Below are 72089 nucleotides of genomic sequence, written 5' to 3' on the forward strand. Positions count from 1 at the left end.
TGCTTTCTACCTACCACACAGAACACACACTCAGGAGCCTGAAGGATAACCGTGTGCCCACTGTCCTTGGTGGAGGGTGTCTATCGCCTCCTGTATTGTGTTCTCTTCCTCCTTCCATAGAAGGTGGGGAAAGACAGTGCACGTTTACTTAATGCTAAGCTCAGGTACCCAAAATGGTGGCCTCTGGCTTGAATTAGCCTCGTGTGGTGTGACATTCTCTGCTGTGGGCCAATGGTCTGTACCCTGTCACATGTATTTTAATAAAATGACGATTGGCCAGTAGCTAGGCAGGAAGTGTAGGTGAGGCGACCAGGCAGGAAGTAGAGACGGGGCGATGAGAACAAGAGAATTCTGGGAAGAGGAAAGACTCAGGCTGCAGCCGCCACGCAGACACAGAGGACAGCAGGTGAGAATGCCTCATTGATGAAAGGTACCAAGCCACGTGGCTAACACGGACAAGAATAATGGGCCAATTTAAGATGTAAGAAATAGTTAATAAGAAGCCTGAGCTAATAGGCCAACCAGTTTATAATTAATGTAAGCCTCTGTATTTTCCTTTGTGACTGAATAGCTGCTAGAATGGGTGGGCCAGAAACCTCTATCAACAATTCTCCCCATCAGAAGTTGGTCCCATCATCGTCCAACTGGTACCAACTGGAACCGCTGAGGAACAAACCCAGAGCTCTAGCGTCAGCTGCCCATTTCTGCTTTTGTTCTCCTCGGTGCAGGGAGAACTATGCTCTACTCCGAACTGAACACATCACACATCTTTATTTATGTAAATCCTAAAAGATGAGTATTTTTACTAAACCTCATTCCCTTTCTTGGGAGACAGGGTCTCTGTTGTAGCCAAGGCTGGTCAAAATCATTCTCCACCTTCTTCCCTTAGCTGACATATTGGGGTTACAGATGTGCACCACACACTCCTTACACCACCCCCATGCCAACAGGTACGAAAACTCAGTCCAGAGAAATTAGCCCATTATCTAAGATCACACAGCAATCAGCAAATGGCTGGGCTCTGAGTTAAAATCAAATCTATCTGACCGGGAAGCCTAGGCTCTGTCCACCATATGTAGTCAGAAGCTCAAGATAACCAGATGCAAAAGACTGATAGTTTCATCTTGAGGACTCTTTATCTTGCCTGTGTGGGCTGCTGAATTGAATTTGAGGGCCTTTTGGGGGCCTCCAGCAGAATAAACGCTGGGTTTTGCAAACACAGGTCTTAATTGGATTTGACTGCCAGGACAACCGCCTCATTCACAGGTGGGCGGCCGTGCAGGGAGATTAAGTTATAGGGCTGCTGGCTTTGGCACAAAGAGGGGTCAAGCAGCCTCTGGGGGTGGCTGGCGCAAAAGCACCGGGAAGGAAGCGTGGGCAGGTGGAGGAGAAACCCTAGGGCTAAAGACTGGAGAAAAGTGCAGCTGGTGGGGGCAGGGCCCTGGGGTCTGGGCTAGGCCAAAGGAAAAGACCTCACAATAGGTGGGCAGATGCCAAACAGCACTGATTTTTAGGAGGAAGCCAGGCTTGGAAACACGTTTTCCTACCCCAAACAATTCGCAAACATCTCTGGCACCCTGACAGTTTAAAAACCAAACAAAACAGCTTGCCCGACATACAGTCAGTAGGGAGTTGATTCCAAACTGCCTTGGGACAGTTGTCCAGGGCACAGGATAGCCTCGAGGTCCATGGGTTGCTAGTGTCTGGCTCTGTGGGAAAGTGAAGGCTGAGGAGGTATCACACTGGCTGTGTAGGGCGTGGCTGGGGAGGACAGACCCTTGGAGAACTGCATCCAGTTTCTCACCTCAGAGTCCCTTTCCGCAACACCCAGTCAAAGCTGGCAGTTATCACACGGTGTGACCACTGCATGGTGACAGAGATGGCGGGACAGCCAGTCAGAAGACAGCTTATGGGAATCCCTCCCACCGTGTGGGTCCCAGCCTGTCAGACTTGGCAGCAAGCACTTTTGGTCACTGAGTCATCTCAGGTGAGTATGTGTCCCACTGACCTTCACACCTTGAGAATGGGAGCGAATCTGAGCACAGACCCCATTTCTTCCAGCATCTGCGCAGATTCCCACCAAATCAACCATTAGCGCCCATCGGAATTCATCCCAGTTTGAATCTGAATTGAGCAAACCATCTGGCATTTTTGTGAAGAAGAGGTTGTTCCAGAAACAAGTAATACAATATTCAAGGCTCTCAAATTTACCAGAGAGTAACAGGTGTGGGCAGAAAGGGATCTGGGAAGAAATTGGTTTTGCTTGTTTGTTTGTTTGGTGTGTGTGTGTGTGTGTGGTTTTGGGAGACAGGATTTCTCTGTGTAATCCTGTCGCTTTGTAGACTAGGCTAGTATCACAAAGGCTAGAACTCACAAAGATCCATCTGCTCTTGTCTCTGGAGTGCTGGGATTAAAGGTGTGAGCCACTATGCCCAGCTGTTTTATTTTATTTTTTTTTAAAGGGATCAGGGAAAGATGTTAAGACAGAATCTCAGAATCTTGAAATGTAGTGAAGGTTAGCCTTGAACCCTCAATCCTCCTAACTGCCTTAGTCTCCAAAGTGATGGAATTACAGGTGTGTATCACCATGCCTTGCCTTTCTGAAATATTCTTTAATTTTTTTTGAAAAATTACACTTATTTAGTTATGTACTCAAGAGAGAAAGCCCATCAGCAGACAACTTGTGAGAGCTCCTCCTACTTTGTGGATCTCAGATCGGCAAGCTTGGTAGCCAGCACTTACTCACGGAGTCTTCTGGGAACGGGGATTCTTGTGGAAAACGCCACCCCTTCTTGTTCACACACCAGCATACGGGGTGTGACTGGCCTTACTGTTGAGCTATATAACTCACTATAGGGGGTATTATGCCTAGCTCAGAAGTATAAGAGAGGTCTAGAGCATACAGGGTGGCTAGCTGGGAGATGGTTTCATGGGGAAAGTGCTTGCCACACATGCATGAAGGCCTCCATTCAGATCTGCAGCACCATGTAGCAAGCCTACGGTGGCAAGCTCCTGTAATCTGTCGCCGGCCAGCCAGTCTAGCAGAAAGGCTGTTTTAAGGTTTAGTGAGATGGCTGTCTCCAAATTATAAGGTCTGAGCAATGGAGGACAGTGCCCAGTGTTGACCTCTAGCCTTCACACACGTGTGCATAGAAATGCACACGCATGTTTACTGCTTTAGTTGGCAGCGTGAACATGGCAGGGTGGGTCCTAAAAATGAGGCGGGCTAAAGCCTCCTGCAGTAGCCAACTTTTTTCAGAGCGTCAGGCAGTTTATACTCTGACGGTCAAGAAGAGTCACCTGGGTAAAGAGTACGAGCTCAAGGACTAGCCACACGTGGCAGAGAGCGTGGTTTTCCACAGAGGAGCATAAATAAGGACAGCTGAGATGAAGCCCCCTTCCATCCGCTACACCTGGGAGGGGCATGAAAGCACATTCCAGAAACAGTTCCGTGTTTTGGAGAGACTGCGGTCCCAAGACTCTTGCCTTGTTTTTCCGGCGTTTTCTCACAAGCCCCCAGAATTCTCACAGGACTCCGTTCTTGGACTGAGTTCCAACACATGAGCACAGCATGCACAGATGCTTACTGGACGCTGTGCACGGGTTGCATGCGAATCCTATGCCATTCTCTGTAAAGAACTTCAGCATCTGCAGATGCTGGTGCATTCGGAAGATGCAAGAACCAATCCCCCCACAATGCCAACAGTGACTGTGCTCGCCAACACCCCAGATAAAAAAGGTCATCGTAAGAACGATATCGGAAGCCGGAGAGACGGCTCAGGGGGCAGAGCGCCCGACCTCTCTGCCCGAGGACCCGAGTTCGATTCCCGGCCCGGCACCGCATGTAGTTCTGTGACTGGCAGTCAGCGCCGCCCAGCGGCCTGCAGAACAACCCACACACGACCTCCCACCGTCCACCATAGATCCGCGTAGAGTAGTAGGCAAAACAAAAAACAAAACAAAACAACAACAACAAAATCACATCGGAGAGCATTTGAAAAGAGGGAAAAAGTTTACCTACCAGTTTTGTTCCTAGAATCTTACCGACTTGTATCCTCTCCTGTTTGTCAAATGTTAGGTCATTAACTTCCGGCTCTAACCCTACCAAAATACTGCTGCAAACACCTGCAAAAACACCCACCCAGGTTTTGAGTGTTAACCCCAGCCAGATGGGTACACTTATCCTAAATGGCGTTTTCTTCCTTGTCGCCACAAACTGGGTACTAACAGAGATCGGCAAGCAGGATGGAGCAGAGCCCAGCTGTGAGGCAGTCAGGCAAGGGCAAGGGAGTCTGTGAGAAATGAAGGTCGGGTAGCAGGAGACAGAATGCCACACAACTGTAAGAACTCCTGCTCCTCCAAACAGTACAGAGTCCAAGTGGTGGGAACCCACTTCAGCGGAGACAGTTGTGGTAGCCAGCTTTCTGTTACTATCGTACAACGCCGGAGACAATCAGCTTACAAAGAGAAAAGGTGCGTGTGTCTTTTCTCACAGTTTGGAGGTTTCAGGCCATGGTCACTTGCCTTAATTGCCTTGGGACAATAGATCAGAGGGTTTTGTGTTAAGAGACGAATTATATAGACCAGAAAAAAAATGGTGCCCCTTGCCCAAGTGAGAGGGATTAAATCAAGACAGTGGGTAAAAAAACTTCAAAAATAAAGATGGTGGTGAAACTGTCATTGTACAAGTGATATTTGGGGGCGAGAAGAGGGAGAGGAAGTGAACTTTCAGGGGAGAAGTTAGTTTGGTGTTAGAAATTTTGCTCTGGAAATGCTGGTGTTTTCAACAAATGGAGCTTTCCACCAGGTACATAGGTGGGCATTCAGACCAAGGGATACAAGGACTGAAGTGAATTGTTATTGTAAAAGATATAAGTCTAAACGATTAGGAAGTGGAGGGGAGAGTAGGATATACAGGAATCGATTAACAACCTGTGAGCATCTACAGGTCCTTCGGGAACAGGTTGGCAATGGTAGTATTAGTCAAAAGAGGAGATGTGACAGATTCCAGACTGCAGCGTCTGTCCTTTCTTGGTCTACCAGCTACAGACATTACTAATCAATCAAGACAATTTTCTCCATGGTGTTTGAATTTCCCAGTACTATGCTTCTGCTTCATCAGATTAAACTCATGACAGAAAAAAAAAATCTCTTTTTGTTGCTGTTGTTTGTTTGTCTGTATTGAAATAGCATTTCTCTGACAGCCCTGGCTGTCATGGAACTCACTGTATAGACCAGGTTGGCCTCAAACACAAAGATCTTCCTACCCTTGCCTCCCTCCAGCCCAGAAAAAAACAGTTTTAGCTATTTTTGCTTGGTGAAAAAGTTAAGAGAGGAAGGTTTGTCCAAAGAGAGTGGACGGAGATCATTTTTAACATTACAAAGGTATAAGAGAGCCTAGAACAGAAGGGCTATGCAGTAGGTTGAATAAGAACGACCACCATAGGACCACACGTTTGAATGCTTAGTCGCGAGGGAGTCGAACTATTTGAAAGGATTAGAAGAATTAGGAGGAGGGCCTTGCTGGAGGAATTGTGTCACCTGAAATGGACTTTGAGACTTCAAAACCCCACGTCAGGCCCAGGCTCTCTTGGCCTGAAGATCAGGATATAACTCTCAGCTCCAGCACCATGCTTCTGGCCATGATGATAATGGACTAAACCTCTAAAACTATAAGCAAGCCTGTCTTAGTAGGGTTAGCATTGCTGCGATAAAACATTGGGACCAAGAGCAAAATGGGGAGGAAAGGGTTATATGGCTTATACTTCTGTATCACTGTTTTTAATCACTGAAGGTAGCTAGCATAGAAACTCAAACAGGCAAGGACCTGGAGGCAGGAGCTGATGCAGAGGCCACGGAAGGATGCTGCTTACTGGCTTGCTCCCCCATAGTTTGCTCAGTCTGCTTTCTCATTGAACCCAGGACCACCAGCCCAGGGCTAGCACCACTCACAATGGCCTAAGACTTCCCCCATCAATCACTAATTTTTAAAATGCCCTACAGGCTTACCTATCTGCAGGTTTTTATGGAGGCATTTTCTCAATTGATAGCTGCCCCCCCATCTGATTTTAGCTTGTGTCACGTTGACACAAAACTGTTCAACACAAAGCCCCCATTGTTTTGTTTTATAAAAATTGTCTTGGTCATGGTGCTTCTTCACATCAGCAGAACAGGGGCTAAGATAGGCTAAGGAAACACGAGATCTTGTGGACCAGAGAGAAGCTTTTGGAGAGCTTCAAGAAGTAATCACAGACGCAAGTCTGCCATCTCAGCACAAGGGAGGCTGGACTCAGCAAGATTTCAACTTCAAGACCAGCCCAGGCTCCATATTGAGACTGTCTCAAAAGGAATAAAAAAAGAACAACGAAAAGAACACAGGCTTGCAAGTAAATACCGACACTCTGCCGCCTGCTCCAGTGGGCACTGTGCCAGCTGGGGGCCTCAGAAAGGGACTGCCGAGTCCCTAATAGCACATAGTGATATCACAACTGGCACCTTAAGGAACTAATTTTTTTTTTCAATTTCAATAAAGCGGTTCACATGACATTCTCTCTGTGGATAAAATTTCACTTCATTTTCCTCATCTTACTAAGGCTTATAACAGGCACCTGATTGCCAACGCACATCAGAATGACCCATTTATAGAATGATTTTTTTTCCCTTTTCCTATTTTTTTTTTTTGCATGTGGCATATCTATGTGTGTGGGAGAGTGCTAGTCCACGCATGTGCATGTGGGAGCCAGAGGCAAACATCAGATCTCTTTCCAGGGTCACTTCTTCACTTTATTTTTGGGACAGTGTTTCACACTGAGCCAGAAGCTCACGTTCAGATGGACTGACAAACCCAGCTAGCTCGTGGGACCATCCTGTCTCCTGTTTCCCCAACTCAATCATGCCTGGCTTTTATGTGGATTCTGGAAACTGACTTAAACTCCTTTCTGTCCATCGAGTCTTCTCTCTAAGCCCTGCAGCCTGAACTGTGTTTGCATATTTAAATCTATTTGGTAAGCACTAGAAAAACAATCCCTACATTTAAGTGGCTGCACAGGTTGGGAAATCATTTGTCCACGTAGAACAAGGTGCTCTGCTTTCAATATTTGTGACAGGTGACTTAAGACTCAGGAGATAAAGTTGGAGATGGCCTGGAGGTAGCTGGACAGACCTCACTTATGTCACTATTGTCACTAACGTCCAAGAGTTCCCAGGAGGTATCCCAAATCTGACTTTGACCCCGAGCCAGTTGTTCAACCATTATGGTCCTTTGTTTTCTTAACTGGAAAAGGAGAATCCTGGCCACAGGAACTCTAGCAGAGAGAAAGCCTGTGATTCATCTATAACCAATCCACCTTTACCCCCATATTTATGTGGCTGAATCAATAATTTATATGTACCTGCAGACTGGTTCTTCACCAACATTTCTTGACTTGCCCTGGTTCCTGCAGAAATAATCTCATTGCTCATTGCTGCCTTTTAATGACACCATCTGAAGTCTCAAGCTTTGGAGGTCAGAGTTGATGGCATCTGTATTTTCAAAGTCCACAATTCCTAGGAAGGGACCATCAATATTCATTACATTCTGCAGCTGTCGAGATTCTTTAGTATTCTAAAAACTTCGAGCTCTCCTCCGTGCTGGGTGCCCCAAAGGAATTTGGATATACCTGCAGGTTCGGTTACTGTGTCAATTGGACCACATCCAAAGGCCACAGCACTCGCTTCCTGCATCTTAAGTGTGGTCTGACTGCAAATTCTGATAAATGCCTAAAGAACGGACTGAACTCCTGCCTGCCCCCAACTGTGGAAGTCAACGGGCAAATTCGAAAACCATAACACTTATTAATGCTCCTAAGTGCTCAAGCAGAGATCGGTGTTTGGACTTGGGCTGTGCATTTCTGAAAATGTCATGCACTGGACAACTTTGGGAGGACAGACATTAAGTCAAGGGGACCTGTCTGGATGCCATCCGAATGCAAGCATCCTTTGGCACCTATTCCCTAGCTATTCCCTAGCTCTGAGTGGCAGAGTGATTAGCTCCTGACTCCCTGACTTGCCTTTTGCTGAGCTCCCTCTGCTGTCATTGCTCAGTTTATCTCTTTTACCTTCACCCTTTCAAGGCTCATCCATCTCTTGGACCAAAAAAATATTCCTTTGCTGCCGATAAGACCTCTGCATCCTCCTGGAGCCCTATCATCCCATGCGAGCAGCATATGGGCTGAGGAAATAGGAGCCTTCTTTCTCCCACCCGATATGCTTTGCCAGGTCCCGCGGAGTTTATGTCTCCATTGTCTTCTCTACTGCTGCAGCCTCACACCTCTCTGTCACCATAACAGGCATTGTCACTGTTAGGCCATTTCCCTCCCAGGCCCACCTTCCTTCCATCTCTGCTCCTGCCGCCTGAATTTGAATTGGTTTTCCGGTCCATTCTTCCCACCTTGTTACCGATCTTGCCTCCTCCACTTCCGCTCTTGCCATTACCGTTATGATGAGCTTCTTCTCAAAAGACAGCCCGACCCTGTCTCCTTTGCCTGTGTCCTTCTTTGTGAAATAAAGTCTTTCATTTCCTGCCCAAGCAACTACAGCGTTTTGTCGCGGTTTTGGTCACATCCTATATTGACACTTTGGCCCTATATTGACAGGCTTTTTATCTGGCTGTCTGTTGTTTACCTTTCAGGACCTATTCCCCACCACACACCATGGCACTTCTGGGGCTCGCTCCCACTTTCAACATTCCCTTATGAGGTTTCCTGCAAGTCACCTGACGAAGTCCCAGTCAGCAGTTGGGGCTGGAATTATCTGAAGGCTGACCCACTCAGAACTCCGGCACCTGGACTAGGAACGAACACTTGACAGGTCTGGTAGAAGATGCTTCTCCATGTTTTTATTCCTGTCTCCAACATCATCGGAGTACTGGAAACATCCAGCTTCTTATATGGTAGCTCAGAGAGCCAGAGAGAGAAAATAAGAAACAAAAGGAGACAGAGAGAGGGTGGGAAAGACAATAAGGGAGAATAGGAAGAGGGAGAGAGAGGAAGCCTATTTCCCCTCTGCCCATACACCACAGCCAAGCCGTGTTAGGTCTGCAGCACCCCATCAGACCCGGTTGTCACAGAAACTAGCCCGGGTAAAGAGAGACGACACACCCTACCTTTTGGTGGCGAGTGTCACAATAGCACCAGACTCTAGGAATACCACGAGCATTTTGGAAAATTTCTGCTACATCCTTGGTCGGGAACCTGCAGCGAGCTCTTGGTTATCAGCATGCTTCATGAACACACAAACCAAGAGACTCCTGCCAATCTCAGGCAGATTGATTCCCCAGAGGCCGGGGAAGGCCATCTAGAGCCCCTGCGAGACGCCTGAGCATATACTGAGCAAATACAGAAGGTCGGCGGTTTTCCAGAGTCCTCTAGAGTTAATATTGGGTTACTGGCTGCTGGGAATAGAAGGGATGCTTTTGAGCTCCGTGTCAAAGCTGCCGTAAATAGATCTGTGGCCTTGGCAACCTGTGGACAGCAAGTTCTACCTAGGAACCAAGATATTCTCTGTGGCTGGGCTAATTTGTGCATTGTGCTTCAGGCAAGATTCCACCATGCCAAAGGAATTACAAGAGAGAGCGATTGTGAACTGTGTGTCTATTAACTGATTCTTTTATTATTATTATTATTATTATTATTATTATTGCCTAGTTTTGTTTTCACTATGTAGATTAGACTGGCCTCTAACTCCCAGAGATCCACCTGCCTGTGCCTCCCAAGTGCTGGAATTAAAGGCGTGCGCATCACCACGCCCAGCTCTTAACTGGTATTACTTGCAGCTGTCTCTGGAAGAGTCTCATTGCCGCCATCTTCAGCCTTGGCCCCAAAGCAGAGGAAGAAGAGGTGAGGAAAGGGAAAGCAGTGGGCAGACAGAGAGAGATGAACTGACCAAGAGCTCGCTGAGTCCTGTTGTGGTCCTCTCCCTCCAGCACGGGGCCCCCTGAGCAAGACAAGGCAGATTTAATAAGCCTGTCAGCATGTGACCCCACCACGCACTCCAGAACAGATGTTTGCTCTTTTCCAGGCTACAGTATTTAACTCAGGCTTACCAGGCCATAGCTACCCACCCCAGGCCAAGAACTGCAGGAAGGTCACAATTAAACCACAAGCTTTATGTTATTGCTTTGTCCTAAGTTGATATTGCCCCATCTGGTTGAAATCAAAGACACAGTTCTCCTGTTGTATAGCAGCCTAATAATAACAACCCCCGCCCCCCCCGCCCCCCCCAAAAAGCTGAAAGAATTAAAAAATCCACTTTGCATATAGATCTCAGTGGTTCAGTCCCCTGGGGGTAGTAGGGGCAAAATGAATTCCCTTTTGAATATTAAAGCTAAACTAAATTAAGTTTAAAATTAATTTTAGGCAAATTAATATTCATTTTTAGGAGTGAATTTCCATTTTAAATTGCATCATGGCTTGTCTCCAGATTTTAATCTTTGGCCCAAACCTCATGCCGATAGGCAGGGAAAAGCATCATGGCACAGAGGAACGACAGCACGCTATAAGGACACCTGCCTGCTATAGCGCAGACCTCCAGCTTCTGGTTCCACCACTGCTGGCGGGAAGCCCTGTCGTCTCACTCCAGCTTATGGATTATTCAGTTCAGGCTGCTTTCCAGTAGGCCCAGTGCTGGAGAGGACACCACTAATCAAACACCACTCCAGTGTGTGACAGCCCTTTTGTCTTATGATGCAATACATGGGGTTGGGGGCAGCTCAGGCAGAGCAGGAGCTTACAGTGTGTGAGACCTTCCCTGGCTTTGATCTCAGCACTGAAAGCAAACAGGCAAGCAAGCAAGCAAACAAGCCAGTATCTCCACATTGAGGACTACTTGGAGGTTAAAAATAAAAACCCACACAATTCTAATACAACTTCTGCAAGCATTTGTACAATTGGAACCTGTTAGAATTTATACGAATCTTTTGGGAACACACAAGAAGAGCATTTATAGTATCAAACTAAAAATACAAATTTTTGCCTTGCTTTTTCTGAATAAGCTTCTGCATCTGTGCAAGCAGCTAAGAGGTTAAAGACAAGGCTAAAGGTTCCTTGGAGCGCTGCAGAGGCAGAAGCAGAGGTGGAGAGACGAAGACGGAGGAATCGTAGGCTGAGCCATCCTCTTGGGCTTGTGTTTGTTATAGAAAGATGTCTGCCAGCCCATCGTATCTGCTAAGACACACAGACACAGCGGTGTCATCCACAGAGTGACAGGTAATGACCTGAACAGCTCACCACCATGGCAACCTCACTTTTACGGAGTCTCAGGATGGCCTTGCAACTTCTGGACAAGATGGTCGGCCATGCTGCCATGTGTTCATTCTTTCTGCTCTACAGGGTTCTTCTTCAGTGCTACCTAAGATGGTCCTCTTTCTTCACTACTGTTGCTGACTCCCTGGTTTATTTATTTATTTTTTTCAGTTCTGGGACTTGAACCTGGGACTTGAACCTGCTCACCATCTCAGAGCTGAGCTTCTAGCCCCTAGCTGTTTCACAGAGCTCCATTTCTGTCAGTATAACTTTCAGCTTGGCTCAAGGTCAGGTGAACTGCTGTGGGACAATGATCTTGTACTCTGTAAAGATTTATCAGTTGTATTGCTTTGATAAAATGCTGATTGGCCAGTAGCCAGGCAGCAAGTCTAGGCGGGGCAACCAGAACAGGAGAATTCTAGGAAGAGGAAAGAAAGGCTCAGTCTGCAGCTGTCACCCAGATGCAGAGGAAGCGAGAATGCCTCTCTGATAAAACGTACCAAGCCATGTAGCTAACACAGAATTATGGATTAATGTAACTTGTAAGAGTTAATAAGAAGCCCAAGCTAATGGAATGACCCATTTATGATTAATGTAGACCTCTGTGTGTTTCTTTGGGACTGAACTGCTGAGGGACTGGGCAGGACAGAAACCTCTGTCAACAAGAACCTCTGTAGATTTGTTCATGTATTAACCAGCAAGAAATAATAAAAATTAGAAAACATCTTGGTATAATGTGGTTGCTACAGCTTTTCATAGAGATAAGGAACTTGTGAGGGTCATCAGAACCCCAGAGCCTCTGCTTCATGTGTCCTTTGGATTTCTCACTGGATTTGCTTGGTCATCGGGGTAGATCCTGGTTTGTGGGACCTTATGTTGAAGCAGTTTAGGGACCCTCAGCACAAGGACATAGATTCTCTATAATTCAGAATTCAGTACATCTCTTGGGAGCAGCCCAGGCAGATGAGAGGGCTCTTTTCATCTAGGTTTCTTCTCGGAAAAACCCACCCTGGCCAACATTGCCACAGGCTTGCCTGGGGAAGGCGTCTGCCTCTCTGATAATTTGTTGAATGAGTTGACAAACAGCCTGAGTTGAGACTAAACATTTTGCCAGAGGAGCTGATGTTTTCAAATGACCAGAAAAAAAGGAAGAGAAAAACAAAGAAGACGTGAAACATACCAGATCTGGGCTTCTCTGAGAAGCAGGGGAGGAGTTGAAACACTAGCCTGGAACCTGATAAACTACAAAAGCTACATCAGAACCCTGAAGATTATGTCTAACTTTTGGTGTCTTCTCCTTCAAGACCCCATACAATAGACACATATATTGGTTATCTTTCTTATTGGTCTGACAAGGTTTCTAAAAGAAGCAGTTTAAGGGGTTTATATTGGGGGACCGTTTCAGAGGGTCTCAGGTCAGCATATCAGGGAAGGTGTGTCAGAGTCTGTGACAGTGTCAGTGTGTCCTCTAGGCCATTCACATCATAGTGGACAGGGAGGTAGGAGCCCCTGGAATGAGTGCCTGGACTTGCAGTTTTCAAAGGGCTGCTTCAAATGACCTCCTTCCAACACATGGGTCTATCTTCCTATGACTCCACAGTTTCTAAAATACTGCATCTTCCTGGAAACAAATGTTGTGCCTATGTACCTATGAGGGACAATTCAAATTCAAACTGTAACAGGTACCCTCTAGGTCCTGTGACCTGACAGAGAAGAAGACAGGGACATTAAGACCCTTTAGAAACTACAAAAGTCCTTTCCCTATTAAACATCACAGAGGTTGTTTCCATTTAAGGTTCCCATGTATTAAATGTATTGGCCTTAATATAGTACATATAACTGGGCCTGCTACCTAGTGCATGCTGCATGTTTGCCATTGTTCCTATTCCTGATGGTATCTGGCTTTGGTGACAAATTGTCCAGCATCTCTGAGTTCTCATACCTGCTTAGAGAGAACCAGGCTTTGAAGTCCAACCAAGATTAGTGAAGATCCCTAGAAATCTGCACCTGAGTGCATCGGGACACATACCAAACCATCCACACACACGGAAGTGAGTTTCTGGGCCCCTAACACCACTTAGGGGCTGTGCTAATAAAGCAGTTCCTACGGGACTTGTTGTGTTGTGGATCATTTTAGATTTCTTAGGATAGTCTGGTGGCCTAGCTTGCTATTTATTGCTGTGATAAAGCACTGACTGGAAGCAACTCAGGGAGGAGAGGGCCTATTTCATTTTATAACTCACGGGTCACAATTTATCACTGAGGGAACCAAAGGCCGGAAGTGGAACTCCAGGCAGAAACCTGGAGTCAGTAACTGAAACAGAGACCATGGAGGAACACTATTTACTGGCATGCTCATCATGATGTGCTCAGCCTGCTTTCTTTTGCCACCCAGGACTACTTGCGCAGGGGTGGCACTGACCAACAGTGAGCCGGGACCTCTTGCATCAATTTTTAATCAAGAAAATAGCCCACAGACTTGCCCACAGGAAAGTCTGATGAAGGCATTCCTCAGTGAGGTTCCTCTTCTCAGATGACCCTAGCTTGTGCCAAGTTGATATATAACAAAAGCAAAAACAAAACCAAACAAAAAAAGAACCAAAAATACTAACCAGTGAACCAGGGGTCCATTAAGTCTAACACAACACACTGCTAGTAAGACTTATTCAGTCCCCAATATGTGTGAGCCCGTGGGCTAAGGATGTGTGAGGTATTTGGAGCCCCAAAAGGGCTGAAATAACTATGCAACAAGAAAATGCTAGCAGTTGTACTATAAGCTTTGGAATTCATCTGTGCATCCAGCATCCTTTAAGATATGAATGGTTAACCTGTATTTTAAAAAGAGAGACAGAGTCACAGAGGTTAAGTAATTTGTGTAAGGTCAAATGCTAATGGCTACGAGGGGAGAATTTCGAACCCTTACCTACTGTTTTAAATTGTATTCTCCTCCACAAAACCCGCAGAGAGTCTTGGTTTGTTTTTCACAGATCAGAAACTCCCAGCATCCATCAGCTGCTGCCTTGTTTTAATTTCCTATTGAGTCTCAACTTGGAAGATTTTCTATCAAAAATCCCAGCACTCGGGAGGCAGAGGCAAGTGGATCTCTGTGAATTCAAGGCCAGCCTGGTCTATCGAGAGAGCTCTAGGACAGCTCCAAAGCTACACAGAGAAACCCTGACTCAGGGAAGAAAAAAACAAAAAAAAAAAACAGTAACACTGTGTCATTATCTCTACGTTAGTTTCAGTGAGATGTCCCCCATAGTCTCAGGCGTTTGAATACTTGGTCCCCAGTGGGTGGTGCTGTTGGGGGAAGCTTAGGAGGTGTGGGACGAGATGTGTCACTGGAGGTGGGCTTTGAAGGTTTAAAGATTAGCGCCATTTTGAGTCTGCTTTTTCTTTGTGCTTTTGGTTTAAGATATAAGCCCTCAGCATCCTGTTCCGATCCGATGCTATATCAGGCTTCCCCACCATGATGGGCTCTTACCCCACAGAAAACTTAAGCCCAAATAAACCCCTTCTTCTAGAAGTTACCTTGGTCTAGTGTTTTATCCCGGCAACAAAAATATAACTAATACAATTTCCTATGGAAACCCAGGTGGGATTATACATATTTCTTGGTTCTCTGCTCTTGTACTAGTAATTCATATCCATTGAAGAATAAATTTAAATGCAGATACCTGTTAATATAAACTATGATTATAGTAGTTGCCTAGAAGTAATAAGAGCTACCAAAATCTTATATAGGTCATCTTATTGACATTTGGCAGTTAGTGCATAAAGTTGGGTCGTACCAAATCTTTTGCTTTAGAATTTAGTTTTTTTTTTCTTTTTGACATTTGATTTATTCACCTTTTGTGTGTATGTGTGTGGGCACATGAATGCTGTGAAATGCAAGTGGAGGTCAGAGGTCAACTAGTAAGAATCAGTTCACACCTTCAACCATATAGGTCTCAGGTCTCAAACTCAGATAGTAAGTCTTGGCAGCAAGGGCCTTGACCAGCTACACCATCTCGCCATCTCTAGAACTGTCAAGGCTGTCAGTGGCCATTGCACTGGTGTTGCTATGCAAATAGCTTTCTCCCTAGCTTTGTCCCATCCACTAGGTAGTGGTAGGGTGGGGAGGGTGAGGGTGGAGGTGGGAGGGGGTTGGGGGCTGGGGGTGGGGATGGGTGGCGATGCACATGAATGGAGTCACCCATTCCAGTGCTTCACAGGAGTTCAATAGCTGCCTGTCTTCTCGGCACCATGATCAAAAGGTCATAATCTTTCCTTGTTACTTGCTCAGTCTAGAAGGAAAACTTGTGCTTTTGAAGTAAGGGTTTGGAAGAAAACATGTTTTTCTTTTCCCCACTATATAAAAAGTGTGCCTGAGGCTCTTCTAGAGTGTGCAACGCAACACGAGTGAATGTGAGTGTAAGTGTGTCTTTAAAGAAATCAGAACCATAAAAAGTTGAGTCTTCCTATGTCATCATCATTTTAAAAAATTTATTTATTTATTTTATATGTATGAATGCTCTATCTGCATGCACGCCAGAAGAGGGCCTGGGATCCCATTAATGATGGTTATGAGCTACCATGTAGTCACTGGAAATTGAACTCAGAACCTCTGGAAGAACAGCCAGTGCTCTTAACCACTGAGCCATCTCTCCAGTCCCTGTCATCATCATTTTTAAGGACCGAAGGCTGTTAGAAAAATCATGTGGAGAAGGTGAATCAACAACCCAACTTCCAGCTAAGACTGAATCTGGAAAACTAATAGTCAGTGTTCCCAGGAACTGTGCACGTCCCCCTTGTAATAAAACCTTTAAGCCCAGATCGCCCCTGTACCCAGCAGTAGCATTTACAATAGGCTTTTTATTATGATTGTGAACATAGGATACTGGAAAGTACCTTATATTTGGCAAGCCATTCTGTAGTTCTTAGCTCAGGAATTCTCTTATTAAAATGCGCACTTGCTCTCACTGGAGATTTATTGCTGCTTTGTTTTGTTGTTAAGTTCCTAAGCTGATTTTTGATATCACTCCTGTGGCATTTTGAAGCCTTTTGTGCTTAAACTGCACATTCTTCTGCAGGCATAGATTTTTCAAGATGAAGTAGGTAGCATTTTAGAGAATTTCAAAGAGATAGGGAGGCTAAGTGATGAATGAATGTATTTACCGTGGAGCTGAGAAGTAAAAATGGACCAAGGTTTTTTGTTTTGTTTTGCTTTGTTTTTTTCTTTCCTGAAATGAAGCTTTTTTTAAAGACCTCAAGAGTATGCTTTTGTGTTTTTCCCTTGTGGTGTGTGTGTGTGTGTGTGCGCACACGCGTGTGAGCTGTGCCTTCCCCTTATTTCTCATGACTTAGGATCAGAGTAACCTTGGGGTACTGAGTCGCATAACCTGGGCACCCAGTCTCTGCTCTTATTTCTTGTCTGAGGGTTGTCATCTCTGCACCCCTCCAAAAGTCTAGGTGGTAACGGCTTGGTTCCCAGAGTGACATGGCTGGGAGGTGGTAGAACCCTCAGGAAGCAGGAGTCAGGTCTTTAGGTCATTGGTGGAAGGGCCCATGAAGGGCATGGCGGGACTCTGCTCCTCTTCTTAGGCCTGCTAGCCACACAGAAGTAGTTCTACCTCCCCACCGTGGGACTTGTTAGAGGAACAGGAAGCTTCCACTCTCACTTTATTTCTCGGGACATTTCTGTCGCTTTCTGGTGACTCCTCCCCTTAATCTTTTCTGTTCAGTCCTTCCTTCAACCAAGCAGTTATGGCTGGAAACCTTATTGTCATTTATCCTTCCCCCTTGGAAAATATTTGATGTTTCTAGAGGTAATCTAATGCATTGGCTAGAGAGCTCAATTTGTAAACTAGATAATCGGCAGAGAAAGCGATTGGTATGGACAGTAGAGATGACTGGGTGTCTTAATTAGGTCAATACACACCAAGAATGATATACTAGGAACCATGAGCCCCAGGATTAGGATTTCTTGTTGTGATGTACTGGTGTTCTTACAATTGTGGCAAGAATGAAGAAGGGAATCTATTTTGCCTTTCCCTGCAGTCTTGAGGGTAGGGGACTAATGGTTTACTGTTTGTGATACTCTGTAAAGGATTGTCTGCACTGCACAGGGCTCCAAAATCAAGTGAACATCAACCAGAGTCCCGGCTACAGACTATAGTGTAAAACGCACACTTCGAGGTAGATGCCTGAACATGGGATGGAAGTAGAGGTGGTTCGAAAAGCAACTGGAAGCAACGGTGAAATTTCTAATGCAGCCCCTGTGATCGGTTAGTCACCTGGTAAATTCTTATGATCTTATAAAGATCATGAATACGCCCACGGAGGCCTGTGTCAGGAGAGAGCACAGAGAATGAGAAGCTGAAGATGGTGAGTGGAGGGGACGTTTGGAACATTTGCCCACGGAGGCCAATGTCAGGATGGGATCCAGAGAAAGAAAAGATGCAGATGGTGAGTGAATGGGGGATTGGGACATTTTAAGCACGAGAGTCATGGAAGCAAAGTTGGGGAAGCCCTACACAGGGGTTCAGATACAGAACTTTTGTCCTCTGCTCAGCTTTCTAGGTGACATTAGTAGCTGCATAACCTTCCTTCACTCTCATTTCCCTAGCAGTAAAGGAAGACCTAAACAGCCCACTCATTCAAGCAATATTTTGACTTTCTGTGCACTGGACCTCTGTGCTGTGTACCCTAAATACCGTGGTGAGTAGGGTGGAGAAAGTCTACATACTTATAAAGAAGGAAGAGGGAAGTTTGGCTTCCCTTTGGGAAACCTGTCTCACTGGCATCTCCCGCACGCATAGATTTATCCCCAGTTCCTCTCTCTGCCCGTAAGTCCCACCTAGTCTCTCCTACCTAGCTACTGGCCATTCAGCTCTACATTAAACCAATCACAGTGACACATCTTCACACAGTCTAAACAAGTATTCAGCAACAGAAGTGTCTCTGGAATGTTTGTAAGTCACCTCGTACCCACAGTGTTCAGTTCTGGGAGATAATGTGTCAGGGACATGGCAATAGCAAGGAACCCCCCCCCCAGCCCGCCCCAGGAGAAGGCCATCATTTGAAATGGGAAAAGAGTGGATTGGCTTGGTAGGATGAGCAAGGTTCTGCCCAACAGGGTAGGAGCAGAGACTCTGGTTTGAAAGAAACATAAGGATCACAATGATAGGGGGCATACTCTCGTTAAGATCCAGCAAGTTCTGGGGTGAGCAGTCGTGCTTGTGACTTGCTTTGTCACCTTGAATAAAACCTGGTGCGGGAGAATTGTCTGTATTCTGTCAATCATATTTTAAATAAACACTGATTGGCCAGGCAGGAAGTATAGGTGGGTCAACCAGACAGGAAGTAGAAGTGGGGCGATGCGAACAGAAGTATTCTGGGAAGCAGGAAGCTCCCTCCACATTCCTGCCCAGACCACCGAGAAGCAAACTGTAACCTGCCCAACTGTGAAAGGTACAGAGCCGTGTGGCTAGCATAGATAAGAACAATGGGTTAATTTAAGCCACAAGGGCTAATAAGAAGACTGAGCTAATGGACCAATCAGCTTTATAACTTATGGAGATCTCTGTGTGATTTTCTTTGGGGCTTGCTGGTTGTGGGGTACCAGGCAGGACAGAAACCACAACAAGCAGGCCCCTTCATGTTACAAAACCTATTTTCTTGATTGTTAAACTGGAAAGATAGGGGCTGGGGAGACAACTCAGTGGGTAAAGTGCTTACCCAGCAAGCATGAGGACCAGAGTTCGAATCCCCAGCAGCCATGTAAACTGGACATGGGAGGACACACATCTGTAAGCCCAGTGTTCCCATGGGAAGATGAGAGGTAGAGAGAGATGAAAGCCTGGGTGCACAGGGCCCAGACAGCCTGGTACTTGCAGAAATAATAAAAAACAAATAAACAAAGTTAAACAATAAAAACCCAGAAGCAAGCAAGCAAAGCAAATTCTGCCCTCCAAACCCTTTACAGCAAGAAATTGTGTCTCAATCAAAATGAAGGCAGAGATTGACACTTGAGGTTGTCATCTGACCTCCCTGTTCACACTGTGGCACATACGTGTCTACATCACAGCCACACTCTCTCTCACACAGACACAGAGAGAAGAGAGAGAGGATTGAAAATAATAAATAATATCATAATATGTAGAAAGCACTTGAAAAGCAATAAGAAAAAGAGAGAAAAATGGAATGTGCTCTGTTCATACACCAACAGTGTGGATTAGATGAGATCACGTATTCTGAACCCTTTAGCTCTGGGCCCACGGCACAGTAATCCTGAATATTAATAAACCCTAACGACTGCATCATTCTTATTCCAGTACCTTCTGTGTTCCAGGGCTACTGTGAGACAGGGCACACCTTCCCCAATAAAAGGCTAGTTTAGACAGCCGTAGGTCCCCATGAACTGAACTTTCTAGGAACTGGCCATGGGGTTGACCTTAGGGTGGTCACATCTTGTGGTTCAGTTCTCTTTCCGGTTTGCGGGGGCGGGGGAGGGGGTGGTGCTAATGGGTTCCTTTCTCTTCAGTGCTTTCTTCTCTATCATCACAACCCACGTTTCCTATGTGGAAGAAAGAGAAAATGTGCGCATGTGTGGTTCTGGCGGTAGTGGCAACACAGCTTTATATTCTGCTATTTTGACAAAACATTCAGTGAACAATCAGGATGACGGGGAAGCCTGGAAAACAGCAACATGCTTTCTGTTGTTTAAAGAAAAGTGTTTGAACCAGGTGAGGTGACTCATGTTTGGAATACACTGTGAGTTCTCGACCAGCCTGAAGCAAGGACAGAGACACTGTCTAAAACAAAACAAAGACACTGTCTAAAGTAAAACAAAGAAAAAAAAGGGAAAAAAAGAAAGAAGAAAATATTTTGGCTATCAATATTTCTCTTTGACATTAAGGGCAAAGTGATGACATCCGCTATGACTTGGGAAAGGTTAATTCATCATTAAATGTGGTCTTCTATTGTAATTTATTAGTTACAGTGTAAATTCCTTCTCAAATCATCTTATGGGAAAAGGCCACGTGGTGATACCCGAAGATTCTAGTTTGCTCTTTTCCGACCATATCCTATCCACTTACTGATTGGAGCATCTTTTAGAGGAATACATATGTTGCAGGAAATTGTAAACATATTTCTAAGCTTTGGAAGTTTTGATAGAATTGTATTTATAATGTAAGAACCCTCAAAGATATAAACACTTTTATTCCCCTTCTCTTCCTCCTCTCTGCCTTACCCGTCACACCTCACCTTGAAGGAGTCTGACTTCACTAGCGAGCCAGAAGCCAGCGGCTGTGGGCGTTTGGGATGCTGTGATCATGAGAGGGGATTTAGAAATGTTCATGCTGTTCAGCAGTGAGCAGAACAGTTTTAGTTCAGAACCACGGGCTGTGTTATAAAAACACACAGCCGAAGGAAGGGGAAGATAGGAACCGAGAGGAAAACTTAACCAGGTCATGTGGGTTACTCTAGGTTTGAGACACACATGTAAATTCGTTAAACGTGGGACACCTGGAGGTTTTGTGGTTTGTGGGATGGGGGTAGGGGATGTCACATAACTACAATGAATGTGTGTGTGTGATTGTAGGTATGTGCACTAACTTATGGAGAATAGAGGTTGGCACTGGGTATCTTGCTCGATGGTTCTGCACCTTACTTTTTGAGATGGGGTCTCTCACTTAACCGGGAGCTCATCGATTCTGCTAGACTGTCTGGTGAACGAGCTTCAAGGATCTGCCAGTCTCTCTTCCCCCAGTGCTGGAGTTTCAGAAATAGGCCACCACCTGGGGCTTTTGTCTGACTGCCAGGGATCCAAGCTCAGGTTTCTGTACTTGCAAGGCAAGTACCTTGCCGACTGAACCATCTCCGTAGCTCCAGGACACACGGTTTTAATATAGATCTGTACTTTCTCCTCCACCTACCACACAGCCTCCTGAACGACTAGTTAAGAACACTTTATTAATCCTTCCATGAGAAAGGAAAGCAATGGAAAAACCTGCTGCATGAATTTGGGAGTGGGCGTTTCACTATCGAAATACAAGATGTGCAGAAAGGAAAAACTCACTTTGCAGCAACTTGAGAGTGTTGGCCCTTGCAAGGGAAGGTATCTTTTATACTTTTCTCCTTTACGAATGTCAGGGATGCTAAGATAGATAAATAATAGCTTAAGAGGAATCATGTCTAAGGACAGCGACACTAAAAACCCATCCTGTAGCTGTAGAGAGCCAGCATGTCAGAAGCTGTGGGTACCGTGGAAGGGATGCAAGGCTGGGGGTTTTGTTAACATACAGTTATAGGACCTTCGACTCAGAACGCAGCCTGGCTTACCCTTGTCATCTGTTTTCCTTGCTCCTGGCACTCTGTTCCCACTGGTTCCTGGATGGAATCCTTTTCTTTCTCATCTTAGTTACTTACAATGGGTTCTGCAGCCTGGGTCAGAGCCCCCACCCCACCCCAAACCCCATCATATAGGCCAAATCTCTTAGTCGGTGGTAGCTTGCTTTTTCTCTGTTTCCATCTTGGTATAAAGCCAGTGACGACCATGAAGTAACAAAGCTATAAGCCAATGCTATAGAACGGGCACTATGATATGGTATGCAGGAACACACCGTTCCCCATGTGAGGCCCGGGCTTTGCTCTTAGCTCATTTCCACCCACGCCCTGTAAGTGCCATGTTGATTCTACCGGAAGCACTGCAGCCCATCTCCTAGCTATTAGCCTCCTTTGTGGCCAATTGTGCTTCCGTGTTGGCAGCAAATGATCAGTTCGCCTTTCAGATTGGAGCCACCGTAGTCCCTCACTCATCTTTGTTACTAGGGAGCCTTTCGGAAAGGTGGACGTGTACTTGGACACAGATGCCTTACCCTCCAGATGGATGTTGCTTGCAGGCATCTTATCCAGGATCTAATCTGCAGGTCCTGCTGCGGTGGGCCTGGGATGTGGTCCAGGAATTTATAGTTTTAACAAGTGTCTTGGGTGATTGTTGTGAGGGGGGAAGTCTAGGAAACACTGCTTTATTGTATACTTTCTTTCCCGGCTTCCTTTCCTGGCAGACTATTTATACAGCATGAATACAACCTTCGTAATGACATCCGTTTGGCAACAGAGAGTCCTTGTGATTTTCTTAAGGAGAGTTTTATCATATCAACCATCCTATATTCCATTTCATTCTTATTCTTTCGCAAACTTCTATTTGTGGAACAATCATGTCTACTCTTTAGAGGAATCTAGTTTAGCTTATTATTAAAAACCTGATCCTTAACAGTTATTCAAATAGCAACTAAAGTTCTTGAGTCTTTACTTGTTCCTTCCTGTGAAAATCATTAGCGGGGGAGGGGGAGCTGCTCGTTCACAACTTAGCTGCGGTGTTGAAAGAGGAGAGGAGCTTCGGAGTCAGGTGTACGTCCTTGTGAGAGCACCTAATCCGTCTGAACAGCAGACTTACAAAACTCAAGGGTTGGTATGGATCTTGTCACAGTTAAAGCAAACTTTGGAGGCAATGTTGGCAGACTGACTGTCTAGACAAAGGATTGGAGAATGAATGAGTGTATTCCCTACTTGGCTGGGCAGCATGCTTCTAGGTCCTTTATAGTGTTCAGCTTTTCATCTAGTTGTGTCTACATTGCTCTGCCTATGCTGATAACAAAGGAGGCCACCTTACACACAGGGCAGCTACTGTGCCGACACGACACCTTGCTCAAAGCCTGTGTGCACGTCCTAATCCCGAATGTCGGCGTATTGGGAGGTAAAGCTTTTAAGAAGAGGTGAAGAGAGAAGGGTTCTGGTGATCCTATGAGGAGATATACCAGACAGTTAACTTTTCTTTCATTTTCTTTCTCTTACTCTTTCTACTTGTGTGCACCTAGAAGAGCATAGGGGGTCATGCATGGAAAAGGGGACTTCCTGTATCCCTAGAGGAGAGCCTTCGGTGGGCATTACCTGTGCTGGTACTTGCATCCCACATCAATGTCCACAACCCTTCCTGCATCTCAGAACAGAAGTTAAAATTGTTTGTGTATGTTGGTACTGTCTTCTATTTTTGTTTTTACTGCAAAATATTTTTTGAATGATATTTGTGGGGCTGGGGAGATGGCCAATAGTTAATAACACATGTTGCTCTCACAGAGAACCTGGTTTTGGTTCCCATCACAAACATCCATAACTCCAGTTCAGGGGATCTGACTCCCTATTTTCGTCTCCATGGGTACCAGGCAGGACATACGTCCTCGCGAACAAAGCACTCATGCATACAAAATAAATCAATCAGAAAGGAAATGTTCATATTCACAATAAAGCTTCCCAGCAGAAAGCAATGCCCAGAGTATAAGTTATAAGAAATATTTAAAACAATTGGTCTGGGCTTGAAGAAACAGGGTGCTCTTTTCAAACAGAAGAAAGGCAGGAGATGCTTTCTGTATTCATGAGCAGTTCTATTTTGATTCTGTTGGGATGGATGTGGATGGCATCCCAGGGCTGTGTTATACTGGGTGCAACATCTGTCATGGGCTTACAGAGCTGTTAATCTTTCATTTCATATTCTGACATATCAGTCAGTATTCATTACAACCCTCTTCATTTATGCAAGTCATTCTGGAAAAACATATCCTACCTTGGCATCTTAGAACTGTTTTTTTCCCTAAAAAAATAAGAAGAAAGAAAAAAAAGAAAAGAAACAATCAATTTTAAACACATTTTTCACCCCACAGAAAGCAGCATCTGGCAGTAGAAGCAGGAACTTGTTATTCTTGCAGATGACCAAATAGCTTTTCTTGGGGGGACATTTGGTGTGCTGAAAGAGAGACTCAGAAGGAACATTTGCATTCACCAATTTCCAGTTTGATTCCCCCTCTTCCAGAAACTTAGACCCTGGTGCAAATGGCATTCCACTGGAACGGCGCCTGAGCCTCTGCGTATGCTACCTGTGAGGGAGGCCAGCCCAGAGCCACGAGCTGGGATTTTAAGGCAGAATTCTCTTGCCTGACCTACTTGGAAGTCCAGTCACACACACAGTGTCTAAAGGTCCAAACAGAACGCCAGGATGTCCTGCCCCAGCAAAATCTAATAATTTTCTCTCTGTGTAGTCGAACGAAGGCATCAGGGATTTCTTCCTCCAAACTCACTTTGTAGCTCCGCTGTACATTAAAAGTGGAGGAACCGTACGATGTCACCCATTGCTGCTTATTCCACATTCATAAGACATGAATATTCCTAATGTGACCTGTATAACAACTGACAAATTTTACCACACCCATGGACGCTCAATGACTCAAAAAGGAATTAGCATATGCTGGTTTTTTTCCTCCTCATGTAGGCAAGGATATTAGAATGACTCTATCAGATTTAATACAACAGCCAAAAGAATATATACTAAATACTCAGCTGTTCATTACATACACACACACACACACACACACACACACACACACACACGTCTCTTTCTATCTTCCTCTCTAGAAAGATGAGAAGCCAGAAGCATCTAGTGCCCTCAGCTCCCACCCACAGTCACAGGCATTTGTTTCTGCTTTCCTTTTAGTACTGAGATATTTCTTTACCTAGCTCACTCTTAGGATTACTCAGCCATTTTAAGGATTTCCTTAAGTGACTGGCTACAGTTACAAAAGTGAGAAATCCTCACCTTTCTTTTCCTTCTTATGCTCTCACCCTTGTGACTTCCTGAAGCCATCTAAACTGTTACCTATTACATCTTGAAGGAGTCTGAAGAGGTCTTATTTCTTCCCGACATTCCATATTACTTAAAGGTTCTTTTTGAGTGGCTTTTTTACACAGAGTATGGAATGGTATCAATATATCACCGATTAGTTAATCCATCTGTAATTTTCCCTCCACGTTTATGTGCTGTCATTTTACTTAATTTAACATTGATAATAGCCCAACAGGAAAGCGTCAGCGCTCCATCTTGTAAATCAGCAACTTCAATCCAGTCACTGAAGCATGAAGAAAGCAAATGTCTTCCAAAGCTGGTTAAGATGACTCTGGGTAAGAATGCTATCCCCACGTCAAAGACATCATAGAAATGGCCAAATATAGTTTTGCTTTACATACAGCATTTCTCTCTTCAACACCTTACACTTGTTGGCTCAGGTTCTTGACTAACGCTGTTGGACAGTACCACAAACACATTAGTTGTCATTGCCGAGGGGCTGAGATGCGCTGGGACACTGTGGGTAGGGGTCTGCTAAGCAGAAAGCAGCTCCAGAAGTCTCAGGGACCAATCATAGAAATCCACTGAGGATTCATACTCATTCAGTGTGAGAGACTTCTTCTTGAGGACCAGCTCTGCATAAGGTAGAAACGAAAAGATTTATTCTTAGTCTTTGCGACCTCACTGGTGCATATAAACCCAAGAATTTTTCTTTCTCCCTCTCTCTCTGGTTGTTTATAAGACTGGGTTTCACTCAGTAGCCCAGAATGGCTTGAACCTCACTATGTAGCTCAAGCTGGGCTTGTGACAATCATCCCGCCTCAGCCTCCCACGCTCTGTAGGTATGAGCCACCTTGTCTGACTGTTCAAACTGTATTTCTAAATTAATCACACATCAGTGAAATCAACCAGTATGTGAAGTGACAATGTAGGTCAGTAGCAGAGCCCCTACCATGTATGAAGTTTCAGGTACGAAGTCCCCAGCAGTACAAACAAAATGAACTAGTAGAAATGGATTAAAATTGCTGACTAAACACTTTATCTAAAATTTAACTGGGGCTATTGCAAGATTGCATTAAAAACTGGAAAAGTCAAGAGATGACTGGAGAGATGATTCAGCAATCACAAGTACTTGATGCTCTTCCAAGGAACCGTGTTTGCTTTCCAGCACCCACATGATGGCATACAACACTGTATGCACATGTTACATGTGAATACATACAGGCAAAACACCAATACACGTAAAAGCAAAATTAAAGGTCAGTAAGGTTCAACGTAAGAGGCTTAGGAAAAAATACACTTGGAAAGTATAATAGATAGCACAGGATAACAGGATTATAGAAAAGTAAAAGGTACAGACCAGTGATAGAATCTCTCTCAAAAACAAAAACAAAAAAGGAAAGAAAAGGTAAGGTGAATAGCCCCCTAGAAATACTACCTGAGGCTGTCCTATGGGTTCCATGTACAAGCACACCTGAAATACACACGAATACCTGCAATTAATGTGCACACACACACACACACACACACACACATTTACATACACTTAAAAAGTAAGAAAAGATTCACTTTTATCACTTCAATTTTCTATTTTATATAAGTCAAATCCAGACCCACCACAAATAAACTAGGAAGAAAATACATTATAAACCTATGTATAAAAGACACCAATAAACTATTAGCAATAGTTTAGCCTAAATGTTAATTAACAACATCCCATAATCAAGCCACTTTTAGGAATTTGTGAATGGTTCAAAGGTAGGGAATTCATTAGGTGAGCCTGTGGAGGAAACCTCCATGATGGCCCTCGGTGGCGAGTGAGTGCAGCGCTGGGATTTGCTCTGTGGCAACAGGCGAAAAGTACTAATGCCTAAGAATGTTGACAAACATGAACTGTCATCTCCAAGAGAAAGCCCACATGAGTCGACCTCGTCTTTCCATAAATTCGTCGCAGTAGTTCCTCCATGATAACCCGGTAGTTGCTATCCAGGGAAAGCATCTGCTCTTCTAGAGAGAAGACTAGGATTCCTCAACTCTGTCCCGCATGGGATCTGTTCCAGATGTGTTCACCGTCAAGAGTGAATCCTTCTGAAATCTGTTTCTCTATATTGAATGGCTTTTCTCAGTGCAGCTGCACCTCTTTGGAGGCAACCTGCATAACCTTCCTTTGCCCGAGTGAGGTATTTTCAGCCTGAAGAATTATGAAGCCACCTGAGTCCACACATCCCCTGCCATATTCCCTAGTTATTCTTGCCAGTTAAGCCGGCGTTTCAATCAGAACTGGTTCTAAATCCTGGGTAATGTGTGGACAATTATTCATGAATGCCCTAAAAGCTTAACACATGCTAATAAAAAAGTCTCAGTATTCCAGGAGCCGAAGATGATAGGTCAAAGAGTACCTAAAAGAACCAATGGAAGTGATGATATTATCATCCAACAATAGTCCACAGATGGGACTGAGATGTATACTTATCCTTTATGAGCTCCCATGACACACACCACCATTTTGTACCACCCCCTCTCTCTGTTCTGACCAAATAAAGAGACCTCTTCACTGTTTTGTTGAACATGCTAAGCACACTCCCACCACAGGACTCACCCGTTTGTGGTTTCTTCTAATTCAAATGTTCTTCCCCAGGTGTGTGCGTGGCTAGTATTCTGTGTTTTCCACCTCTGCTAAACATCCACCTAGTTTTGAAGCCCTCACTTCCAATCCCCACTCTGTGTATCTTTTCCCTTTCATTTTTCTGAAGATTCCCGGCTCTATTTGTCACTCTCTGTCATGATATACGTTTGTGTTGTAGTGTTTACGGTCTGCTTGGTTTTTTTTAAACCCACGAGAATGTGAGTTCCAGAAGGGTGCGGACTTGGACTTTGTCACGACTCTATCTCAGGCCTCAGAACAGTGCCTGTCATACAGGAAGGATGAAATAAATGACCATGGAAGATATACACAAGTGGCTAGGGCCAAGAGACACGGGAGATGCTTATTCCTGACTCCGTCTCTGTCATGTGAAACAGGAGTAATTTATTGGCGGAAAGTATAGCCATCCCCCCTTGGTCTCACGGCATCACAAAAGCATCCATTCCCAGGCAACATCAACAGAACTGAAACCCAGAAAACCACTGAGCTGAGGATGATGGACTGTTCCCAGGTGTTTAACGCTCATGTCCTCTTTGCAACTTGATAATTTATTTGCCCTTCCTTTGTTACTCTTGCAAGCACGCAAGTTCTCAGGGAAGAGGTATGGTAACACAGCGTGCCAGTTCTGAACATCCTTTCCATTACTTTGACAGTGCCGGGAGAAAGACAACAGTTGCTGGAGTTTGGTCACAGAACACTGGAGAGTTCTGCTGACTTGGAGTTCAAGTACTGACATAGTCAATCACAACCCACTAAAGAGTCATTAGGGGAGGCAAACCAGGAATCTGGGATGTAAGATGCTTGAGATTTGCCCAAGGATGCTGGGCTCCAGTAATGTGGACCACAAAACTTTTTACAGCAAAATCCAAGAGTTTGTTTCCTCAACTCTTGTCAGCGCTGAGACTTTGTATAGAACATTGGCCAGTTTGAAAAGAGGGAAACCAGTGTCTCATATGTTAGAATTACATTATCATTTATAGTTAAGAGTTTAATCTATTACTTTTATTTATTGGATTCCCATGCATGTTTACTAATTGTTCTTTCTTTTATAAATTTCTACTTTTCTCTTGTGCTGATGTACCTATTGTATTCCTCTTTTTATTCTTGAATCATCGTGGCTTTTCCTGTGTGTAAGGATTCGTATGTTGTAGATGGTCATGTGCCTTCTACTTTGGCTTCCGATTGGTTTTTGATACTTTGAAGAATGGACACTAAATAACCTCCTTTGACTTGTATATCAATATATGAAGGTTTCCATTCTGATGTGCTTGTATGTCTATCTATCTATCTGTGCCCCTATAATGACGGTGAGGATTAAGGTGTGCTTGTGCTTGATACAGTTTTATCAAAGTCAAGAGCTTTGACTTAGATACCAAGAGGAGTGGAAAATCAACAGCCGAATTAGGTACCAAGAGAAGTTTTAGAAACCCCCTACTACAGATCACATGCAATGGCTGTTTGGAGTATCCACTTGAATTTTTGTTCCTTGGGGTGATCAGAGCATCCTCTTCTGACTCCAGGTGTTATCAGATCTTCTGGGAAAAGCAGTGTGAGGCAAGATGTCTCACCACTGTGGGTTTCAGTTTGCCATGTCAGTCAGGTCACATGACTGCCTCATTTGTGGATCTTGCTTCATGACTGTTTCCTGACCACAGAGAACAGCGGTAGAAGTCCCTGTGCTTTCATTTTTACGGGTGACTTCTTGTGCTCGCGTTTGACGACTGGCATTTGTTCTGGCTTTCCTTTCTTTGAATTGTTGTTTTGTAGGACTTGACGTTCTGTAGGGTCTGTGAAATAGGTCACTGTGTCACTGTTGTGAGCTTAGCAGGAGTCCTGAACACCTAAATCCTCTTCTGGATTCAAGGCTTGAGTCATGGCTGGTCAGCTGCCTCCTGAGAGTCAGGGAATTGTGACCCGGATGCTCTCCACTCTGCAGCTGTTTCCCCTCCAGGTCAGCTCCAAGCAGGGTGTGGCCCTTTCTTTATTGCTTCAAGTGGCCTTGTATCTTGCTCAGGTTCTGCTTTTCCCTACCCGGTTTAGGAATTTAGGAATTTTGTCTTTGATGAAAAGGGAAGCATGGAGACAGGTCATTAAGTGAACTCTGTTCACTAAAACTTTAAGAGAATTGGAATTGTGGTCAGGAGATGGTCAACGATTAGAAAGGAATTTTTCTCATTCTTTCTCCTCTGAAATCCACCCCAGAACATTTCCCATTTAGATGTAGTTAAAATGTGTTGATACAACTAATAATGACTAATTTTTAGTACTAAGATGAATATACTAATATGTGCACAAAGACTAGATTAAATCATTTGGCTTTATACGAGTAGCCAATAGCAGCACTGTGTCTAGCCTGGACTCTCAACACATACTGTGTTGCCTGTCTGACACACATCTCCTTGGACTTAAATATTCCAGAAACATCTGCTTCGCAATCCTGAAAGGCAGGTCCAATAGCCACTTAATTAGATGGCCAATCCCAAGAAAGACAGGGTGCATCATTACGGAGAGTGACATATAATGTGTCTGATCAGTGGAGAGGTAACAGAGAAGATGGCACCATTATACCCCAGACCTTTTGCCCCAAAAACAGTGCCAGCAACGTGGGGACCAAAGACAGGGCACCAGGAGCCAGAACGCAGCACGGATTTCTTTGTAGCGAGCTACAGCATTTTTCTAAGCCTAGTACCCTCGAGAGGGGTGTGCCCCTAAGGGAAAGGAAACAACAGACCAGATGAGGGTGCAATCGTAGCTGAAGCTGAGACCTGACAATCCCATCTCATTACACCTTAAATTTAAAAAGCACACCAAGATTTGACTGATATACAGAATGCTGTACATATTTAATGGCTAAACCTTGATGAGTTTTCCCATTAAAATCAAAATGCCAGATGTGAGACAAAGTCGTGACTTTGAAAATTAATTGCCTAAGGGCTTGGGGATGTGGCTCAGTGGGAGTATTCTTGCCTGGCTTGCCTTCTGCATTCAAGGACCTACGCTACCTCCAGTACAGTAAAAGCAATTAAAGGTACACCAGTTGTCTAATTCCAAATTCTTCAGGATTTCAACAGTCCAAGGAACCTATCTCTGTGCTGTTATTTAGTTTATCTTATCTCACAGGAAAGATACATAGTAAAAAAAATATTCAAGAGATGTTTTAGAATCAGCATTCTCCATCTTCTCCAAGCTGCATCTCCTCTCAATTTCAGGTTCTCCATGACCAATTCTTAAATTCTCTGAGCTGCTCAACCCACACATGAGAGCTGTTTTTCCCTCTGCAAAGACAAGAAAGGTAATGGAATAGTTGAGGGAGGGCATTCACAGGCAGGGGCCTTGTTGTATATGTGCTTGGCACTGACCGAGGTTCAAGTAAGAAACTGGATATCTCACCCAAGGGAGATTGCCTGAGCGCTGTGAAGACGCAGAAGCTGCCCTGACCACTTCTGTCACAGCAGACAAGCACCCAGAATGAAGACACCAGAGTGTGATCGCCTTTCTGCCTTTGGGAACCTTACCTACACTGCCCAAGGGAATAAGCAATGTGTTCACTTCACTGTTCTGAGAAGGTCCTGTGGGATGTGCTCCGTGGCCAAAGTCATGTAGTCGGGGGAGGGGAGTGGTAGATGTTGGCTTTCTGGAGGAATGAAGTGGGATGGATGAGGAGGGATATCTGTATGTATCAGTTAAGATTCATAAAACACTATAAATGATTGTTTTTTTGGAAGGCCATCGCCAGCCTGAGTAAGAGACAGGACGGAATGGGAAGAACATATCATCTGCCTCACATTCATCCTGGGGCTACCAGTGTATGTATGCTTTATCAGAGCCTTTTGAGGTGAGGATGCAGGACTGTCTCAGTGGTACTCAATCCCTGAGCCTCACAATAGGTGTTAGGCCTTGAATTATGTTCTTATCCCCCAATTTTATATGTTGAGGTTCTAAATCCTGTGTGACTATACAGATATAAATAATTAAGCCAAAGAAAGGCCGTGCTGAATTAAGGTGGGTTCTAATCCAGTCTGATGGATAGCCTTATAAACACAGAGAACTTGGATGTTGACACCACACAGGAAGAATGGTATGTGAAATGAAGGTTAGACTACCACAAGACAGGAAACTCAAAAGCAGCATGAGGCCTGGTAGAGGCCCTTCCTTGGTTCCTTCAGAGGCTGTGACCCAGTCTGCACCTTGATCTTAGCCTTTTAGACTTCTAAATATTGATTCAAAACCTTTTTTGTTGTTAAAGTCACCTTGTTAGTAGTACTTTGGTATAGCAGCCCTAGTAAAAGAATACAAAGGCTCTTGGACAGAGAATGATGAACGTTTGTTTGAAAGAGGGTATAACAGGTCATCTGGCCTCTTACTAGATGTGAGATTTTGTTGAATAAACTGTGTGAAATGGAAAAGGGTACCACTGTAGAGGCTGGGTTTGCCATGACTAGAGTCATCTGGGTTGTAACAGTCATTTAGCTTATCTGGTGTCCCAGGTCTACATCTGAAATCCTATAAAATAATCTACACTGTTAGGACAGTCAGACAAACCCTTTGCTCAGGGTTCTGATGCCCAGATAAGCTGCTAAGTGACTCCAGATGTGTTGATAGCTTGGGGAAGCACCTGGTAAAATGACTGAACTTAGCTTATCTTATAAATACCTGCTCCTGCCCTGGGGTCCTGCGATCCTCCTATGTGGATTCCCAACATACCTCAGTCAAATATCTTTCTTTTTATTTTAATTTATTTTATATCCAGACCACAGCTTCCAGTCCCTCCTCCACCTTCCCTCTGCATCCCCCCATCTTGCCTTCCTCTGTATTCATTCATAAAAGGGTAGGCCTTCCATGGACATCAGTGAAGCAGGCATATCGAACTGTCTTAAGCCCAGGCACCTCCCCCTGTATTCAGGCTGGGCAAGGCAATTCAGTATGAGGAATAGGTTCCCAAGAGCTAGCCAGAGCATTAGGGGCAGCCTCTGCTTCCATTGTTAGGAGTTCCACAAGTAGACCGAGTTACACAACTGTCATATATGCAGAGAGCCTGTGTCAGTTCCATGCAGGCTCCCTGGTTGTTGTTTCAGACTCTTTGAGTTCCCATGAGCCAGGCAAGCCTTTTCAGTGAGTTTTCCTGAGATGTCCCTGACCCTCCTGATCCCTACAAGGAATTGCTGGAGGTATCACCTTCCCTGATCTCAAGATCCACTACAGAGCTAAAGTAATAAAAACATCATGATATTGGCATAAGAAAGACACACTGATCAATGCAATTGAACTGAAGACCCGGACATAAACCCACACACCTACAGACACTTGATTTTTGATGAAGAATCCAAAATTATGCAATGGAGAAAAGAAACGCATGGTGACGGCATAGCCAGATGGAGGCACGTGGAAAAAGCAAACAGATCCATATCTATCACCCTGCTGAAGACTCAGGTCCACGTGGATCAAAGACCTCAACATAAATCCAGTTACACTGAACCTGATAGAAAAAAGAGAACGTGGGAAGTAGCCTTGAATGCATTGCACAGGAGACAACTTCCTGAGTAGAATACCAGTATCACAGACACCGAGATTGATGATAAATAAAATGGGACCTCCTGAAACTGAAAAGCCCCTAAACAACAAAAGACACAGTCAATAGGACAAAACAGCACCCTACAGAACAGATAAAGGTCTTCACCAACCCCACATCAGACAGAAGGTTGCTCTCCAAAACATATTAAGAACTCAAGAAACTAGATATCAATACACCAAATAATCCAATTAAAAATGGGGTACAGACCTATACAGAAATTAAAGAAATGTTCATCTTCCTTAACCATCAGGGAAATGCAAATCAAAATGACTCTGAAATTTCATCTTGGAACTGTCAGAATGACTAAGACCAAAACCACAAATGACAACTTATGCTGGAGAGGATGTGGAGCAAGGCAACACTCCTCCACTGCTGGTGGGCGTGCTAACATGTACAGCCACCTTGGAAATCAGTATGATGGTTTCTCAGAAAATAGGAATCAATCCGGCAAGTTTCTTAATCAACTGCATTCTGTGAGTTCCAGGTCTGCTCATATCTTCTCTTGTCTTAGGACTATCTGCCTTCGGACCCTGTTCTCATTTAGCTAATTTTTACTAAAACATTTATTTCATTTCTTTTTTATTTGTATTTTTTTTCTTTTTGAAACAGGGTCTCTCTATGTAACCCTGGTTGTTTTGGAACTCACTCCGTAGATCAAACTAGCCTCAAACTCACAGAGATACCCCTGCCTCTGCCTTCTGAGTACTGGGATTAAAGGTGTGTGCTACCACCTCCAAGCTTTTTTTCTTTTAAAAGTCAAATGTATTCCTACCCCACAAGGTAGGTAGAAGTCTTAATGTTATAATAGTTTCTTTCCATACCCTCATCCTCATGTACCAGATCTCTTACACTATAGGATACATTTAAGGAAGGCATTTGCTCATGAACACAAAGAGAATTGAGCCAAGAAGACTCAACTCTGGGGCAGAAAGCCTGCTCCTGAGAGGTCCTACCGTGCTGGTGGTTCTTGAGCTGATTCTTGTAGTTCTTGGAGTCTCTCACCCCAAATGACTGTTGCTTTTTTAAGCCTGAGGAATAAAATATGTCTCTTGTGCTCCTAAAGTTTTTTTTTCTCCATCCTTCTTTCTCCAAGATATTTACTTCTTACCTCAGCCCTATTAGAAATACCTCAACTTCAGTAGCCTTTCCAAAACCAAACTGTCAAGTCATGCTTCTCCCTTGGCAGCACAAACCCCTTGGCAGCCAGTGAATAGGATAGCAAACTTGATTGTGAGTAAGATGTGAATTAGCTTTGACAGTAGGTGGTATCATTGTCCTAAGTGACTCTTTCATCATCATCATCACCATCATCACCATCACTATCACCATCACCATCATCACCATTACCATCATCATCACCACCATCATCACCACCACCATCATCATCACCACCATCATCAGTACCATCATCATCATCATCACCATCATCATCACCACCATCATCATCACCACCATCATCACCACCATCATCATCATCATCATCACCATCATCATCACCATCATCATCACCACCATCATCATCACCGTCATCACCATCATCATCATCATCACCATCATCACCATCATCATCATAATCATCATCATCACCATCACCACCATCATCACCATCATCATCATCACTATCATCACCATCATCATCACCACCATCATCATCACCACCATCATCACCATCATCATCGTCACCATCATCACCATCATCATCACCACCACCATCATCATCACCATCACCACCATCATCACCATCATCATCACCATCATCATCATCACCATCATCATCATCACCATCATCATCATCACCACCATCATCATCACATCATCATCACCATCACCACCATCATCACCACCATCATCACCAACACCATCATCATCACCATCATCATTATCACCATCATCATCACCACCATCATCATCACCATCATCATCATCACCACCATCATCATCACATCATCATCACCATCACCACCATCATCACCATCATCATCACCACCATCATCACCACCACCATCATCATCACCATCATCGTCACCACCATCATCATCACCATCATCATCATCACCACCATCATCATCACATCATCATCACCATCACCACCATCATCACCATCATCATCACCACCATCATCACCACCACCATCATCATCACCATCATCATCATTACCATCATCATCACCACCATCATCATCACCATCATCATCATCACCATCACCATCACCATCATCATCACCATCATCATCATCACCATCATCACCATCATCATCATCACCACCATCATCATCACATCATCATCACCATCATCATCATCACCATCATCATCACCACCATCACCATCACTATTACCATCACCATCACCATCATCATCATTCCTTGACCCTAGTGGAGTTGGACACAGCCTTGTGAAACTTACTTTGGCCAGTGGGATATGAGCAGATATCCCATGATACCTTGGCCCACAAAAATAAGAACTACAGGGTTTCCACCTGCTCCCCTTGCACATTTGTCTGTGCCACAGAAGAGTGTGTTTCAGAGAGAGCCTGCTACTTCAGTCTGCATTTGAGACTAGGGAGGGCAAGTGGAGCTGACTCCCAGACACCGGACAATAATACAGAGCTACAATCTAAAGTCACACTGCAAGAGTGAGACACTGGTCTCTTATTGTAAGACAAGTGGACTGATTCTAGCACTGCTTATAAACGTCTAGTAAAACACATAAAATATTCTTCCATATTAGAAAGGCTGTGGCTTGTATTAGTTTTGTTTCTATTGCTGTGACAATAATAACCAACTTATAGAAGAACATAGTTCTTTGGTTTTATGGTTCCAGAGTCTATGATGGTAGAGAGAAAGCATGGTGACCAGAACAGCCACTGAGAACTCATATCTTGAACCACATGTAGGAAGCAGAGAGAATGAACTAGGAAAGGCATGCAGCTTTGAAACCTAATAGTCTATTCCCAGCGATGCCCTCCCTGCAACAAGGCCATTCTTCCTAATCCTTCTAAACAGCACCGTTAACTGGGGACCAAGAATTCAAATGTCTAGACCTATGGGGAACATTCATTCAAACCACCACAAACAAGTAACCGAAAGCAACTCCAAGTGATATTAAGGAACAGTCATGAGGGGGAGTTCATGGCAGAAAAGCAAAAGTCAAACCCATGAGATGGACAGTCTTGGTATGTTCCAAGGACAGAAGCCAGCTGAGAGAAGCTCCAGTGTAGACAAGAGGTGAGTGAGTGCAGGAGATATGAATGAAGAGCTTACTCCAAGGGAGTCAATTCTTAGTGATCAAGGATTTAATCAATAAGGCTAGCAATAAAAAGTCAATAAAAAAAACAACTACTGACTGAGCTCATGGAGCCTCTGAATGGACAAAGACATATATGTGGCATGCATCAATTCTATAGAGGAAGATCTTGTGCTTAAGACTCCTTGGGGTATCATGCTATGTATGCCTTTATTTGACTTCTAGTTGTATACTTTATAACCAATTACACAGTATTTTTTCTGAGGGCTGAACAAGTTACTGAAGTAAGAGTGTTCTCCAAATGGTGCAGGAGAATTGTCTATATCTTGTCAATTATGTTTTAAATAGATACTGATTGACCAGTAGCCAGGCAGGAAGTATAGGTGGGACAACCAGACAGGAAGTAGAGGCGGGTCTATGAGAACAGGAGAATTCTGGGAAGGAGGAAGCCTATTGCTCCCCAGTCCTGTCCAGACACCAAAGAAGCAGCATGTGACCTGCCCCACTGAAAAAGGTACCAAGCCATGTGGCTAACATAGATAAGAATAGTGGGATAATATAAGTTATGAGTTAATAAGAAACCTGAGCTAATGGGCCAATCCATTTATCATTAATATAGAACTCTGTGTGATTTTCTTTGGAACTTGATTGCGGGGATCTGGAGGGACAGAAACACCAACAAGCAGGCCCTCATGTTACATCCAAATCCCAAAATTTGTAGCCAAGTCAGAGAGAAAAGCAAATGACCTAAAAGCCTTGTTTATGATTGATGTCTTAGAGACAGTCATCCTGGAGGCCTATAGCAGAACAGAGCTAGGTGAGGAAAACTAAATGGAATGCTGGGAGAAAGGAGGAGGAGTTGGAGAGAAGCCATGTAGTCCTGCCAGAGACAGACGCTGGAACTTTAGCCAGTAAGCCATAGCCGTGTGACGATATGCAGATTAATAGAAATGGGTTAAATTAATATGTAAGAGTTAGTCAATAAGAAGCTAGACCTAATGGGCCAAGCAGTGATTTAATTAATACAGTTTCTGTGTGGTTATTTCAGGGGTCTGGGCGGTCGGGAAACGAACAAATGGCCAAGCGGCCTCCTTCAGCAATTATCATTTCTCTTATACTGGCCATCCCAACTTCCTGACCATCACTTATGAGATAGCAGGCCAGTAATTTATCACCTTGTCCTAACTTTTTCTCCTCCACTCATCAAAAACTCCAGTTTGTCAAAGTTCATCCCCAACCGTTACATTGGAAGTTCAGCATACTTCTCTATGGAGACGTAATAGTGACTGAGGAAAAGAATAATCAATAGTCACCACTAACTTCATGTCCCTTCCAATGTCTGTGCTCTAGGTATTTGCTTACCCACTACTTAGGCAGGGGAGACTAGCAGAAGAAATCATTTTATCTCTGCTATCCTTCCACTGCACTGAATGCACACCCTACCTGGCAAACACAAACTATCAATGCATGCACTCATCATTGCAGTTCAGCTCAGGAGCCCTAACGGTAGTCTGTATCTGTAGAGCAGTCTTCTATGCCAAGAGCTTAATGAGAACTATGGTGTTCAAACAGGAATTCTGGAAGGTGACATGCCCTGCCTCTCCTTATTCATCCAGCAATGTTGAACTTATAGCTCTAAGGCCCGGCCTCCAGCATAGCCAGCACAGCTCCTGATCCCAGTCAGGACCTGTGCTGTGGATTATTACATGGACAGTGCCAGTTTAAAGAAATAAAAATATATTATAGTGCAGTTCTTATTAGAGGGAGGTAAATTTTAAAACAGTTCTCTTATTATTCCCATGAACTGTCAAGCCAGCTTCCTAATTTTGTATTTCTGTGATTGACTTATGAAAGTCTAAATATGGGATTCTGCATTTAGCCTAGTTGGCTTTTCCTTTGCAGGATTCAATGAACCATTTTAATTTGTCAAGAGCATTTTGAATTTTTATTCAAATACACCAGGATAGGATATTTTAGGCAAGGATGCATTACCTGATTGACAAAGAAATTTGATCAGTATGTTCAAGAAGTTTCTATCTTCAAACTCTCAAGGTGTGCCACCTAAGTAATAGTCGCTGGCCACAGGTTGCTCTGGAGGACTTGAAAAGTGGCCAGATTGAATCGAAGTGAGCTGAGGCCATGAAATACACACCAGACTTCACAAGCTCAATGTAAAAAGTTTAAAAATATAAAGACCTCAAAATATTGACTACAAGTCAAGTGGTAATGGCACATGCCTTTAATCCCAGCACTTGGGAGGCAGAGGCAGGTGAATCTCTGTAACTTTGAGGCCAGTCTGGTCTACAGAGGAAGTTCCAAGACAGGCAGGGCTACACAGAGAAACCCTGTTTTGAAAAACATTAGATAGACAGATAGATAGACAGATAGACAGATAGACAGGTAGACAGGTAGACAGATAGACAGATAGACAGGTAGACAGGTAGACAGGTAGACAGATAGACAGACAGACAGACAGGTAGACAGATAGACAGGCAGAGATTGATTACATATTGGGTGTGATACATATCACACGATAACATTTTGAATTTATATGATCAGATAAACCAGTTATTTAAAAAAAACTGTCTTCTTCCTATGCTTGTTAACATATGACTGCTAAAATTTTTGTTACATCTGTGCCAGACATAATGGTTTCTATCGGACTGTGTTACTTTAGAAGGTGAAGTGGTCCCTAGCTTCCCTCTATTGTAACTGAATAGTTAGAGTAAGCCGAAAGCTTGCTATGAGTTCCAGTGTTCTGCATATGGACAAAGCAGGATGAAGAGTTGCAGGATTCTAAGGACTGAAAGGGACAAAAGATGGGAAAATAAGAAGCCAAGCCAGGCAGGGAGAGGACACTCAGACTGAGCAGCCATTTTCCTGCATTTCCTATGTAATATGTTACTGCTATTGATGTTTGAGTTGAAGGAGAGCTTATTCGTGTGGTTTGTACAGCCATTTCCCTGAAATCTGCCCCAGAAGGAAAGTGTAGACTGTACCTCCTTAGTGGCGGAAGCCACCCATCCTCTCCCAGCAGAGGAAGAGAGATGTGTGACCTATCCTGTGACCTTTCCCCTGTTCCCTGTTACTCTGCCTCGAGCCCTGCCTTTTCTGACACTGGAAGTGTTTATTGACATCAGAACATCTTCTACTGAGGTCTACTGAGGTCCTGTTCTTTTCTATTCTTTAAATGTCACTTGTCATGCAAAAGGCAAAAGTACCACTTTTTCAGATTAATTTTTGACCTTAGCAGTGCCCCTGGCTTTATTCTAGGGAGGGAGTTGAGTCAGCTGTCCATAAGCTTAGGTACTACATCCCCAGCTCAAGAGTTCACTGGTGTGGTGTGTGTGTGTGTGTGTGTGTGTGTGTGTGTGTGTGTGTGTGTATTTACAAATGTGTTGTAACTCTGAATGTGTTGCTTGCTAAATACCAAACTGAATGAAACAAACCTTAGAGCTGCCCATCGTGGCTACTTCACAGCTCCCTGTCCCTCCATTATTTTTTTGAATGTTATTTTTCTCATAGCTCATTCTTTTTATTCATTCATTCATTTAACATACCATAGTTTCCCCTCCCTCCTCTCCTCCCACTTCTTCCCCCACCTCTCTTTAACACTCCCCATCCACTCTTCCCCTCTCTCCATTCTGAAGGGGTAAGGCCTCCCATGAGACTCAGCAAAGCATGGCAAATCAAGTAAAGGCAGAACCAAGCTCCTCCCCCCTTCATCAAGTTTGGGCAAGGCATCCCACCATAGGAAATAGGTCTTAAAGAGCCAGCTTGTGAATCAGGGACAGGTCCTGGTCCCACTGCTAACGGCTGCACAGATAGAGCAAGCTACACAACTGTCACCTAGATATAGAGGGCCTAGGGCAGTCCCATGCTGGTTCCCTAGCTGTCGGTCCAGAGTCTGCAAGCTCCTACAAGCTCGGGTCAGCTGTCTTCATGGATTTCTCCATTATGATCTTGATGTCCCTTGCTCATATAATCTCTCCTCCCTCTCTGCAGCTGAACTCCTGGAGCTTGGTGTAGTGGAGGGCTGTGGATCTCTGCATCTGCTTCCATCAGTTACTGGATGAAGGCTCTATGATGACACCTAGGGTAATCACCAGTCTGATTACAGGGGAAGACCAGTTTGTGGGAGTTTCCCTGGCACCAGGTTTCTCCCTAACACCATAATGACCCCCTCTACCAAGATATCTCTTTCATTGCTCTCCCCCTCTGTCCTGCCCCCAACTCAAATCATCCCAAGCCCTCATGTTCCCATCCCCCCATCCCCATTCCCTCTACCCCTCACCTCCAGTTTACCCAGGAGATCTCATCTATTTCCTCTTCCCAGTGAGATCCATGTATTCCTCTTAGGGTCCTCCTTGTTACTTAGCTTTTCTGGGGCCTCACAGCTCATTCTTACACTATGCCTCGCTATACAAGTTGTTTCTTGTTGCCCAACTTTTCCTGGGGGGGGGCATGAACAAACATCTGTTGATTCCAGATGCATCATCAATGGCAGACCAACAAAATCATCACTCTCATCACTATAAAAGACCAACTTACCAAGCCACTGAGTTTATTGGGGGTGCTTACAGGAGTATGGGTGAGGGTTTACCTAAAGAAGCATGAGTGACTCAAAGGCAAAGATGTCATCAAAGAACCCACCCCAATAAGGGTGAGGACTCAAAAGCTGTATCTCTGGAGCTCCTTACATGACTTGCAGGCAACTGACAAGCTGGGAAGTTTCCTCTCCCCAGTAGTTCTTACTGCTTATGTAAGCTTGGAGAGGTGCCATCTGAATCTTGTAAATTTCAGGAGCTTCCTGAGACTTGTGAGTTGTTGGCTTCATGAGCCTTGTTAGTTTGGCTTATTCCCTGAGTCCTAGAGTCTCTCTCCAAGATGGAATTTTCCAACAGAACGGGCACATCGTGGCACTATTCCCTAAACAATAGAGCATAAAACCCACTTCCATGCATTTGTAGTGCATTAATATTATAAGTAATTAAGTGTGATTTTGAAGTATGTGGGAGGAGGTGTAATTTACATGAAATCTTCTGTCTTACGTAAGAAACAAGCATCTTTGGATGTGAGTACCAACCTCTGTGGATGAAGAGAGAAATCTGTATATATCCTAGATCCTTTCACTGGGTTGGGGGAGGTGGACAGTCATTCATGTGACTCTGAGCTGCACTTACTAAAGTTAACTACCAACACCCACACCTCTGGGCTGAGTTTCTAAATTTTGAAGGCCACCAGGCAGGCTTTCACACAAATGGCTCCAGTGTTCCCTCTGACTGAATTCCAATGCAAATAGGAGGTTCTGCTAAGATGGGAGCTGGGAGTGTGACAGGGACTTCAGCTGGCATCCCGAGGCTAAAGACAGCTTTAGGCATCTGTATTCAGCACTCACAATGTTTCCAAAAAACTGAACCAGGGTTGGAAAATTGAATTATCTTACATAAAACTCCAGAACCAGAGTGTTCCTTGAAATCCTAAACAGTGAGTTTCTGGTTTTCTGGATAACCACTGGAAGTCAGAGTCTCCAGGCCTGTGATGTTTGTGATTGTATCTCTGGGGCAGCATATGGACACCATCAAATCCATGCAGGGATTGTTTCTGTGTTCTCTAGTCATCTGCATCTTCTTCCTCTTGGGCATTGAAAAGCCAGGATGGAGGATGTTATCACAGTTTTCATCAGCGTGACATAAAACTTGACTTATCAGGGAAGAGTGGATATCAGCTGAGAATTTCCTTCATCAGACTGGCCTGTGGGCAAGTGCGTGCAGGCATCTTCTTGATTGTTGGTTGACATGGGAGGGCCCATCCTACTGTGACCATATGCCTGGGTTGTATCAGAAAAGCAGAGCAAGCCAGCATTCCTCCATGGTCTCTGCTTCAGTTTCTGCCTCCAGGCTTCTGTCTTGAGTTCCTGCCCTGGCTTTCCTCAGTGATGGGTTGTAACCTGTAAGTAAAATAAAACCTTTCTTTCTTCAAGTTTGTTTTGGTCACGAAATTTAGACAGACACATTTGTGTAGTGAGTACAGGCATGCATGCATGAGTGTGTTTGTGTGTGTGTGTGTGTGTGTGTGTGTGTGTGTGTGTGTGTGTGTGTGATGGTTTTATCACCAGGGAGCTATAGGAATTCGTTGAATGCAGAGGTTCCAGAAGGGAGATATTAAGGTCTTGTGTGTTTCTTAAGAAATGAAACTGAGAGCGAAGGGGGTCAAAGAAGAGGAGCAAAGAGCAAGTCTCATCCATATTTCAGTTCATTTGTGCTTCATCTTCTATTGCTCACCCACCAGAGTTATGAACAATGAGATCTAGTTAGAATTAGCCAAAGGCCGGGCATTTACTTCAGCTTGCTTGAAACAGTGAAGTTAATCACCTGCAATGCAGTATTTTCCCAACTAATAAAAGGAAACGAGAAGGCAAGAACGACACTGGGGCTAATACCAGGGACAGGTGACTTGTGTGTCTAGCCATGCAATGAAGTGGCAGCTGCCGTCACTAGGAATGCGAGGACACCAGATTATGCTTGCTTACACTTTCTATGGTCCAAAGATGTCAGTACTACACCTGCATGCAAGGAAACCTGAGGTGGAAGAGTCAGGAAATGACCCTTCCTTGCTTAAGAGGAAAACTCATTTCTACCGAGTTTCTATGAGCCAGCTTTCCGTTAATATGTCTAGTAACATAGTCATGTATAAAGAAAAGCTGAGTGCCAGGCTGTGGTGAAGCACGCCTTTAATCCCAGCATGCTGGAGACAGAAGCAGGCGGATCTCTGTGAGTTCAAGGCCAGCCTGGTCTATGGAGCAAGTTCCAGGACATCCAGGGCTACCTAGAGAAATCCTATCTTGGAAGACAAACAAAAAAAGTTTATTTATGTCATAGTTTTGGGGGCTGAAAACCCAAAATCATGGCACAGTTGGGGTGCGTATCTTATGGGTGGCATCAATGCAGGAGTGAGAGAAAGAGAGCGAGAGAGACAGCAAGGGAAAGAAGAGGGCACAGCGTGATCCTTGGGGTCAGGCTCAAGCATTTGTCACCATTGGCTCTTGCAAGACTTCAGCTGCCTCTCCAAACAGATGACATAACCCCCTTTGAGGGCAGCACCTTCCCCAAAACCTATGCCCTTCTACAAATCGACCCCGCAGATGTCCTACCACCTCTTAATACTGTCATGCAGGGGGGTTCAGGCATGACAGTTTGGGGAACATGCTTAAGACACACTCAAACCTCAGCAACATCCCGTATTCTTGGCTTTTTAAAAAACTGTCACAGCTTTTTAAATTTATAAACCTTCTATTCTTACGTGTCTTTGATTTCCCACAGGTATGTGTTGTATCTTGGGCATATCACCACACTCGCCCCTCCCACCTTGTTCCTTCCAACACCCTTTCTAGCTACCCGCTCAATTTTATATCCACTTAGCATCAGACACACGGACCTGATTTCACAGACTATCCATAATCTAGGAACCACAAATAAAAGAAAACAAGTCTCTTTCTGAGACTGGCTTAGACGATGAAGGAATCATGCCTGGTCACCCATGCTTAATCCCAGCACTAGGGATGTAGGGACAGAAGGACCGTGGGCTTAAAGCCAGGCTTAGCTATGTAGCAAGACCCTGATTCAGGGGGGAAAAAACTGTAGAAACAGTGACCTAAACTCAACTGTATTTTTTTTAAGGCAAACTGCACACAAAGATACTGCTTAGGAGAGACTTCAGTTCCCTTTACATTCCTGAGGTAGAATCTAGATAGCTTTTATAAATTCTAGTCTACTCTGGTTGCTGTTTTTGGCCTACTTTGCTGGTAAGTAAGAAAAGACTTTTGGAAGTCCCTTAGTTCATGCTGTTTTCTCTGCTCACCAATGTCTAATTCAGGAGACCGGTTTTAGCTACCCAGGGCAGGTTCTTGAAGGAGGAGTCAGGTCTCCCATGTTCTGTAATGACCAGGTTTTATTGAGGCCCGAACTGGCCCCTGTTAAATTACTGTGTGCCTCGCCAGGATCTAGTTTCCCGTGGACAGTGATTGCAGTGTGAGTTGCTTGTGAAGTCATAGGCTTGTTTGCCTGCTGGTTTGGAGGGGGTTTAGGCCTGAAAGAAAGTCCTGTTAGAGGCTGAGCGATTGGCCGAAATTTGACTCACTCCTTATTACAAATGTGTTCAGTGACTTTTCCTCCTACTGAATCCTACATCTGATAAATGCAATCTAAGACAAATCAAGCAAAACCAACAAGCGAACAAACAAACAACAACAACAAAAAAATGGTTGGGTCTGATTCTTTTTTAGAACCACTCCACCCCTTCCATGTTGGAAGTTTTTCTTCTCAGTTTTCTTTGCTGTGAGGTGAGTCTTCAGGGATGACTGAATTCACATCACCCGAACACAGCCTGTGCTTTGCTCTGTAACCTTCACAGTGGGTTATCTTTGAACCAGTTATTGGCAAAGACTCTCCTTGATCAACATCTAGGTGTGGTCTTTGAACCTTCTTCTTATCTAGGCCTCAACTGTGGCCTCTAAAGTCTTGAACGGACACTAGCCTGGTCTCTAATTCTTTAAAACCCATCCTAGAGATGACCCTAGACCCCTTGCCTTAGAAATCCCAAGACTGCCGAACAAATTTTCTGCTCGCTCTATACAACAATAAAAACTGGGCTCGTTTCCCAGTCTCTATAGGGAGAGTGGAAACCTGTCTTCATTCAGCTCCAGTTAGCAAGCACAAACAGGCTTGACATGGCTAACTCCTGCGTTAGATTTCACATGGACCATGTGCTATAGTTCTGGCTCTAGACTCTTGGGTCATTGGGGGTGTACTTTCGAAGGAGTCTGTGAGAAACCTGCCCTCTTCCTCCTCTTTTCTGCTTCCAGGCCCTGAGAGGAGTGGTATTGTTCCCGCGGCTCATCCATCATGGCACCCTGCCTTGGTGTAGGCCCAGACATGAGAGCCAATTCATCACTGACCAGAACCCTTGGCCATGTCTATGCAAACCAAGGTGAGTCCGGCTCACCCGAGACTGTTTTCCCTGCAGAGGTAGATTATCACTGACTGAAGTCCTCGTGGTACTGCACGCATGTCAGCCTCACTTCCCTTGACAACCTGCCCTGTCTCCTGGCTAAGCCCACTGAGAGTAGGGACTACATCTGGTGCAGTTCAGCATTTCCCACGGTTCTCTGCACAGCGCGGTACGCATGGCTTCTCAGAAGCCAACCCTTGAAGGAATGGGACCGTGACAGGAGAGGGACATGAGCTTTACACAAATGACAATCACCTTTGTCTTTACTGAACCTCGGGAAATTCATTTGTACAAGCTCAGGCTCACAGTGTCTTCTTTCCTTTCTACTGCTGTGAAGACCCTGCTTAGAAAAGAAAGAATTTAATCACAGTTTTAGAGGCTTAGCCCATGAGCAGCTTGGCAGGGAGCAAACAGGTGCTGGTGCTGAAGCAGCTGCTGATAGCTTTACATCCTGATCTGGAGAGAGAGAGAGAGAGAGAGAGAGAGAGAGAGAGAGAGAGAGAGAGAGAGAGAATGAGAGAATGAGAGAGAGAGACTGGGCCTGACATGGTTTTTGAAACCTCAAAGCCCACTGCCAGGGACTCACCTCCTCCAATAAGGCCATACTCTCAATCCTTCCCAAACAGTTCTGCTAACTGATGGCCAAGTACTCAGATACAAGGCTGAACGGGGGTCATTCTCATTTGAATCATCACACATCGTATCAACTCTCTCTAGACAGGTTCTTTTTTAATTTTCACTTAGATTAACTTATTTTATTTTGTGTATGTGGGCATTTTGCCCTCTGCATGTCTGTGTACCACTTGTGTACCTGGTGCTGAAGAGGCCAGAAGAGGGCATTGGATCCTCTGGAATTGGAGTTACAGATGGTTGTGAGCTGCAGTGTAGGTGCTGGGTATTGAACCTGGGTCCCTCAGAAGAGAAGCTCTTATTTGCTGAGCCTCCTCTCCAGTCCCCTCCAGACAGGTCTTTTAAATCTACACCTCAGGTAGTGATGGTCCTTCTCCAGGAGGGTCGACAAGAGTTTCACTCCTCTGCATCCGTATTCTCTTTTCTCTGAACTCCTGCACACACCCCCACACTTATATGCCATACAAAAAGCGAATACCGTACATGCACACACAAGCACACAAGACACACATACCCACACACTTGGCAGTGTCCTCTCTGATCTGCTTCCATCTTCCTTACCGTCTCTTCTCTGGGAACATCCAATTTCACAAGAAGTTCGGCAGTGCATCAGTTCACACCCACAGGGGTGCTCTTCCCCAGGAGTCACATATTTATAGATTTATTCATTCGTCTATACATGTGTATGTATAGGAGCACACGGGTGCACATGTATGTGGTCCACCTTCTGTCTTTCTGTGTTTATCCCTCTTCAGCCGCCATTAGCCTTGTGGTTTTTTGTTTGTTTGTTTTTTTTAGAGAAAGTCTCTCATCTGGCTGGTGATTGCCAGTCTAGGCATCCTGGCCAACAAGTCACAGGGATGATCCCCAGCTCTGCATCCCTAGCTCTGGGATTACAAGCACATGCCACCTCTCCCTACATTTTAATGTGGATTCTGGGGACTGGACATAGATCCCATCTTCCCAGCCCTGAGAATGAATTATTCAGGTGGAAAAAATATGGTATTTTAACTTACATTTAGAATTCTAGAACCTAGCCACTTTTAAATGACTATAAATTCATGAACATCTGCTGTGCCAAGAGAGGAGAGACCTTTTAGGAAGGGACAATCTCTGACACCATGGTCTTAGAGCCACCTGGGCTGCCTGGGCCAACTCGGATAAGGGAGACACTTGAGAGCCCAGATGGGCAGATGATCAATGACATCTTTACAAGGATGTCCTGGAGTGAGTTTCAGTAAGCCCTAGGACTTGTTCCCTCTGGCACCATTTCCCATCGTGATGGGCTGTGATTCAAGACCTTTATATTACACATGCCCGGGGAACTTCTGTTTGTTCTCAATTCCTTTTTTTTTAAATTAAATAAACTTGCCTTAAAGTAGTATTATTTTAACTTCCCCTTACCATCGTTTTAAAAACATCTGCTATGATTTCCAAATGCTTGTTATGGACTGAATTTTGTGCCTCTTTCCCTCTCGTATGTTGACATCCTAACCCCCAGAATCCCGAAATGCGATTACTTGGAGAAGTCAGGGTTCCTTAAAGAGGTAATTGATGCAAAAATGAGCTCATATTTGTGGGCCCTAATCCAAATATGACTCCCGATGAAGGGAGGTGTCCAGGGCACAAATGCACAGAGGGAGGACCCTGTGAGGACACAGGGAAAATGCAGCCATCTGCTTGCCGAGGCGAGAGGCTACAGGAGAGACAACTTGATCTTGCTTGGTCTTCAGGCTCACGGAGCTAAGAAAATCTGTTTCTGTGGTTTAAGCTCTCCAGTCTGTGGTAGATGGTCATGGCAACTCTTGCAGACTGGTACATGTCTCTGAGAAAAATATGTGTTTTGCAGACAAAAGCTTCTCGGTGAATGGGTGTATTCAAAGCCATGAGTACAGTCTGGAGACTACAAGAATAAGGCCTTTTCAGTGTCCTATATGGTGCGTTTACCGTTTTGGTTACATATTCGTAAAATTTGCATAAAAAAGCACATTGGACTGGAGAGACATCTCAGTAGATAAAGTGCTTATTCCATAAGTCTAAGGACCTGAATTCAGATCTCCAACATCCACATTAAAAAGTTGGGTGTGGCAGCATGTGTCTGTCCTCCCAGCACTGGGGAGGCAGAGACAGGAGAATCCTTGGGGGCTTGCTGGGCAGCCAACCTAGCCAAACTAGTAAGCTCTGGGTTCGGTGAGAGATCCTGACTCAGAAAAGCAGGGTGGAAAACAATAGACATCTGACATTGACCTCTGTCCTCTCTACATAAGCATTCACCTGCATTCCAGAGGCACATACATATGCAGACATCTGAGCATCACACACACACACACACACACACACACACACACACACACACACACACACGAAAATGAAGAAGAGAAAGGAGGAAGAGATGAAAGAAGGGGGAAGAAGAGGAGAAGAATCAACTATATTGATATTGAGACAGGTGAAGAAGTCACAGGTCTACAATCCGAGCCTTAGGGAGATGAGGCAAGGGGGATGGCAAATTAATAACCTTGCTGGGCTGTAGAGCAAAGCCCTAAAAAGAGAAAAACATGAAACAAATAAGGCAACTGTCTACTCCTGTGGAACAGGAGTTTTTAAGCAGCCCCACTTGGACAGTCTTGGGAGATGTGTGACAATAATCACCGATGTTTAGACTCCATCTCCAGAGTCGTTGGAGAGCAGCCTGTGTTGGGCACCCAGCCCCCAGCCCAGGGACTTCTAATGAGTATCTAGAGGGTGAGAAAAATTGTTGGAAACAAGTTAATTAGGAAAAACACTGACAATTAAATGCTTGCAAAGGGAGTCGTTCTGTTTTATCTTTCTGAAGGTCCAATTTCATACACAACTATACACTGCTCTACCACGGTGAATAATACTCTTCTCACTCCGAACGTGGCTTCCTCCCTTCTGGCCCTCGGTCACTGGGGAGGTGGTTGATAGTGTGCTATGGAGGGAGCACAGAAACCGCTTAGCAATTTCTCCGCTACTGATCAGGGCAAGTTACAGGTTTCAGGGCGATGTCTATGTGAAGAAGAAAGTCCGTTTGGATAGGGGCGCTCCACCGCTCACATCCCCCTAATTAGTAACTTGCAACCCAGCCCTGCGTAGCGCTGACCTCCTTTGGTGAAGCTGGGGTGACAGCCAGTTCCCTGGAACTTGGCAGCCAGTGAAAGCCTATGGGTGCCAATTAGCTGGAGCTGCCTTCAACCCTGAGCTACTTAATGGTGGCTTTTTAAACGTTTGTTGGTTTTTCATTAAAGATTGATCTGGCTCTGTGGATTTCTAATGTCCATTTATTTGGTAAATCAATCTTAGCCTGGCAGCGTCACACACACAGGAAAACCTTGGCTGGCAGTGACTTTTGAAACTCAGCTCTCAGTTGCAGAAGATGGGGGGAAGTGAAGGATGAAGGAGAAATGGGGCACCAGGACCCCCCCTCTAGGATACGGAGCACCCCAAAGACCCAGAGGCCCAGCTGCAGGAAGAGAATGGCAAAAGGTGATCCCAGACAGCTGTAGCAAGGGTGAGCATTGGAATCCTACCCTTTGCTATGCGACTTCCCAGCTATTATCTGAGTTATTAAAGAAAGCGATTTGACAACCGTACACTCAAGTCTCACTTCAACCATGGTTCCCAGGAGCCATAATGGTAGATGGCTTAGACAAAAGCACTTACTGGGCCTCCTGAATATTCTGACTGGCTCGGCCAGGCAACCTGCCTAAACAATTGCATGGGGCCCCTTTGGGACAACTCCAGAGGCTTCTCATGCCTGGCCAGGCTCCAACCTCTGATTTATCTTGTGCAGAACAAGATACCCTGACAAGAACTTTTGGCAGCGGCTAGTGAGGGAAGGGCATGCTAACAAGCCTGTCTGGTAACCTGCCCCAAGTGAAGCTGTTCTACGATCCGTTAGAGCCAAAGTTGTTCAGCTGTGGTACCCTTGACTGCCTCGGGCTCATGAGCCAAAGACAGGAGGCCCCTGTGCACACAGCCAAGGGAAGAAAACTAGTTCAAGCTTGTAATCTAATCCACCAGGGGCTGGGTAATTTAAAAAAAAATATGGCTCATGTTGAACAGCCGTATTTATATTATATATTAATTCTATGTAATTATATGTGTGTGAAATTATATATGGGCATTAAATCACAGTAATTATTAAAACACACAAGAAGAAAATTGACAATAGTGTGTGGTGATGCTACCCTTAAAATATATATGGTGTACAAATAATTATATATGTACCTGGGGTTATATATGTCTGCTGTCATAATAATTATCAAAACACATACAGAAACATCTGAAAACTATCTATTCAGTGGGCTAACGCCAGCCTTATTATGTGGGTGAGTGCCAAATATATATTTAATGTCCTCTTTTCCAGGGGTTCACAGGTAGTGTCTGGTTAAGTACCAGGTTCACTGGGAATCTTGGAGACTGGAGGATTGTAGTACCTCTGGGCTCACTAGCAAATGCCCTCTAATGCCAGCATGATGGCGTATGTATGAAATGCCTGTATCTCTCTATCTATCTGCATTCAGAGACACGTCTCCAAGAGCGACCTGGGTCCCTATGTGCGTCATTCATGCCTTGCAGTTTCACGGGTTAACTCGTCTGTCCTTAGGGCAGGATTATAGAGTGTCTGAAGGTGAAGGCTAGCCTGGAGGCTCCTTTTCACCCTAAAGTCATGCTGAGGGTTTGTTTTCTTGTTATTTTTCTATTTCTTCCAAAGTGGAAGTGCCACAAACAAGGTAGGAACTGCAGCCAGGTCGACAGGCAGTGGCCTGAGAGCCTTGCTGTGGTTGTGTCTGGCAGAGCTGCTTTCTCTGGGGCCTGGATTATCTTCTCCTTTCTCATTTCTGCGTGCCCGTAAGTGTAGGCTCATATGAGTTCATGTTACGGCAGCACTGAATTCCTGAGGAACCAGCTGGGACAGTTACGCTCTAGGCTGACCGTGCACAAAGTCTCGTTGAGATGCATCCCCTCAGCTCACTGGGGGATTCTTTTTGTTGTTCTTCATGTTTTAGTCATTCTGACTGGAGTGAGACTATTTCCTACACTGTGGGTGGCCATGTACAACCACTGAAGACTCCCAAAGAGACAGAGTTTGCCAGGGAGACTGTGATAATGTCTATCAGGAACATGATGGCCAGAGACATGAAATACCCTTCAACTATGGAGTCCCACCAGCAAGGCCCCTGAACTAAGCCAACAGCAATGAAGCAAATGGAAGAACAAGCTGGGAGAGGAGATTATTTTAACCAAGTAGATGGTTCGTTACTTTCTTGTAACTGAGTTTCCACATCACACCAATGTACTCAGGAGCAGCAGGTAATGTTGGCTGTCACATACCATCCCCAGATGAGTCAGCAGTCCAGAGAGTTCTGCTGCGGAGGACTTTGGAGATGCTTGCTATGCACTGACACCATCCCCAAGCTAGAGTCAGTCACTGTGCTAGTGATCGAGAAGTTGCTGATCATCAGCTTGCTTAATGTAGGCCAAGTTGGGTAAGGACTGTTCTGCCAGAGGCTGGCCTTTATGAAGGGTGCATGCCTGCCAACAAAGCCTTCCTTGTTCTGCAGTGAAATGAAGAGATAAAGATCGTCAGCCACTTCCCCGTTGACTGTAAAGAGACAGCACTGGAGTCTTGAACCTGTGTTGGCTTCTTATTTTCCACTTATTAAGATAAGACATGATATCACTCATGTATAGGGTTGTTCATTAAATCTTTCCCAGGTGAAAATGTTTCTTGGAGGGTCCACTAGTTTCCTGAGGGATGCCTTATAAAAGAATTTCCGGGACATAGACACTAGAAGAATTATCCAAGGAATCATTGACTCTGTATGATTGGAAACAATTGGTTATTGAAACATTAAGGTATTGTGACTCTCCCTAAAGTAACAAATTACCTTTCTCTTTAAAAAAATATAATTAAACTGCAAAATGCCCACTATAGGTTTTTCTTTCTACCAGATTTGTATAAGGGATTGAATGTGCGGATCTCAAAGCCTAACCTGTAAAATGGAAACTCTGGAGTCTGAAACTCAAAGCTAGGGTCTTGGACAAAGTGGACACCAAGGAAAAAGTGCATTTGAACTCTGTTGACCAGGGTTACACCAACTCTTCTTTAGCATTCATCCTATGACAAGGCTTCAGTTTGCAAACCTTGGGGCTATACCCCTCCCCATCTCAGCTAAAGAGAGTCCCTCTGGGTTGTAGAATTGTCTACTTGTTGAAGACATCAAGGTAAAAGTATGCAGACGTTGAAGGCACCTGGATATGGATAACTTTCCCAGTGTGATGGAGACTTCTCCATCACCTGCCATGAAATCTTCATCCTGCCCCTTCCTCTTCTGTGTCGTCTTTCTAACCAGGGAAGGCAGTGCTGTGACGGGGGATGATAGCTTCTGCACAGAGACTAGCCTGAGTATTTAATACCACATTAAACTGGAATTCCCATGAGATCTTAGATCTCTGGTTTGACCTGTAACAGGTCTCACTGCTGTTCCAAGTGTGACTATTCAGATTGCACATTTGCCCAGGGACGGCATTGCCTCCAATCAACAGTCAAGACAATGCCAACACAGACTTGCCTGCAGGCCCCTGAGGGAAGACATTCTTGAATGGAGATTTCCCCTTCCCAGGTATGTCTGGGTTTGTGTCAAATTGACAGACACTAACCGGCACAACAATCGAGATTAATGAAGGCATAGGACATTTGAAGAGATGCTAGTTTGATGAAGTTGCCACTGGAGGCAACAAGACGCAGAGGCTGCCTGCTGCCTGGAAAGAGACAGCAGGGACCCTGTTGGTTACCGGAGGTGCTTCAGCATGGCAAACACCTGTCTTAGCCCCAGGATCCTTCCTGTTAAAGTCACCCAAACCTGCAAATAGACCATGGAGACAAAGGAATGCAGTCTTGCTCCTAATGACTCATGACAACCATCATTGCATAGGACTCTACAGAGCATCTCCTGGCACTGACTTTTTGACTGGCACACGCTCATTTCTTCTGTATCAAAACTAAGTTGTGTGGAGGCAAGAATACAGTCTTTATAGGACTATGTTCAGGGACAGTCCCACTGCCCTGGTTTTCCTGCTTAAAGAACAAAATGACTGGTCCATTGGCCAGACTGTAGTTACATGACCCCGGTTATTACACATGATAGTGGGTCTGCATTCCTTGCTTGGGTAGCACACTAGCTGCCCTTCCATCACTGTGGAAGAAGTGGAGAGTGTATTTTGATGACTAGAATTTGTGTTGTGTTCTACTTTACAATTTGATCAGGTCTCCTTTTGGTTTCCTGTGGGGTTTGTAAGTAGGGATACATTCAAAGAATGAAATGATTTCCCGCCCCTCAGTACTAGGTGTTTGCTAGCTCTGTGCAGTGTCCCAAAGCTGTTTGCTTCATTCAGCCCCTTCCTCAGCCTCCAATTTTTAAAAGAGAAAATGTATTTTTTCCCCTTTGATTTCAGTGAATCTTCCAACATCCCTTTTAGGTAGCTGATATTAGATCACAGACCCTCTACCGTTTCCTCTGTCCCAGAAATTAGGCCACATCTCTGTGGCTTTCTATTTTTCTAAGAGAGTTAAAAACAACAACAACAAAAAACCTTGTTGTTGTAGTCTTGATGTACCTCCTCCTCATCCCAATGGTGCGATACATGTATGGCCTTTTCCAGTGCTCCCTCCCTTGGCATGTAGACTATGCTGGACGAAGTCACATGGTGTAGAACCAACTTCCCAGCAGCCCCCGAAAAACTATGAAAGTCAGAAAATCAGTTTTGTTCAAAAGTATCTTTTTGGTCTTCTACTTGAAGCTGTCTCTTTGCATGCCATTCCTCTCCCAGTTTTGGCAGGGAAGCCTTTCTTTCCATGCAAGAACTCACTCACCATGCTGTCTCTGCTGCTCTCCTACCTCAAGGCCCTATCATGCCTGTCCTCCTGGCCACAAGGCTCCCCCTTACAATAAAACTCATCCTCAAGGTTAGTTTCCTTCTCCGAGAACTTGCCCTCCTGCAATAGCTTGATCACTTGGTGCCTAGACATGGAGATTTCACACCTGGATGAGGAAAGAGTGGGCTGTGGATGAGGTGGGAGGGAGGGATTGGAGATGGAGTGGCCTGTCAAAGAACCCAAGCCCCCCACTATTCAGGGAACAAGTTTTCCAAACATGAGCCTGTGAGGCCATTTAAGATGCAGACTGTAGTGTACTCCATATGGTTGGGAAACAAAAACAAGGCTACACTGACCCTCATGGACCCAGAAGCTGAGTTCAAAGCCAGCAGGAAACAACTGGCTAAGAATTAGAAAGGATACAGTTCTGCATGGTCAGTCTTTCTGACCCCAGGTCTCCCATTCTGATGGTTTCTTCATTGGAGAGGGCTGCTTTCTTATCTTCAGCTCCATGACCTGAGTCTCTACACACTACTACAAAGTCCTGGACATTCTCAACTATGTGCAACGATACCTGGGCTGGAGAAATGTTGGACACTTACAGGTCAATAAATACGTCTTGCTTATCACAAACACATAGATTAATACTTTTTTTTAAAATTATCTCTCATAGCCAAAACCCACAATGTTGCATAATTCTAAAGGATATCCCTACATCTCAAATCAGATGCTAGGACCCAGTGCTTCTACCTGAACAGGATTCCAAAGAATCCCATAACTATATGGAACTTGGCCCACGGTCACCCTGCTCTGTCCTGAAAGGAGGTTGTGATGCTACCCCAGCTCCTAGTTAATGTGCAACACTGGGCATGATGTACCAGAATCCATCAGGCTGCATATGGAACCAACTCTGTAGCTTCAGAGCCTCCTGCAATGTTCCTTCACTTGGATGATCGTGAAGAAAAGGGAGGATGTTGGAAAAACTGAGGAATTTTCAACTATCACAACTACAGATGCTATCTATGCATTATGGTTGCTTAAGCATTTGGGTACCTAAAAGAAATACGGAAAGAGAGCCATAAGCCCACAATGGGTACATAGGGTCTAAACTCCACGAGAGGATTCGGGAGTGCCACATACCATTCTCATCACGAACTAGGCTTGACCTTAAGTTGCCTCCCTTCGTGTTTTAAATTTGGCCTAAAGATTTTTCTGTATCTAGTGACCCACAGGCTAACTTGATCCGAAAACATTCTATAACTGTAAGAGTAGCTGAATGCCAGCTGGTCACAAGCAGCCAACTGCTGGAATCATGTTCTAGTAAGACAGAGCTATGGTCAGTCAGGGTACATGTGTGGCTCACTTTGTTTGTATGTTACTTCTTTTGCATGCTGGGCCTAGGCCTTCTGGACCTTTCTTTGTCAGTGAGTACTGTTGTATAATGCTAGAACAGCAAATAAAACTAATTAAGATCTGTGAAATTAGATTTGCTGTAACTTTATCTTTTAATTATGCAGTCTCTTTAGGACTTAATTCTGTTCAGTCTAGTAAGAGAACCCAGCATCATCCATGTGAGAAAAATTAAACCTGAAGAAACTAGGGACTCAGCCTGAGGGCTGAGTGCTTTCAATTGTTGAAAGAGCTGTGGCTGTCACAGGGCTAATGAGAGGGAGTTGTGGGATAATCTTTTTGTACACTGTGAAGATGGGTTTCTGCCAAGGAAACTTCTGACTGGTTTAATAAGGAGCTGAACAGTCAATAGCTAGGCAGGAGAGGATAGGCTGTGCTTCTGGGGAGGGAGAGGAACTCTGGGGAAGAATCATAGAGGCCAGACTGACCAGTGAGATACAGAGCATGTCAGACATATTACACTGATGAGAGGTAATAAGCCACATGACAGAACATAGATTAATATAAATGGGTTAATTTAAGTTTTAAGAGTTAGTTGAGTTAGTTGGGAACAAGTCTAAGCTAAGGCCAAACCTTCATAATCAATAAGAAGTCTCCGTGTCATTATTTGGGAGCTGGCGGTACAAAAAAGGTCCTACTATAAGAGAGAGAGACAGACAGACAGAGGCAGACAGACAGAAGAAAATGGAGCAAAATTTTCTAGTAGTTTAACAAGCACACATAAGCAAAGACCTGCCTACTCTGCAGGGTTTTGTGGTGAAAAGAAAATGGTAACATCAACCTAGAGTCAGCAACAGCGCATACCCTGAAGCCCGACTGGTCAAAACATCAATACCTTGGGAATTAGCCGCCGTACCGATTCTAGAAGAGGAAAAGACTAGCTTCCATGTCCCACAGGTAATTTCTATTAGTCACGTGGATCCCCTTCTCCATGTCTACCAACAGCAGCGTTCATTCTGAGCGCTTAACTGTGGAGGCCCAGGCTAAAGGAAGAAGTGACTTGTCTCAGCGTTACTATTGCTGTGTTGGAACACCATGACCAAAAGCAAGTTGGGAGGAAAGGGTTCATCTGATTTACACTTCCATTTCACTGTTCATTGTCAAAGGAAGTCAGGACAGGAATTCAAACAGGGCAGGAACCCAGAGGCAGGAGCTGATGCAGAGGCCATGGAGAAATGCTGTTTACTGGTTTGCTCCCCATGGCTTGCTCATATGGAACCTACTTTCATATGGAACTAGGGACTGTCAGTGTAGGGATGGCACCCTCAATGGGCTAGGCCCGCCCCCCAGCAATCACTAGTTAAGAAAATGCCCTACAGCTGGATATTATGGAGTCATTTTCTTAATTGAGGTTTCCTCTTCTCAGACAACTTTAGCTTGTGTCAAGTTGGCATAAAATTATCCTGCAAATAAGTAGTTGCTCTAGGAAGCTATCTTACTTAGGATTGCTATGTCTGTGTTGAAACACCATGACCAAAGAAACTTGGGGAGGAAAGGGTTTATTTGGCTTGCATGTTCACAGCATTGCTCATTATCAAAAGAGTCAAGACAGGAACTCATATGGACAGGTACCTGGAGGCAGGAGCTGATGCAGAGGCCATGGAGGGGAGCTGCTTATAGATGTCTGGCTAAATGTAAAAAGGATGTTAGGTCATGAATATGCATACATACTATGAATCAGGAATTATTAGTCTTTATTTTCTGCTGGAAGAAGTAGAATTCACAGAACTTATGGCTTCTATTGGTCATTCAGCTGATGAAGTGGTACCCAGCCTGGAGTGTTCATTACGCCATTCTTTTTCCTTTACCAAGCTCACAGGATGCCAACTCCTAAGTCCCTCTGTGATTCCTAACATAATAGAGAGATCCCATGAGTGAGATTCAGATAGGAATGGGTTAAAAGCTAATTTTAAAGCTCATAGTTATGTGGTCTTGGACAATTATATAGTCTGTATTTATTTGTTTGTTTGAGACAGTGTTTCTCTATATCTGTCCTGGAACTCACTATGTAGACCAGGCTGGCCTTCAACTCACAGAGATCTGCTTGCCTTCTGAATGCTGGGATTAAAGGTGTGTGCCACCATGTCCAGCATATGGAGTATTGTGTAATACCATTCCTCATGCAGTCTGGCCTTGCAAGATATAAATAATAAATAAATTTATATAAATATATATAAATTTCTTTCTTTTGAAAGAAATAACTAGATGTGTATTGGCCCAATTCCCAAGGAGGCTGACACCTGGAGTCCCTAATGTCAGAAAACTTTCTCTAGTGAGGCTATAGAGCATTCATGCTTTGACGGGGCTTGCCATTCAGTGGGATTTAAAGTCTGCCTGCCTCTGCCTCCCAAGTGCTGGGATTACAGGCGTGTGCCACCACTGCCCAGCTTGGATTCTTACATTCAGACCAGTTCAATGTGGCTCCTCAGCAGCTCCAGTCTGGAGGGTCACACACCATGTTAGACTCTATCTTCACTGGAGCTTCCGGCTTGTCTTTTGTCAACCTCCTGACTATATATATATGTTGCTTCCTGGGCTGGAGAGATGGCTCAGTAGCTGGGAATGCTGGCTGCTCTTCCAGAGGACCTGGGTGCAACTCCAGCACCCAAATGGCAGCTCACAACTGTCTGTAACTCCAATTCCAGGGTTTTTAACACCCTCACACCAATGTGCATAAAGTAAGGTTAAAGTATTTTTTTAAAAAAAACATTTTGCAGAGATATGCTGCTTCCTGACCTCACATGCACAGTGGAAATGGAACCTCGCTACCCTAACATGCTTGCTTCAAGGCTTATGTGAGGCTCGAAACAGTTCAGATTCACTGGAAGAATCCAACAAGCTGGGTTCCTGTTCCCTCAAAGAACCTTTGAGCACTTTCTAATGTGCTTCTCATTCAAAGGCTATTTTTAAAGCACACACTATTAACCACATACTGTTCTAGATGCGATAGTGGCAACAATGAATTAGACACAGCTTCTGCCTTATGGAGGTGATAGGCTAATAGGCTAATGAGAGGAAATAGGATATGCTAATCAGATAAATAATATAGCATTAGCCTACTGATGGTGAAATAAAATAACACAATGGGATAAAGAATGAGGGATGCTCCTGCATGCCTCCGTATCATGAAGACACCGGCTCTGACACCCACGACTCTGTGTATAAGATGCTATCAGTCCCAGCACCGTAGCTGTTATACCCATTGTTAATTCTAGGTAAAATGGCTGAAGGAGAATCTTGAAAATGACTACTTTAATTAGCTAGATTTATTTATTGCCAAAAATGCTAATTCTCAAGGCCTTTCTGACTCAGCTGTTGTTCTTGAAGAATGTTAATTTCTTCTAACGCACTGCATTCGTGTTCCTGATGGAGTAACAGAGACGAAAGAAAGGCTGGTAAGCCTGAAGCGTCTTTTAAAATTTCAGGTCACTATTTGAATCCCAATACTGTGTTCTGCATATGGACGTGGATGTAAAAGCAGTTTGGGCTGAGGCAGACGCTATGACAGCATGTTTCAAGCAGACCATTGAGACCTAGCAAGTGGGAGAGGAGTCACAAACCCTCCTGATATTTTGGTCCTCTGTTTCTGAGTTTCTCTTTCCATTTTGGTCTTTGTGTTAGCGCTTTTCTACCAGCGTGGCAAACCCTTGATCATAAACAATTTCAACAGGGAAAGATCCGTTGTAACTTATGGTTCCAGAGGTTCTGGTCTACCACTTAGCTGCATGGATTCTGGGCCTGTGGTGAGGCCGAACTGCTCCCCTCTAGACAGACAGACAGACAGACAGACAGGAGGAGCTCAGGTCTACATATACCTCTCAAGTGCAAACTGTCTTGTGACCTCCTTTCTCCATCTCGCAGTAAAGTAATTGCCATTCTGATCCCATCACCTCAGTGATCGGATCCACCAATTGCATAGCTCTCACAGGTGGACGTTTGGTGGGTTATTTCATATACCAATGACAGCAAACATCTTGACTCCTCTTGAAGATGCAGTAGATGCATTCTCTACCATCGTTGTCAAATCTGTGGTCCAAAAGTTGTTTGCATTTAGGTTTTAAAAACTGGTTGTTATGGAACTAGAGGGGTAACTCATGAAGACTTGGGTTCAATTCCCAGCACCCACAATGGTGGCTCCTAACCACCGGTAACCCCCTGTTTCGGGGAACAGAAGGACCTCTTCAGGTCTCTGCAGATGCCACACACGTGCAATGCACATATATACATACAAAACGCTCGCACACATAAAATAAAAATAAGTCATTTTAAAAGTGTTTAATAACAGCCGTTTCTATTGCACTATAACAAATTAGCACACATTTTATGGCTTGAAACAGCACAGATTAATATTTATATGGGTTCAGAGATCAGAGGTCCAAAATGAGTCTTATTTCATTAAACTCAAGGTATCGGTGATCTCTGTTCCCCGGAGCCTCATGGAAAGATTTTCTTTCCTTACCTGTTCCAGCTCCTAGGGGAAGGTTGGTGCTTTCTGGTGCATAGCCCTTCTTCTGCCTCTTCTTAAAATTCCTCACCCCACTGCTACTTCCATGACCGTCTCTCCTCCCCTGACTCTAACCCTGCCATCTGCCCCTTCCTTCCTTCCTTCCTTCCTTCCTTCCTTCCTTCCTTCCTTTCTTTTTTCTTAATTTTTAAATATATTTTTAATTTTTCCATTCAAAAATTTCCACTTCCTCCTCTCCTCCCATTCCCCTCCCAGTCCCCCACTCCATCTCCTCCCTCCTCCTCCAGTCTTAAGAGATGGCAGGGTACCCTGCCCTGTGGGAAGTCCAAGGCCCTCCCCTCTCCATCCAGGCCTAGAAAGGTGTGCATCCAAACAGACTAGGCTCCCAAAAAGCCAGTCCATGCTTTCCAGTAGAAACAAGGCCTCTGTGCTCTTTTTTATAGGAAGTTGCTAATAGTCTATATCTTAGTTGTGCCCCAAATATCCACGTTTTAAAGTCTTACCCCCAGCTTGGTGCTATTGGAAGGTGGTGAAAACACTTAGATTTGGAACTTATGTGAGGTTTTAGGTCACTGAGGAGTTGGCTCTTGAAGGAGATTCTGGGATCCTGGTGTCCTTTTCTGTCCTTCAGTTGCTCACCGTGAGGGGAACACAGTCACTCTGCCATGCACTTCTGATACAATGTGCTGCTTTGACACAGACCAAAAGCCATGGGAACAACTGATCACTGACTTGAACCTCTGAACCCGGGGCCGTATAATACAGCTTTCTTTAAGATGTGATGGACAGCTCATGCTCCCTGCAGTTACACTGTGCCCAATCCGGCAGCTCCAATTTCAAGCCCTGTAATTTGATTGCTCTTGCCAGGTCTCTATGTCCTTTTGTCCTGTGAGGTGGCACAGTCACTCCTCCCAAGGGTAAGAGGTGGTCATTTCTCACTGTAACCCCGCGAGCAGTGTTATTAGGTCTACCATAGCTCTGTCCGCCCTAGAGATATTTGTCCTGGTTTGGTTCTGGGCCCCGGTTGCATTGTTGCAACTGGTCCATGAGAGGCCCAGGTGGAATCAGCATTGACATACAGACCCCTAGGGAACCATATGAAGTTCTACCCAAGACAAGCAGGGAGATGCTCTTCCTGGGTGGTCAGGGGGAAATGAGAAGCTAACCTTCTGTCCCGAATCCCTTAAGCCTTAAAGTCATCGAATCCTTTCTTAGTTTACACGTAGATGAAGCTGGAGCCAGACAATGGCTGAATCCAAACCCGGGAGTCACACTCGGCAGCTGAACTGCTGAACACTGAGTCAAGACAAAGCTGTTCTTCAGTTCCTAGGAAGTCTGGATTTTCTCTGTGTCCAGGTCAGCGAAGGCCACCTGCCAGCTCTGCGTTCTCAGGCAAAGGGCCCATAAAACTCAAGCTTGCAGTACTGGCACAGCGTGTGTGTGTGTGTGTGTGTGTGTGTGTGTGTGCAAGAACTGGCCTGGCCTTATTTTGGAATGGAACAAAACACCCCTCTTGTATACTTTTAGATGAGAGTGCTGACCTGGCTTGGTTAACCAACTCAAAGTCTTTCCTCTCTTCTCCTTATATAATCAAAGAAAATACAGCTGAATGCCCATACTAGGAAGAGGCAACTGACTGGCGAAGTCTTTGGCCAGCTCTCAACACTGGGATGAACTTTCTGGAAAAAAAAAATCCAGTCTTTTGTTTCATACAGAAATCTCAAATTCCCTCCTTGAATCACACGCGTTCCCAAGATTCTAGTGTATCTATTCTTTGAAAATATTAACTTCTTGCCCCTGCCTGCAGTGTGTTCTCTCCAAGATGAATGTTTTTATCTTGTTGACCTCGTCGTGTGTGTTTATAGGGGTCCGAGGTGCGGAGCCAGGCTCCTGGTCTTACTGGGTTTATGAATTAACAGGAGACGGAGGTGATTTTTCAGTCGCACAAGCAGAGACTATTCAGTGGAGCCCTTTGATGTTCGAAGCATAAAGAAAACCTTGTGAGGGAGTTACAGAAACTGGGAGGGTGGACATTTAAACATCTGTCAGTGGCAAGAATGAGAGCATTGTTTGGGCTCTAACAGCAGAGAGGTGGCTCTCAGTGAAGGCCACAGTGGTGGGGTAGAGAGGAGAGACGGGATTGTGGGGTTATGTCTTACAGTCCACATCAGCCCTGCCCTGTGTGTCAAGGCAGTGGATGTGTGGTCCCGTCTAGCCTCAGCTGCCACCTGTGGCATGAGAGATCCAAGTGGCCAGAAGGCCTAGGAACTCACTATGCTCTTCAGATATGTTCGTGGCAGGGTTGCAGACAAACTCGGAACTCACCGCTGTGAGCCAAGACCCATTTTGCCCTGGTGAGCTGGGAAGCGTTCTGAACTGAGAACGTCAGGATTGATTGTTATGACCTGTGCCTTAGGCAGAGGACAATCCACGGAGAAATAGAACAAGTTGTCGTAATTTTTTTAGACTATAAGAGCATAAGAGAATTTGCTTTCGATTCCCGATCATTTCAGTACCTGTCAGCTGCTATAACCTACTTAGAAATAAAAGCCAAACCTCAGGTTCTTCTCAAAACTAAGCACAGAACCCCTATAATTACAGAGCTCACCTTGAGGGACTCCCCGCTACAATCTAAACCTAGGAGAAGACAAATCGGAAGCAGTATTCGCAGGAGAGTCAGAAAGTGAAAGGAAAACCAGGAAGGCAATAGGTCCTTCTTGTTGCCACCCCACCTTACACAATACACACGCCTCCCATCTTTCCATACCTGGCATTGTGCTGGTTGAGTGGGTAAGCAGCCCAACATCCTGTTCCCAGGGATCTCCCATCTTTGTGCAGAATATAGAAAATCAATGAGCAAGATCATTTAGGTCGTCATGGTGCCTCACAGAAAGCAAATCATAGCAAGAGGAGTGAAATTAATAGGGAAAGTGCCGTTTCTTTTATTTTTGTGGTTCGGGGGCTCAAACTCAGAACCTTGTGCATGCTACACATACGCTTGCTACTGTACTGTATTTCTAGCCTAAGGAGATGTGGCAGGCACAAGGTGGAGGGACAGATGTTTCTCAGCTGTATTCAATGGCAAAGTCACTCCAAACTCTGCAGGAAAAGTTGTACGATACAACACTTGTGGAAAATGAATTTTTTAAGCTATAGAATGATGCAGTGTTTTGAGGTGATGCCAAACATATAGATATTTGGGGAAGAGTCATCCAGGCAGAGGAAACAGCAAACACAGGAGCCCAGAGATGAGAACACCAAAAGACAAGGTCTCCTGGGAATGGAATGCAAGACCAAGAGCCTGGCCTCTGATAAGGTCCCAAACATTGCCAAAGTCCAGAATGACCAAGTTCTGTACGTTCTCCTAATGGGTTTGTCTGACTTTTACTTTACGGGTGACAGGAAGCTGTTTACCAGGGAAACTAACAGAGGCTGGTCATGGGATCCAATACATTCCTGAAACATTATTTTGTTACATGGGGAATGTTGAGTAGAGAGACCAAGTAGATAGAAAAGGGAGCTGCTGGGTGGCAGACTTCCTGAGGAGACACAATACACACATCCATCTACTCACCCCAGACTGTGAGCCCACAACTGACAGAAGTATGAATAGCATTGAAGTCCAACTTGGTAAGCCCAGGAGTTTTATCGGGGTTGCTTACAGGAATGTGGGACATGGAGTTGCTAACAGGAGCATAAATGACTTGACTCAAAGACAGTTGTATCACCAAAGCCCACTCCAGCGTAGGTGACAGCTCATAAAATCTTGGGACCTGAACTGCACAGCCATCAGTTAGCTTGACAGTTTGGAAAGTGTCCTTCTCTGGTGGTTCAGTTGGTCTGAGCCTCTTCCAGGCTCCTCTCATAGTCTTTGTTTCCTCTGAACACGTCATCTGGTCCCAGCTTTTTCCAGGCTGCTCATCTGGTCCAGCTTTTCCCAAGCAGCTGGTCTTATCTCACAGTCTTCTGAGAGTGACTCTTGACAGTCTCTACTGCTTATAAACTCTTGAAGAAGGAGGGGCCTAGAGAATCTGATCAGCTTCCGGGACTTCCTAAAACTGTTTTGTTTACTTGCTGTCTTAAGGGAGCTTCCCGAAAGGATGGGGTGTTTTACATACCCCTAAAACATTCTGTTATTTCACCTCCTGAAAAAATCTTGTCTTAAAAATCTTTTTGTTTCACTTCCCTTTACATCCTATACCTTGAGATGTTTCCTCCGCTCCAAAAGTCTCTAATCTTTGAGGAAGCTGTTACACTGAAGGATGCTAGTTGGGAACTGGTGGAAAGCCCAGGTGAGGACAATGAAGACTTGCAGTAGGGAGGCAGAGAGGAAGATGTAAGCAAATACAAAAGTATAGAGCAGTTGTTCCCAACCTTCCCAAAGCTGTGATCCTTGAATACAGTCCTGCATGTTGCAGTGACCCCCAACTGGAGAACTTTTTTCATTGCTACTTCATAATTGTCAGGAATTGTAATGTAAACACCTATGGTTTTGGATGGAATTAGGCAACCCCTGTGAAAGCATTGTTCGATTTCCCCAGGGATCGAGAGCCACAGATTGAGAACCACTGATCCAGAGCATATTTTAGAGTCACAGTGGCAGAATCTGTTTATAGGATATAAATGTCAATGCTGAAGAAAGGTACCGAGCCATGAAGTAGAATGTAGATAAGAAATATGGGCTGATTTAAGTTGTAAGAGTTAGTTAGTAACAACTCTAAGCTATTGACTGAGCACTTATAATTCTCTATATGGTTATTTGGGAGCTGACTGGCAGGACAGACTATTAGGTCTACACAGGTATTTGTTATATGTGTGCATGGGTGGGGGACAGCAAGATGGTCACCAAGTGGGGTGCTTGTTGCCAAACCTGGTGATCTAAGTTCTATCCCTGTGACCCACAGAGCAGAAAGAGGGAGTTGCTTTCCACAAGTTGACCTCTGACCTCCACGCATGTGCCACAACACACGCATACATGCACATGCAAACAATAAATAAATATAACAACAATAATAATACAAGAAAAATTTAAAGTACCACTTTTCCGTAGATAGAAGCATAGGAAAAGAAATGGGGTAGATCTTGCCCATGAGGTGGGAGGAAACCAAAGTTGGCATGGCCGGCCGGCCCTCCTAATGTCTACTTCCTCAGCAAAGCCAGGCATCCACAGGGACATCTCTCACCTATGCTGGAAGAATGGTGGTTGCATCACATGTGTAAAATGTAAGAGCCGTGACACATTGTCAGATTCTGCCTCCTGAAAGCACAGCAGCACTGCTAAGCAACTCAGCATACCACACCTGGGCAGATGGTGAGATCCCCTGAAACATAGCTGTGAAATTTTGGGAGCTTTGTGGATTAACAGCATCAGAAAAGCCCTGCCTCGGAAAGCCCAACACCTGACCTTTGCCACCCTCTCTCTCAGACTGCGCCATCTCTCTCCTGAGGATGAAACCACGAACATTATTTTAAAACGCAGTAGGTCGAATCGTCAATGCAGCAAAGAAAGTGAACCCATTCAAATTAACCGCAGTTCCTAAGGAATCTGCATGCTGCTGCAGGGTTAGATAAATGCCAACCCAAAGCTAGAGAAACCATGCCAAGGACACTCGCCAGTTCAATTATTTTATCCTCACTCAGCCAGTAATGGATGTCTGATGATTTGGCCGGGTGGGTGTGGGTGGACGAGGAGCGATTCCTCTCTAGGCTGGACCAGCATCATGACCAGCTTCAGGAGTGGGGCTCGAAGATTGGCAGAACTGATTTAGCAGATTGATGGGGTGATTGTGTGTTCAGTCCCAGGCTCCACCCCCAGACATGAATATGGGATGGCCATTCACAGGGAGAATCATAAGACAGACCATCCTAGGCTACTGTCAGCGTTGTTGCTGGAGTCTGTACCCCAAAACTACTGCTTCCAATCTTTATGTTCTCGATGCTGAATTCGCTGAAGCAACCGTGCTTGACAGAAAAAAACAACAACAACAACAAAAAAAAACACAAACAAAACTGGGTGGTGATCACCCCCCACCCTTGTGTTAGCAGAAGGGATGATGGTAGCAATCATTGCTAGAAGCCTATCGTTACATGATTGGTTGAGCACCCCAGTTCATTCTCCTCTATGGCCTTGATAGCTACATGGTTATTTAATGAAGGATTTGGAAGTGCTGTTACTTCATATTCAAGCAACACGGGGAAAGTCTCCTTCAGATGTCCATCTTCACGGTGCAGTGCTGAGAATTTCTGAACAACCAGTCGAAAGGATTGATTCGTACATCTAATCACCGTGCGGGGATGTAGGCTTGCAGACTAATGTGAACCAAAGTGTGGATTACCCACTGAATGATCACCACGCAACCAAGCTCTGACATTCAAGTCTGCTTCTGTTCAAACCTGCCCTGTGTTTAATATAAATAATACCGAAAGACTTACTGATATAAATGTCCTATCTGTTAGTCAAAGGCTTTTGTAGAAACATAAATCTAATGCAGAGACTCAAAAGCATCAAACACCCTTGCATTCTGGGTATCTTCACGGACTCTTATCAGGCAGCTAACGACCGCTCAGCTGGGCTCTGCCTTGCTTTGAGGACAATTCAGAATTCCTCCACACCTGACATAGCAACAAATTATTTTTTCCTGACAGTAGATAGTACAATGCATTATTCAACAGGACCCGCAGAGCTAGTATAGACAAACATGTGGATGTTTTAGAACTGAAAGGGACTTTTGAGGGTTTGCTGGTCAAATAGAGAGAGTTAAAATTTAAACCCTCTCCCTGGGTCATTCAATTAATTAGGGGCAGACCCAGAACACAAAAGCAGGTTTTCTGAACTCAGGATTGGTTTTACTTGACATCAAGATGAATGTGTGCCTTGTCGGGAACACATGTGACTCGCCCATTGTTGTCTTACTTTGTAAATAGCGACAAACATACTCAGTTTGGTTTACTGGACATTTTCAAGTTCAAGTTCCAAGTTCTCATGAGCTCCTGCTCCAGGATGGAGCGAAAAGGCCCTACAGTCCTGACAAATCTGAAAGACAATCTGGAAACATCTTCAGAGCACCCTGGTGGTTGCGGGCACACCACGATGCCCCACTGACCTATGACTTAAAAACTTGAAGAGCTTTGCCAAGGAGATACTTTGGTGTGGGACACAGGCATACTCTCAGAAGATTTTAAATTTGCATGCATTGGGGATGGGTGGAGAAAAGGAGAGGGCAAAAAATAGAGAGGGAGGGAAGGAGAGAGAGAGAGAGAGAGAGAGAGAGAGAGAGAGAGAGAGAGAGAGAGGAGGGAGGGAGAGGGAGGGGGGAGAGAGGGGGGGAGAGAGAGGGAGAGAGAGAAGGAGAGGGAGGAAAAGGGAAGAGGGAACGGGAGAGGGAGAGGAAGAAGAAGGGAGAGAGAGGGAGGGAGAGGGAGAGAGAGGGAGAGAGAGGAAGGGAGAAGGAGAGGGAGGGAGAGAGAGGGGAGAGGGAGGAAAAGAGAAAAAGGAGAGGGAGAGGGAGGAAGAGAGGGGGGAGGGGGGAGGGAGAGAGGTAGGAGGGCATGCAGGGGCCAGAGGCCCACTTTGTGGAGTTTGTTCTAACTTCTATTTTTATGTGCCTCCTGGGACTTGAACTCAGGTCCCCAAGGTTGCACAACAAGGAACTTTACTCACTGAGCCATCTTTCTGGTTTCAAGACTTGTAAAACCCAGAAAAGTGAGCTCTGTGAGTGTACTCACTAATTACACGGCTCGCATCTACCGAGTATTAGCTATGTGGAATGCACTGTATCGCTCATGAAAAGAATTATCAGAGATGTGGGTGAGGCAGGAGTGGGATTGGTACCTCCACTGCCTTTGAGTCCTAAGTTAGGTGGACCGGAGGACTCAATTAAGGTGATGGTTAAGGCACCTAATTCTAGGGGTAGAGGGTAGATGAGGACCACTTTCTTTGTGTCTTCAACTGCAATTAATTGAGGTTGATATGCAATTCATTGACCTCATAGAATTTCCAACAATGTCCAGAAAAGTGCTCTATACATCCTCGACACATATTTGTTATTTTTTTGAGAAATATATGTATGAATCAGTGAGAATGATTGATAGGATTTATTTCCAGACTTAGGTGATGTCCCCAGTCAAGGATGACTTTCCTCTGTCAGGACAGCATCCTCTTGTTTTAACCATGCTATGTGGTTGCTTAGTTACTTTCTCATCAGTGTAACTAAACACCTGGCAGTGTTAGCTTCAAGGAGGAGAGGTCCATGCGGACTCACGGTTCAGGGAATATCATGGTGGTGGGGAGAGCAAGAAGAATGGGACAGACTACTCAGACCACAGTGCAGTAGAAGGAACTTCAAGATGGTCGCACTTGCACTGGAAGATGGGAAACAGACTTATACCAGAAGCAGGGCCAGAGCATAGCCCTCCAGCTCCGTTCTTAGTGGCCTATATCTGAGGGAGACCCTGTGTGTGAAATATTCCTCACAGTCTCCCCAAGCAGTGCCTCCAGCTACGGATCAACTGTTAAACATGGAAGTCTCTGAGAGGCACAGCTGATTCCAGCCACAACAGTGGACAGGTCGGCCACGACACTGGACAGTCTGTCCCCTTCTTAAATGTACATGGCTAAACATAATTTTATGTTTTCTGAGGAGTAACACTGATGCTTAACTTTGTGCAGTTGGAGCTTGTTCTTTGCCACAGACTCTCACTCTGCAGCCCTGGCTGGCCTGGAACTCACTGTGTAGACCAGGCTGCCTCTGGCTCTTGGTTACTGGGCTTTAAGGCTATTGACGTGAGAGCTATGGCCTCTTTGCTACTTTCCCTTGCCTCCTTACCTTAACCCCTCACATGAGTCTGAGCTAAAGATGGTTCGATATCTGGACCAAGGGCGATGTGGTCCCTTTCTCCACGGGGCTTCCAATCTTGTCTGCAACTTAGACAAACCAAAGCAGTAATTGCAATTTGAGGACCATTCCCTAAAGTAAACCATGAAGATACAGGACATTGAAGACGGTGTGGCATTGCTAGAGTAGGTGAACAAGAAGTGACCCTTAAGCTATGGAGGAGAGAGAGCCCATTATAAAGAGAAGGCCTTGTCTTTGGCAATGCTTCTCACCCCACTTTCTCCTCCCCCCAATCTCTTGCTTTTGTCGTTCATGATCATCAAAGGAGGGCTAACAGCTTCCAGTAAGCATTGGAAACACATGCTTGTTAAATAATTTATCTCTTGTTTGCAGAAACAACAGAGATGTTGCTCCCAAGGGAACTGTAAGGTTTTTGTTTGTTTGTTTGTTTTCTAAATGGAAAACACATGGGTTTTATGACAGAAATTTAGCTTGTTTTTCATCACTCGTTGGAAAGTATTAATAAAATCCACTAAGTCCAAGGGATGAGAGAGGGGGACAAAAAACGCACAATGCAGGTCTCTTCTACATTACAAATAAGATGGGTTGTGCCGCAATAACAAGCAACCCCGGAATTCCAGTGGTAAAATATGATCATAGTTTATTTCTTACGCATATGATTTTCAGTGTGGGTTACAGCTTTTGTGGGCAGCTGTCCTGGAGGAATCTTTTCATTCTATGAGCAAGCCTGTATCCTCAAGGCAGAGCAAGAGCAGGAGGTCATTTGGGATATCTTTAAGGACCGGTCCTGCAAATTGTTTATATCATCTCTGCCCTCATAACATTCGCTGAAATCAGACACATAGGCTGTAGCTAACTCCAAGGAAATCTGAAAAATGGGACCTGCCTGTGCGTCCAGGAAGAGAAAGTAGCTTTGCAAAAGGCATAGATGGTCTTCATCCTGGAGAAGCTTAATTTTGTGGCCCAGAAAATTCTGAAAATATGAACTTCTTTATTATAGGGGCCAGTGACCAAAGCCTTAGAGGGAGATAGAAACAAGGAAGGAAGTTCCATTGATGAGAAATTCTTTTTTTCCTTTCTTTTTTATTTTATTTTTTTAGTATTTTTTGCTGGAGTGAGAGATAAGTTCTTGTGTACCCTAGGCGGGCCTTGAATTCACTTCTGAAAATGATCTTAAACTTCTGGTTCTACTGGGCCGCCCTGTTCCTCAATACCTGGTATGCAGTGTTGAAGGTCAATCCCACAGCTTTATTCATGCTAAGCAAGCAACCTACAAACTGAACTATGTCCCTAGTCCTGCTTTTAAAAAAATTGCTTGAGACAAGGTCTTACTCTGCAGACTAGACTTGCCAGAAACTCACCATACAGCCCAGACTGGCTTCAGACACATCCATCTTTCTGTCTCACTCTCCAAAGTGGTGAAATCACATGGACCAGCCTCTGTACTTAGCTTTAGACTGATTAATTTTGTTTGATTAAAAAGGAACAGCGGATAAAGAAAGGTTGCTCAGTGAAATGCATTTGACTGGGAATCATAAGAATGAATGGGTGTTTTGGTGGTAAAAAATAAATAAGAGAAAAGGTGTAGACAAAAGAATAGTAGTGCTGGGTCTGGTACGAGTGGAAAAGAAAAAAAAAAAAAACCAGAGGAGCAGAGAGGCTGAATTACCATACAGAGGCCTGGGATGCTTGATTACTCCTAGAACAGAAGAACAACAGCGAAGATCAACACGCTCGATGGGAAGGAAACCCACCAATGATCCTCCAGAAAGACCTTCATTAGGAATGTGACCCTCACTACCATGATGGTTGTCTTGTTAGGGTTTCTATTGCTGTGAAGAGACACCATGATCACAGCAGCTCTTATAAGGGAAAGCATTGTGTTCAGAGGTTTAGTCCATTATCGTTATGGTGGGACATGGCAGCATGCAGGCAGGTATTTGCTGGAGAAGAAGCTAAGAGTCCTACATCTGGATTGGCAGGCAGCAAGAAGAGAGAGACAATGGGCCTGGCTTGAGCATTTGAAACCTTAAAGCCCACCCCATGTGCAGACCTTGAGATGGGAGACAGAGTACTGGACTAATATCAACATGACAGGACCTTTAAGGGAGAGGGCAGCTCCCCTTTAAGATCTGGAGAGGCACTGCATTAAAAAAGATGGCCTAGAGTTAAAAGTAAAAACAACAGTTGCCATGGACAACACGATAGGGTCGTCTGATGGGGGAGAACCTTTGGATAAATCCCCTGGAAAAAAAGGGAATTCCTGGCTTTTATAAGACATTTTTTGGGGGGGGGGAACTAATGAGGAGCTCCACACCACATGAGTTAGTCTATTTGGCATCTAGAAGCCAGGTTCTAGATGGGACCATAAATTCGTCTCATAGCCGCTAAGGGGGTGGGCTGCAAGCCCACATCACAACAAAGCATCTAAACTCCCTGCCAGAGAGGAGGAGGAAGTTTGATGCAGGTGGTATAACCTGGTTTTGAGAAGAAAGGCAACTACCGGGTCCGTGAAGTGCCAATTACACAGCTTGGATTTCATTTTCTAAGCAACGGGATGCCGTGCAAGCATTTCAAATAGGTAGTGACATCATCAGGTTGGGTTTTTTTTTTTATCATTTTTATGTGTCTGAGTGTTCGCTTCCATGTACAAAAGTGCACCGTGTGTGCAGCACCCTCAGAGGTCAGGAGAACTGTTGGCTCCTCCGCAACTGGAATTAGAGACAGTTGTGAGGTTAGGAACCCAACGTAGATCCTCTGCAAGGGCAGCAAATGCTCTTCCCTGCTGAGCCATCTCCCCAGGTCCTAGACTGGGGGTTTTAAAAGGAACTATTTTCTTTTCCACGGATCTGCTGGTGGAAGTTGGTGGAAGCTTAATGGCTGATAATGAGAAAGGTTGCTGTTTTGTAAGCGGCACTTCTTTCTTTGCAAGAACTGAGAGCCCTTTGCATTCAGCCGAGAAGCTCATTGATCCTCCGTTTCCATAGGAACAGTGCGGATGAACCAGCGACATCTGTAGGGCTCACGGTGTGGACTCGAGGAAAAGACATGCTGGCGGTGCAAGTGACACGCAAGAGGAATCCCAGGTTGAACCGTTTGTCAGTCTTACAGAGAGAACTTTGTCCCAGTGCCACTGGGAGAACCCGAGCAGCGTTCCCTCTCCACGGTGTCACTCAGTACAATGAAATTAGCCCGCAGGGATCACAGTCGCGACTTGTGAGCATTGCCACGAGTGCCTGTGAAGTCCAACTGTCAGCTGCTTCTGATTGGACGATGCCCAGATCGTGAGTATTAACAAACAGATAAATATCCAGGTTCCTGTGGATTGTGAATCCTGTCCCTGTTTTGTGGTACTGATAATTAAATTTTAACCCCCTGCTCCCACCCACCCAAACCCCTATTCCCCTGTGCTCTCCCTTTCT

The sequence above is a fragment of the Myodes glareolus genome, chromosome 23 (genome assembly GCF_982192425.1).
Source record: "Myodes glareolus chromosome 23, mMyoGla1.1, whole genome shotgun sequence".
NCBI classification, from domain to species: domain Eukaryota; kingdom Metazoa; phylum Chordata; class Mammalia; order Rodentia; family Cricetidae; genus Myodes; species Myodes glareolus.